At 46.2% G+C, this 72089-nt stretch overlaps 2 protein-coding genes and 1 long non-coding RNA gene across 3 annotated transcripts in view; all 3 read left to right on the top strand.

Annotated features, from left to right (window-relative positions):
• The first annotated feature begins 15752 nt into the window (after positions 1 to 15752).
• LOC137525593 (E3 ubiquitin/ISG15 ligase TRIM25-like) lies at positions 15753 to 17448 on the top strand. Its single transcript, XM_068246739.1, has one exon. It carries the CDS (start codon positions 15798 to 15800, stop codon positions 17328 to 17330), a length of 1533 nt encoding a protein of 510 aa, XP_068102840.1. The 5' UTR covers positions 15753 to 15797; the 3' UTR covers positions 17331 to 17448.
• A 27811-nt stretch (positions 17449 to 45259) lies between these two features.
• On the top strand, positions 45260 to 46755 carry LOC137525592 (uncharacterized). The gene is made up of 2 exons (XR_011022946.1): positions 45260 to 45329; positions 46538 to 46755. It is a non-coding gene; the product is annotated as an uncharacterized lncRNA (long non-coding RNA).
• Positions 46756 to 63993: 17238 nt separating this feature from the next.
• LOC137524466 (forkhead box protein J1.2-like) overlaps positions 63994 to 72089 on the top strand; it is an 18710-nt gene continuing 10614 nt past the window's right edge. Inside the window, exons 1-2 of the mRNA XM_068244352.1 lie at positions 63994 to 64152; positions 71946 to 72089. The exon at positions 71946 to 72089 is cut by the window's right edge and continues 350 nt beyond it. Coding sequence (XP_068100453.1) covers positions 64092 to 64152; positions 71946 to 72089 — 205 coding nt within the window. The 5' untranslated portion in view covers positions 63994 to 64091. The remainder of the gene's footprint in view (positions 64153 to 71945) is intronic.

Here is a 72089-nt window from a genome sequence, read left to right as displayed (position 1 = left end):
TATTACTATATGCTCTGTATTTATTGCTACAGTTTTAATTGTCTTTTTAAGATCCATGTCTGCTATGAGATTGTGTTGTGTAACTTCGATTTAAAGAAAACCTGTAACTAAAAAAAAAGTTCCCCTGGGGGGTACTCGGCCTCGGTGGGGGAAGCCTCCGGATCCTATCAAGGCTTCCCCCGTCCTCCTTTCTCCCACGGCGGTCTCGCTGTGCCCCTCCGAACAGCGGGGATGTAAATATTTACCTTCCCGGCTCCAGCGCAGGCGCAGTATCGGCTCTCCGCTTGGACATAGGCGGAAATAGCCGATCGCTGTCAGTCTGCTCTACTGCGCAGGTGCAAGGCTCCTGCTCCTGCATAGTAGAGTGGACCCGACAGAGATTTCCGCCCATCTCAGTGCTGAGAGCTGCAACAGCGCCACCCGCTGGAGCCAGGGAAAGTAAATAGATCAAGCCTTGCCAGGCTTGTCGAGCGAGGATTATGGGACACTTCGGGGGAGCCAGCGCTGGATTACCTGCAGCTACACGGATGGGGGAAGCCTCATTGGGACTTTTTTTTTATTACAGAGTCTCTTTAAATTAAGGTCAATTTGTATCTCTTTATTTTTTTGATTATTTTATTATTATTGATTTATAAAGCGCCAACATATTCCGTGCCGCTGTACAATATAGGAAAACAAACAAGGTGTACATATTGATACAGACAATAATGTACTTTAAATATGGACCCTGGTACAAAATACAGAACTGGTGATTACCATTACAAATGTGACATGATGAATAAAATGTATAACAGAGTGCAAGCTATGAAATGAATAACAAAATCCAAGACACAAAACAAGTGAGAGAGCCCTGACCTTGCCAGCTTACAATCTAAAGGAATGAGGTTGAAGGGGGGATGACCTAAGTTACAGCATATGCTTGTCGCAAAAAGTGAGTTTTAATGGAGCGTTGAAAGATTTCAAAGGTTGGAGAATGATGGATGGCTGTGGAAAGGCATTCCAGAGGAGGGGTGAGGTACGTGAGAAGTCTTGTATACGTTTTATTTGTTTTTCATAATTTTAAATTACAGAATAACTTGTGCAGCACATATATTTCAGGGCATTTTTTTTTTTTCAATGAAGGTGACATTTCCCTTTAGCCCTCTCCCTGGCATTCTTTTGGGGGTAGATTTTGCTTCCACTATTGATATTGATGCATTTTTAAAGTGGACCTGAACTCTTGTACAGGACAGAAGGAAAACATAAAGAAATGCTCCCTGTATGTATTTAGAGAGTTTAGCCTGTCAACTCCCCCCTGTGACTAATCACAAGCGTAATTTGATCTCTCAGCAGTGTCAGCTCAGGAATGTGCTGCTTTGGCAGAGCAGCTAATTTGTAAACACAGGATGTTAACCCTATGTCTGCTTCCATGAAAGCAGGACGTGGACACATTGCAGATTCAATGTAAAAGGATTTGTATCAGCTGTAACAGAGAAATGTTTTTCTTTATAACTTATTATGCTGTTGCTTTTCTTTTAGAGCAGTGAGGAAGTTCTGAGTTCAGGTCCACTTTAAGGAAAATACACATTTTTCTGAAAAAAACTCTCCTGGGGAAGACAGAATCTGAAGAGATCTTCCTTGCCTGAATCTACCCATTCCATGTTCTCAAATCACATACATAACTGACTTACACAGCACCCTGCCTCTCACTGCATGTATTGTACATAGAGGGGATGGTACACTGAACACTATGGCTAGCTGCTGTGTTCCTACAATGGCATCTGATGACAGGAGGAGAGGTGACCAGAACTGCTGCATGTGGGGGAACGTGTGTTCCAGCACAGTCATGCTGATTTGTGGACATCACTTGTGCACATGCTGTGTCAGGAGAGTGCTGGATTGTAAGCAGAAGACTGCAGTGTACAGCTGCCCTGTGTGCAGAGAAGAGTTTACAGATTCCCCTAAACTCATAAATATGTTGAGGCGGTGATGCTGAGGCTTGTATGACTCCTGATCAGAGGAATGAATCATGCTGTGATTTTCTGTATGTAATATGATATACCTGCTTTAAAGTGAACGTCAAGTGAATAAAAACAAAATAGATTCTTACCTAAGGAGGGGGAAGGCTCTGGGTCCTAAAGAGCCGCCTCATTCTAGCACTGTCACCCCTGTTAGCAGTATTCGACCAGTCGGTTGAATACTGCTCTGTGCCGCTGCGAGAGGCTTTGAGAAATCTTCGGGATGGAGCAGTTGTTTTCGGCGCAGCAGATTTGGGCGCAGCACTGAGTAACTTTGGCGCCGCCAGAAGACGGAGCTGAAGTTACATATAAAACACTATAATTTGGCCTCCAGCTGTTGCTGGAAGCCAAATCACATCATTCCCCACTATCCACGGCGACCTGGAAGGGAATAGTAATTAAAGACGCCGGGAACCTGTGCAGGAGCAGGATAAGCCCAAGTCTCCCAGCGCCGATTTGATACGTATACCTTCGGGAGCCTGAGTGCTCCTGAAGACAAACGGCTCCGTATTGCACCTGAAGGAGCGCCTTCTCTCTAGTGTTCACGCATGTGCAGTACGGAGTTGCCCGTATTCTCACCGTGGGCGATTCAAACGGGGGTTACACCGCTGGAGCGCGGGAATCGGGAGAGAAGCGGGAAGGCTCTATAGGACCCGGAGCCCTCCCTCTTCATAAGTAAGTATCTGTTGTTTTTTTTCCAGTTGACATTAGCTTTAAAAACAGGTCAGGCTTCTGTCAACATTTATGGGTGAGGGGCAAAATGACAGACTTGTCCCAATTAAATGCCATATCCTAGTATAAGGGAAAGGGCTTCAGCTAGGGAGGGGCCCGAGTCTGCCAAATAGAGCAAGAGGTCATCTGCATATAATAAGACCTTCTCTGTACGAGAACCGAGGCCCTAACTTGTTCACTTGCTCTAAGAAGCATTGCCGAGGGCTCAACCGCTAGCCCAATTAGGATTGGGGATAGTGGGCATCCTTGCCTTGTTCCGCTGGCTAGAAAGAAGAGGGGGAGACGTCTGCTCCAGTACGGACTCTGGCCATCAGAGTGGTGCAGAGGATACATCGTTAGCGATTTCTAGCAGGTTTGATCACAGTGATCGAATCTGCTGTATATCGATAGGTTGTGTATGGCCAATTTAAAGAGGAACTGTAGTGAAAATAGCATAATGAATACAATTGCTTTTTCTACAATATTCATTTATAGAATATTAAGTCAGTGGTTGCCCATTGTAAAATACTTTCTCCCCCTGATTTACATTCTGAAATTTATCACAGGTGATGACAGCTTTAGTTCTGTCAGTTGATCTATACGGAATGTTCGCTACTGAGATTTCTTTGCACAGAGGGAGAAATTGCTTGCTTGGCAGTTGGAAAAAGCTGTTACTTCCCACAAGGCAACAAGGTTCACAGACAGCAAACTGTAAGGACCATTGTAATGACATCACACTGTGGGAGGGGTTTCACCACAATATCAGCCATACAGACCCCCCTGATGATCTATTTGTGAAAAGGTAAAGATTTTTCCTGGGAAAGGGGGTATCAGCTACTGATTGGGATGAAGTTCAATTCTTGCTCACGGTTTCTCTTTAACCACTTGAGGACCCACCCTTTACCCCCCCCTTAAGGACCAGCGCTGTTTCAGCTGATCTGTGCTGGGTGGGCTCTGCAGCCCCCAGCACAGATCAGCGTGCAGGCAGAGCGACCAGATCGCCCCCCTTTTTTCCCCACTAGGGGAATGATGTGCTGGGGGGGGTCTGATCGCTCCTGCCTGCCGGGTGTTGCGGGGGGGGGGCACCTCAAAGCCCCCCTCCGCGGCGAAATCCTCCCCCTCCCTCTCCTACCTGGCCCCCCCTGGAGATCCGGGCTGCACAGGACGCTATCCGTCCTGTGCAGCCAGTGACAGGCTGTCTTCTGTCACATGGCGGCGATCCCCGGCCGCTGATTGGCCGGGGATCGCCGATCTGCCTTACGGCGCTGCTGCGCAGCAGCGCCGTACAATGTAAACAAAGCGGATTATTTCCGCTTGTGTTTACATTTAGCCTGCGAGCCGCCATCGGCGGCCCGCAGGCTATTCACGGAGCCCCCCGCCGTGAATTTACAGGAAGCAGCCGCTCGCGCGAGCGGCTGCTTCCTGATTAATCAGCCTGCAGCTGGCGACGCAATACTGCGTCGCTGGTCCTGCAGCTGCCACTTTGCCGACGCACGGTATAAGCGTGCGGTCGGCAAGTGGTTAAGTATGAAAGGAACAAGAACACACAAAAGATGGAAGAAGGCAAAATCAAAAAGAAGGCATATGCAAGTTGGAAAAGGGAGAGAGGCTGGAAAAAAAAGAAGTAAAAGTAAAATGTAGTAGATAAGAATTCCAGTGAACTGATCTCAGGATAAAAGTCCAATTTTTATTGAGGCAATTGTGGACAAAAAGCAATACAGCTCATGCGTATTGAAGCAAACTTATAGCTCTATAGCTATATAGTTTAGCTATAACTAAGGAGCCATACGTTTGCTCCGATACGCATGAGCTGTATTGCTGTTTGTCCACAATTGCCTCAATAAAATTGGACTTTTATCCTGAGATCGGTGCAGCGGAATTCTTATCTACTACATTTTCCTGGCTCTTTGGTGTTCTGCTCCCGATCACAATAGGTGCAGTGGTTGCAGCGACCTTTTTCTTGGATTACATCATAAGTAGCAGTTCATGGAAACGCTCCTCTGGCTGTTGGTGCTAAGAATGTGGCAGGGCTGCACACAGAGCATTGGACCTGCAGTGTGCCTGAATAACCTGGCTGCCGGTGCAGTTGAGCCGGTCCATGGTCCAAACAAACTGTTTTGATTTCTTGTTTATGTTTTCTAAGTTCATTTTTTTTTCTTTATTTTGTTTTTGATTTATTTTCTTTATTTATTTTACTTTGGTTCTGTCACTCATACCCCTTCCCCAATAAAGTTTTTGGCCCCAAAGCAATGGAGCGAGAGCAGCAGCAATTTCCTGCCACTCCTAAAAGAAAATGGAGTGATGGTGGTGTTGGTGGATCACGTCAAGTACGTGATCAGGTTGAGGGTGGCAGCAGCAGCAGGAAGCGTTCCCCCCTGGTCAGAGATGTCTTTCCTCTGTTAGCTCACAGGAAAATTTTGACAGAGCAGCAGGCGAACACAGTTGTTGATTATTTAGATCAGGAACCCTCTACCCAGTCTGAGGAACTTGAAGCTAGTGGCAGCAGCACCAGTAGTGGCCAAGTTCCTCGTGACCAGATCCCGACCGCAGCTGCTTCTCTTGAAGGAGGTTGCTTCCTCCCAGTACTTTCCTCCAGAATTAAAGCACACCTATGTCGATAGGAAGGATTTTCTGCACAACTGTGTCGATGAGAGAGATGTGCAGAAGGATTGGAAAGAGGCATTGGAGGAGACCAAGGGACCAAGGTCCCAAAAAGTGGTGGGTTCTGTGGTGACATAAATGGCCCCTGTGTATTCTTCATCCAGTAGTAATCCATCCCAACTGGGAGCTTGTGTCACCACCAATCTACATCACCACCAGTCAACTACAGAGGTGTTTCGTGGCCAGGTGGAGGGTCCAGAAGAGTCACTTATGGGTTCCAGTGATTTGGTTGAACTGGATGATGTTTTGGATGTTGAGGTGGCTGATCCACAGTGGTTGCCATCTGGTGGGTTAGGCACTAGAAGGCGTGAGCAGCATGGAGAAACGGAGCAGACGTTTGGCCAGCAGCCTGCAAGTGCTTTCCCATCTGTCAGTACCTACCAGTCCAATGCTGAGCATCGACGTGCTAGAACAGGTCGCACCACTCGCACTACTGCTCCACGTGCACGTATGTCCCCTGCATGGAATTATTTTACTGTTCTAGAAGAGGATGAATCCAGGGCAGTCTGTTCTGTGTTCCGTAAATCAGTGAGCAGAGGCAAATCGGGCACTGGGTTCGGCACTTCAGGGCTGATAAGCCATCTGCGCAACCACCACAGACGGGAGTTCGAATATGTAAAGAATTACAATAAGATGGGTGGAGAAAAAGCAGCAGCAACAGGCCCCTCCTCTTCTTTTTCTACTCCTCCTGTCCCTATCCAACCTGCTCAGTCCCATTCTAGTTCAAATCCCTCTGCATGCCAGGCTGGAAGAGGACTCCAGACCTCGGCAAGCACCTCAACATCACCCTTGTTGGTTTCCTCTGAATCTCCAGTGTCAGGCCTCTGTGCCAGAAATGTTGTAGAGGAAGCGGATGCTCCCTGCAACTGATCCGTTTGTTGTGAAAAATAATGCACTCCTGGCAAGGCTGTTGGGCCAACAGCTGCTGCCCTACCAGTTTGTGGACTGTGCCCCCTTCCACAGACTGATGAATAGTGTTGCTCCACAATGGCGGATCCCCAGCCACCATTATTTTGCCAGGAATGCTATCCCTGCCCTTCACCAGCACATTGTGGAGTGTGTCGGCCGGTCTATGGATCACGCTGTCGGTGGGCGGTGGCAAGGTGCACTTCACTATAGATGGCTGGAGCAGCAGGCATGGGCAGGGAAAGTATCTAATTTTTACCGCCTATTGGGTCACCCTCCATGGTGCTGCTGAGGAGGGTGCAAGATCTGGGGCATCTCAGCTGGTGGTGCCACCACGTGGGTTGAAGGGGAGGCCTGTTCTACTTCCCTCTGCTACCTGTTCTGTCCAAGGCCAGTTCGCCGTTGCTGAGCTTCCAGCAAGTGGTCCCGCTCCTACACTGGTCTGCAGCACCATCGATGTCAAGCAGTGCTGAAACTGGAATCCATTGGCGAGAACAGGCAAACCGGATCTGTAATCCTTGCAGCCTTACAGGATCAGATTCGGCAGTGGCTTTTCCCCCCGAAAACTGGACACAGGTGTAGTGGCGTCTGATAATGGTGCCAACATGCTGGCCGCCATTTCTGAAGGTGGCTACACTCACTTACCTTGCTTGGCCCAAGTCTTCAACCTTGTAGTCCAGAAATTTTTACGCACTTTTGATGGGTTGAAGGACGCTGTGGCCTCAGCATGAAAAGTGTCAGCCCACATCCGTTACTCCGCAACTGCCACCGCGGCCTTGAAACTGCTACAGCGCCGCCATAGCCTGCCGCAGCACAGGCTTATTTCTGATTGTCCGAAGTGGTGAAACTCCACCCTCCACATGCTGGAGAGGTTGTGGGAGCAGCAAATGGCGGTCAGGCTATACCTGTCTCAGACATCTTCCACCAGAACAGGGCCACTGGACTACATTACTGGGGACCAGTGGCAGCTGATTGGACAGGTCTGTAAAGTGTTGGAGCCGTTTGAGCAGGCAACAAAATTGGTCAGTGAGGAGCACTGTAGCATATCAGAAGTGCTCCCTATTATCTTCATGCTAGACAAGGCTCTTGACAAAGTGCTCGGACAGGGGGAGGAAGCCCTACTGAACAGTTGTCAGTCAAGTGGGGGAGTGAGTGAACATGCTCAAGTCCTGGATGAGGAGGCAGAGCTTGTGGAAGCGGAAGAGCCCATTATCCAAGGGTGGGAAGAAGATTCTGATGATGTGGAGCTGGAGCACGACGACAGTTCTGACAGCCAGGAAGTGGTGATTAATGGCAGACATCTCTTCCCTATTGCTGCGCATATGATCCAGTGCCTCCGTAAGGACCCCCGGATTAAAACTCTAAAATCAAGGCTCGACATGTGGGTGGCCACCATCTTAGATCCCCGGTGCAAGGGGAAAAAAAAAGACGCCAGGATGGCCAAATCCGGGATGCCCTTTCTTTGTTAGGTAGAAGATGCGTTTCCTGCACCTGTATCCCGAGCCCAAGCTACCAAGCCCCATCATACTCAGCAAAGGTCTGGTGGTCCCACTCCCAGCAGCAGCACCAACAGCCAATCTGTGAACCTGCTGAGTATGTTGAAGAATTTTAATAAGCCAATGCCAGATATTCCTTCTAGCAGCAGCACAACCAGCGGGCAAAGTAGTCACCGCCAGCGGCTGCCCCGTATGGTGAATGATTACTTGGGGTCGGCCAGTGCTCCAGACAATATGGAGAGTAATGATGACCCCATGGAGTATTGGACAAAACAACTGGGTACCTGGCCTGAACTCGCTCAGTATGCACTGGAGGTTCTTGCATGCCCCGCCACCAGTGTTCTTTCTGAGCGAGTATTTAGTGCTGCAGGTGGGGTGGTCACCGACCACCGGACCCGTCTGTCCATAGACAATGTGCCGTTCATATAAATGAACGAGTCATGGATCAGTGATAATTACAAGGCCCCTCTCACTGATTAAAGATGAAGATTGGACAGACTAAATTAAGCTGACTGACTGCCGTGGAACCACCTCTAGGTCCCATGGCCTACGACAACTCCTGCTGCTCCTAAAAAAAATATTATCATGACTGCTGTGAAACCGCCTCTAGGTCCCATGGCCTATGACAACTTCTGCTGCTCCAAAAAAAATTTGTGATGACCGCCGTGAAACCAACTCTATGTTCCATGGCCTACAACAACTCCTGCTGCTCCAAAAAAAAAAATTATAATGACTGCTGTGAAAACACCTCTAGGTCCCATGTCCTACAACAACTCCTGCTGCTCCCAAAAAAAAATTATAATGACTGCTGTGAAACCACCTCTAGGTCCTATGGCCTACGACAACGCCTGCTGCTCCCCCAAAAAATTGTGATGACCGCCGTGAAACCACCTCTAGGTCCCATGGCCTACAACAACTCCTGCTGCTCCCCCCAAAAAATTGTGATGACCGCCGTGAAACCACCTCTAGGTCCCATGGCCTACGACAACTCCTGCTGCTCCACCCAAAAAAATTGTAATCAGGATTGTCAGGGCCGGCCTTAGGTTTCACTGCACCCTGAGCGTAACCGGATTTTGGTGCCCCCCCATCCTCTTTGCGCGCGTACACACATACGCGCACACACACACACACACACACACACACACACACACACACACACACACACACACACACACACACACACACACACACACACACACACACACACACACACACACACACACACACACACACACACACACACACACACACACACACACACACACACACACACACACACAGGCCCATATATAGCGCCAACAATTTGCAACACTCGTTATAGCTGTGGTGCGTCCCTCTCCAAAAAATGCCCTCAGACTCAGTATAGGTTGGTAGGTAGCCAGGTATAGGTGCCCTCAGTGTAGGTAGCCAAGCATAGGTAGTATAGTTGCCACAGTAAAGGTAGCTAGTATAGTAGCCCTCAGTATAGGTAGTATAGTTGCCCCCAGTGTAAATAGCATAGTTGTCCCCATATAGGTAGCATAGTTGCCCCCAGTGTAGGTAGTATAGTTGCCCCATATAGGTAGCATAGCTGCCCCCAGTGTAGGAAGTATAGTTTCCCCCCAGTGTAGTAGCATAGTTGCCCCCAGTGTAGGTAGTATTCCCCCAGTGTAGGTAGTATCGTGACAGTTAATAATGGCGCACAGCGCCAGGGGAATACAAAGGGCGCCCCATAGACTTACATTATATAACGCTATTTAGCGTTATAAGTGTTAAAAAATGGCGCAGGTAGTTTTCCTTACACTTATAACGCTAAATAGCGTTATAAGTGTTCAAAAATGCAGCGGGGGTCGGGGGAGGAGAGAGTCAGCGGGACACTGGAGGGCATAGGCAGCGGGGAGGATGTGTGCAGAAGCATACGTTACCTTGTCCCGGGCCGCCGATCGCTCCTTCCCTCCGCTCCTTCACTTCTTCCATTCGTTTACTGTAGTCCTGCAGCCGGCCAATCACCATGTGGCTTCAGTCTCCGCATGCTGATTGGCCGGCTGCGGGACTACAGCAAACGAATGGAAGGAGCAGAGGGAAGGAGCGATCGCTGGCCCAGGATAAGGTAACGTATGCTTCTGCATACATCTGCTGCCTATACCCTCTAGTCTCCCGCTGCCTCTCTCCTCTAGTCTCCCGCTGCCTCTCTCCCCCAGCCCCCGCTGCCTATGCTAGCCCGCATGTTTATCATGGCGCACCGCTCTGCAATCATTAATGTAGCATAAAACGAAATTTACCGTTTTATTGTATTTACATTAAAACGGTAAATATCGTTTTATGATACATTTATCGGCAGAACGGTGCGCCATTTTTCTCCCTGCGCCATTTTCAGATGTACCCAGGTAGTATACCCCCAGTGTAGTAGCATAGTTGCCCCCAGTGTAGTTAGTATCCCCCAGTGTAGGTAGTATGCCCCCAGTGTAGGTAATATGCCACCATTGTAGTAGCATAGCTGCCCCCAGTGTAGGTAGTATGCCCCAGTGTAGGTAGTATGCCCCCAGTGTAGGTAGTATGCCCCCAGTGTAGGTAGTATGCCCCAGTGCAGGTAGTATGTCCCCAGTGTAGGTAATATGCCACCATGGTAGTAGCATAGCTTCCCCCAGTGTAGTAGCATAGCTGCCCCCAGTGTAGGTAGTATGCCCCCAGTGTAGGTAGTATGCCCCCAGCGTAGGTAGTATGCCCCCAGTGTAGGTAGTATGCTCTAGTGTAGGTAGTATGTCCAGTGTAGGTAGTATGTCCAGGGTAGGTAGTATGCCCAATATTTACCTTCCTGGCTCAAGCGCAGGTGCAGTATCGGCTCTCCGCTCAGAGATAGGCGGAAATAGCCGATCGCTGTCGGCCCGCTCTACTGTGCAGACACAAGTCTCCTGTGCCTGCTTAGTAGAGCGGACCCGAAAGAGATTGGCTATTTTTGCCTATCTCCGTGCTGAGAGCTGCAACAGCGCCCCCCGCTAGAGCCAGGGAAGTCTCCTGCAATCCACGCTCGACAAGCGGCTTGTCAGGCTTGTCGAGCGTGGATTGCATGAGACTTCGGGGGAGCCAGTGCTGGATTGACTGCAGCTACAGCGGAGGGGGAAGCCTCATTGGGACCCTGAGGCTTCCCCCTACCGAGGTGAGTACCCTCCAGGGGAACTTTTTTTTTTGTTACAGAGTCTCTTTAAAGGGAGTCTGAAGCCAATCTGTAAAAAAATAAAAACCCAGATACTAGAGGTATCTAGTTCCTCTCCTGGTCCCCGCGTTCCAGCACTGGATCCCCGTTAGCAGTCTCTGACCAATGGGTCGAAGACTGCTCACTACTGCTGCGGGAGGCTTTGGAAGTGTCCAGGAGCCTGAGTGCTCCACTAGACGGGCCGCTCTGTATGGCGCATGCGTGTGCACACTCTATCGCACATGCGCAGTACGCAGGAGGACTCAGGCTTCTGAAGACTTCGGAAGCCACTTGCAGCGGGAAATGTGAATGGGGGAGCCAGCTGTAGAGCAAGGGGACCAGGAGAGAAACAGGAAGGCTCAATAGGACCCAGATGTAACTGTAGAGAAAGACCCAATGAGAGTGGCACTCCCTAATCAATGTACAAGCAGTGGGTTAAAAAAGCAAATAATGATCTCACTATACCATCAGCGGTGACCCCTGTCTCTTGCTGGGACGTGTGCTCTGCGGTCAGTTGAAGAAAGCTTGAATACAGTTATTCATTGCCCGGAGTCCTCTCTTTTTTCCTCCATAATGAATATCAATAGGACCCAGAGCCTTCCCTCTCCTTAGGTAAGTATCTGTTTTTTCCCAGAGCCTCCATTCCAGCACACTACTGGGGGTGGGGCCAAACCCAGTAGTATAGCAAAGAAATGAACAGCGCTACTTAAAAACAGATGAGTGCTTACCTGCAAAAAAGTGCACACCCCACTCATGGGATTCAAATACACAATGAGCATACACATGACCTGTCTACCACTTGGAGGATGTTAGTTTCCGCTAACAATTTGCAATTTGTTAGGTACTTGTCCCTCCCACTGTCGAAGAAGTCTTTCCTCCATGGGAGGGGACCTAACACTAACTAAATTCTACCTATGCATATGCATAGCCTGGGCGCGCTACCAGTAAAATTGAGAATTGCGCAAAAAAAAAAGTGGGATCAGCGCATCACCAGGCCGCCTCTGAATGGCCTCAGCTCAGAGATGCGCTGAGCCCCCCCAGAAACTGCAAACGCACCTTGAACCCAAACAGAGGCTCTGCATATACACCAAAGGAAAACTATTAAGTGGGAGCAGCTGACCAGAAATAAATCAATCAAACATAGCAAAGAAATGAACAGCGCTACTTAAAAACAGATGAGTGCTTACCTGCAAAAAAGTGCACACCCCACTCATGGGATTCAAATACACAATGAGCATACACATGACCTGTCTACCACTTGGAGGATGTTAGTTTCCGCTAACAATTTGCAATTTGTTAGGTACTTGTCCCTCCCACTGTCAAAGAAGTCTTTCCTCCATGGGAGGGGACCTAACACTAACTAAATTCTACCTATGCATATGCTTAGCCTGGGCGCGCTACCAGTAAAATTGAGAATTGCGCAAAAAAAAAAAAAAGTGGGATCAGCGCATCACCTAACACTAACTAAATTCTACCTATGCATATGCATAGCCTGGGCGCGCTACCAGTAAAATTGAGAATTGCGCAAAAAAAAAAAAAAAGTGGGTCATGTGTATGCTCATTGTGTATTTGAATCCCATGAGTGGGGTGTGCACTTTTTTGCAGGTAAGCACTCATCTGTTTTTAAGTAGCGCTGTTCATTTCTTTGCTATGTTTGATTGAGTTTATTTCTGGTCAGCTGCTCCCACTTAATAGTTTTCCTTTGGTGTATATGCAGAGCCTCTGTTTGGGTTCAAGGTGCGTTTGCAGTTTCTGGGGGGGCTCAGCGCATCTCTGAGCTGAGGCCATTCAGAGGCGGCCTGGTGATGCGCTAAACCCAGTAGTATGCTGGAATGGATGCTCCAGGAAAAGAAAATTCCGTTAGCAAGCAAACACAGACAGCACAGACAATGTTTTAAGCAAGATCAAAAAGAACAGTGCTCAATATGCAGGGATTTGAATGCAATAATCATGCAACAGCTTTCACAGGAAACATACGGTAGGTCTCACTAGTTAATACAGATACAATACTGATAGTGTGCTCCTCTGTCCACATTTCTGTGTAGCCTGGATCATACCGTAGTATTGCAGCCATGCACAAGCAAGTCACAGATGAAAGGCAATCCCCTCAGTAATTGGGCAGCAGCTTACACAGGAAGCATAGGTCTCACTGGCCAGAGCTTTTCAGGTAATCCACGCAGGCCCAGAGTAGTGTGCAGATAGCCTGCAAGCTAAAAATGGCTGCCAGCCACCAACTACGGTTCATGGGTCTCCAACTGATATATGCTCCCGCTTCTTTCCCCTATAGCTGAATACGGAATACTGCAAGGGCCAAAAAACAGGTTTACTATAACAAAAGTTCTATTATATCAGGGTTTACTATACCAGGTGTTACTCCCATATACTTATAATGGTGCTTGGACAGGTCCTGGACATTGAGTTTACTATACCCGAATGTTTACAATATCAAAGTTTACTATAGTGAGATTAGACTGTAATTTTAAAGCAGACCTGCAACTTTGGGGAAATGTTAGATACTTACCTCGCTAAAGAGAAATCTCTGGACTCCATGTTCTGTGATTGGGAAAGAGGACCGAGTGGTCCTCTACCCAATCGCAATGCCTGGAATGAATGGACATGACCGCAATCAGTGGCCACATCCATCATCATTAGTAAAATGTTTTAAAAAAAGGGAACACTTCCTATAAAACAGGAGTGTTCACTAGCACCATCTAGTGGCCAAAAGTTAAATTACACATACAGACATACAGTACATACACATACACTTATAATTACATATTAATAAAATGGATAACTTATACTTCCAAAGCCCCCTACAACCCCCCCCCCCCCCCCCCCAAAAAAAAAAAACCACTTGTTAAAAAAAAATCAGTTTAAAAATAAATATAAATAGTTGCCTTAGGTACTCAGCTTTTTTAATCTATATTTTGTGAGGGTAAATTACTATTACTTTACTACATATGGGCTAGTAATTATAGACCGGACTAAAAAAACAAACCAGAAAAATAACACCTGTATTAGTAGTGGCTGGATAGAGTACTGGTTAAGGGCACTGCCTTTGACATGGGAGACCAGGGTTTGAATCCTGGCTAGGTCAAGTACCTATTCAGTAAGGAGTTCAAGGCTCTCTAACACTGCAGGGTGGCCTCTTGAGCGCGTCCCAGTGGCTGCAGCTCTTGAGCGCTTTGAGTCCGACAGGAGAAAAGCGCTATACAAATATTTGGATTATTATTATTATATTTCCAAGTAATATATTGTCGCCATACATTGTGATAGGGACATAATTTAAATGGTTTAACCATTTAAGGACCAGCAGTCTCTGGGCACTTAAAGACCAGAGACCGCTCGTCCAATCCCGACAAAATCCCGACGAATCGCCGCACATATCCGCCGCAACCGCCGTCATCGCAGCTCGCCGAGACCCCTAGGACATAGACTCTGCCGTCTCTATGACGGCAGAGTCATGTGAGCCGGTCAGGAGCCGCTTTCATTGGCTCCTGACCCTGTTTTTCAATGTAAGCCAATGGGAACGGCTTACATTGAAAGACAGGGCCAGGAGCCAATGAAATTGGCTCCTGACCTGCTCACATGACTCTGCCGTCATAGAGACAGGCAGAGCCTGTGAGATGCGGCGAGAATCGTCGGGTTTGAGCGGCGCGATCGGCGTGGAGCAGCGGAAACGGCGGATGCGCGCTGCGGACAGTGATTGAGATCTATGCCCTGCCAGCCAGGAGCCCACTAATACAGGGCGTAGATCTCAATCACTGCGGTCCTTAAATGGTTAATAATCGGGACAAATCGGCAAATTAAACGTGTGGGTTTTATCCACAGGAGAACGTTTTATTTTATAACTATAATGTCAGAAAACGGAGAAATAATGATTTTTTTTTTTATAATTTTCTATTACAATGCATTTAGAATAAAAAAATACTTAGCAAAATGTACTACCCACAGAAAGCCTAAAACAAGGTATAGATCATTTTATTAGTGCTTATTACAACTAAAATGATGAACTGTATGTCTGTATGTGTAATTTAACTTTTTGGCCACTAGATGGTGCCAGTGAACACTCATGTTTTATAGGAAGTGTTCCTTTTTTTTTTTTTTTTTACATTTTACTAATGATGACGGCTTCCTGTTTTATGAATGGATGTGGCTGCTTATTGCGGTCATGTCTATTCATTCCAGGCATTGCGTTCGGGTAGAGGACCACTCGGTCCTCTTCCCCAATCACAGAACATGGAGTCCCGACAGGTAACGGCCGTGGGGGGGGGGGGGGGGGTTAGGGCCCGCACACGTACAGAGCGGCAGCGGGAGCGAGCGACTTATTAAAACGTCCTGTTGCTGTTAACAGGCTCAAACAGGACGTTTTAATAAATTAGAATGTCATTAACTGGTTCAGATACAATATTATAGTATAATTTATGTGCCTGAGTAGTATGACAATTTCTGATATAGTAAACATCTGATATAATAATTTTCCCAGTCCTTTGGAGGTTACTATTAAGGGATTCTACTGTACATCTTTAAATCCTGAACAATAAGCCATCTTTAGGATAGCAGTCATTCTGAAAGAACATAATCCACTGAATTATTTTAATTATTATCTGAAGGTACTCTATAACTATTTTTAGATGATTCCCTTCCTAAGTTTTACAGAGCCATGTGTGAGTATACAGATGTAAGGTGTGTATACAAACCAGTGTACTGTATATACCGAAGTTCAAGGATTTCTTTTCTATTCCTACGGCAACCACTGCACATGCTCATAAGCACACCTCCAGCTTTGTAAAGGAAATATCAGTCGCATGTGACACAAGATAGGAGGTTTTTGCTTTCACTCTGCTTTGAGCCATGGCGTTCCTGAGAGATGAGCTGAGCTGTTCTATCTGCCTGAGCCTGTATACGGACCCAGTAATGCTGGTCTGTGGCCACAACTTCTGTCGGGAGTGCATAGAGCAAGCGGTGGATAACCACGGAACAGCCACCGTCTTCACCTGTCCTGAGTGCAGAACAGAGTTCCAGCAACGCCCTGCATTGTTAAGAAATCTGAAGCTGAGTAATATACTGGAGCACCTGTGTGCCCGACAACCTGAGCAGCAACAGGAGACCAACGTGCTCTGCACATACTGTGAGTTTGACACAGCAGCTGTGAAATCCTGTCTCCGCTGTGAAACATTCCTGTGTGACAACCACTTGCAGAAACACAACAAGTCCTTAGAGCATTTGTTATCTGAACCGTCCGCCTTTCTGAAGGACAGGAAATGTTTGGTTCACCAGGAACGTCTTAAATACTACTGTCCCCAGGATGCTATTTGCGTGTGTGCTTTGTGTTGTGAGGGTGGATTATACCAAGGCCATCCGGTGGAGTCTTTGCCTACAGCTTCTCAAAAGAAGCTTCAAGATGCCCTGCTGAAGCTGACCGGTGAAAGAGAGAAGCTAGAAGACAAGGTGAAGCAATTTAAAGAACAGAGAAGAAAGGTTCAAGAAAAAGCCGATACTTTAAGGAGGGGAATCAAGGCCTTCTTTACGAAGATGATGAAGGAGATTAAATTATTACAGAAGACGGTCCTGAGTGAGATCTCAAGGAAGAAAAGCCATGCGTTTGTCCAAGTTGCAGGTCTCATCCAAGAGACGGAAGTCAAGAAGAATGAGCTTTCCAAGAAGATTTATCAGACTGAAGAGTTGCTCCACTTGTCTGACCCCTTAACTGTGTTAAGGGAGGTGTCTGAGGCAGAGGAAGACCACCAGGTACAAGACATCACTGTTTTTGTAGACGAAATGCCCATCCAGTTGGTGTTACACCAGTGTTTGTCAAGCCTGATAGATATGTCTGTTCAACTCAAAGAAAACATTCCCACGTTGGAGTCATCCCATGTACTGCTGGATATTAAAACAGCCTGCAATTATATATTTGTGTCTGATGACTCGAAATCTGCCTCTTATGTCCAAGTAGACCAAGGCTATCTCGATGGGCCGGAACGGTTTCAAGCCTGTCAGGTGTTCAGCATGAATAGTTTTACCTCGGGGCAATCTTACTGGGAAGTGGACATCAGTAAAGCCAAAGAGTGGATAGTAGGAGTTGCATACAACAGTATGGAGAGGAAAACCGTGGGGAACGACTCTTACATAGGCTATAATGACAAATCATGGGGGATGGAATACCGCAATACTCTCACTGCACGTCACAATGACATAACTGTGGATGTGATGGTGGACTCTCCGATACAACTTCTAGGAGTCTACATTAACATGGATGCTGGTTTATTGTCTTTCTATCAACTCTCTGACCCCATCAGGCATTTATATACATTCACTGCCAGCTTCACTGAGGATCTTCATGCTGCTTTTTATCTGTTCCCAGGAAGCTGCATATCAGTGCAATAAATCTGTGTTTACCAAACACTTCCCAGCCATGAGACCATGTGAACTTAAATCTTGGTACACACCATGCAATTTTCCATCAGATAGATGTGTCGATAGATAATTTCCGACAGATCTGATCAGTTTTCCGATCGTTTCTGATCAATTTTTTGATCACTTCTATGCAAATAGATCAGAAAAACAATCAGAAATCAGATCGGATCTGTCGGAAATTATCTATTCGACCCATCTATCTGACAGGAAATTGCATGGTGTGTACCAGGCTTTATACTTCAGCAGTCCTTATGCTGGGTACACACAGTACGATTTTCCGCTCAATAGATGGACACGATAGATAGTATCCGGTATGTCCGATATTCCTTCCGATTGATTCTGCACTTGATTTCGCATAGAAGTGAATGGAAATAGATAAGAAAAATGAGCGAAGATAAGAGAATCGAGTGCAGAATCGAGCAGAAAAAACGATCGGGTGGAAAAATCGAGCGGAAAACCGTAACATGTGTACCCAGCATTATAGAGGGGAGACTCTTCTCTCTAGCATTGCACCATCAGGAGAACAGCATGGATCAGCTTAGCAGGGAGCTTAAAGCGGAACTGTAAAAACATTTTAAGCACAGTGTTTCACTTACCTGGGGCTTCCCCAAGCCCCCAGCAGCTGTCCTGTCCCGTGCTGGTCCTGCCCGAACCGCCGTTCTCTCGCTGCCGCTCCGTCCTGTACCTCGACTTGTAATTCGAGGCCAGCGCAGCCCTGCCAAGCGCATCCTTTCTTTGCGTTCCCCTCTGCAATAGCGGGAAAGGCGAAGAAAGGATACGCGTGGCCAGAGCCTCGCAGGCGCAGTGTCCCGGCAGCGAAACCGAAATTAGCTGGCGGCGGGCGAACAGCGGCTCGGGCAGGACCGATGCAGGACAGGGCGGCTACTGGGGGCTTGGGGAAGCCCCAGGTAAGTGAAACACTGTGCTTAAAATGTTTTTACAGTTCCGCTTTAATGCCTGACTGTTTCCAGCAAAAAGGAAACAAAGACTGGGTTTGAAAACTCAGGAATGAACATGGCGTTGGGATATGGAGACGCATGCAATTTTCTTAAAGGACCACTACCGCAAAAAATTATACAATTTTAAATACTGTATACACATACATATAAGAAGTACATTTCTTCCAGAGTAAAATGCACCATAAATTACTTTTTTCCTATGTTGCAGTTACTTACAGTAGGCAGTAAAAATCCTACAGGTTTTGGACTTGTCCATTTCCTCATTTGGGATTATCAGAGTTTCCTTTATTCTTTACAAGTGCATTTCCTGTAAATGATCTATACAAAGACGTTAGCATGCCTGCCTACCAATTTGCAGAGTATTTTGGCAGTTGGACTGAGCAACTGCTATTCAGTAAGTCATTTTGAAAATAAAGAAAAACCCTAAAAATCCCCTTTGAGGAGATGGTCTAGTCCAAAACTGTTAGTTCGGTCAGATTTTTACTGCTTACTGTAAGAGACAGCAACATAGGAGACATTTATATTTCATTTTAATCTGGGACAAATGTACTTCCTATAAAAAATATGTACCTTGGTATTTTACATTTTACAATTTTTCACGATAGTGGTCCTTTAAGGATAAATGCCAGCCAAAACTGCTATCTTGCAGAGCGTTGAGTGCTCTTCTAGTGGACATTTCCTTCACTTCCTGTTCTAATGGCAGAAATCCAAAAGATCAGGAAGTGAAGAACAAACTCTTAAATGGGCAAATGAGCAACACTACGATCTCTTATTTATCAGTAAGCAAGAAGTGTGCCAAGTTTCTTATTGTTGTCTGTGCCTTGTTTGAGAAGGTTTTTTTTCACTTGCTCTTCTGATAACAGAGTCAGGCCATGTTCACATTGCGTTCGGCTCGCGTGTCCGTCCGCGGTGGGCTTTTCTTTTTCCACATTTTTTAAAACGTTTTGCGGCGATTTTCTGCGCGTTTGCTCGTTTTTGTGGGCGTTTTTGTAAACGCTTTTGCAAAGCGCTTCCGACTTTTGATCCGGAAAAAAAAACGGAAAAAATAAATACAGCGTATTTTTTTAAAAAACGCTCACGCAATCACTTGCCAAAGTGAATTTGTGAGAGTTTTGCGTTTTTCCATTGAGGAAAATAGCCTCAAAAATGGCCCAAGCACCGCTTTTCTAACAGGATCGCAAACGAACCGCTCAGATATGAACTGTGTCATAGAAAATCATTGCACAAGCGCTTTCAGCTTAAAGACGCCTATAATGTGAACAAGGCCTCACTGTGATCAGGACCTGAGAAGAAGGCTTTCTAATCAGCACAAAGACAGCAATAACAAAACTACAGAGTGTTTCATATTTATCATTTCTATCTGTCGCTACAAAAAGGATTGGGCTGGAGATCTTGAATTATTGAAAGTGTCAGCTTCTTTTTGCTTTGTTGAGCTGCAGAATTCGATATGTTTGAATGTGACTCATTTTTGTCACATGAGCAGAGGGAGAATGACGCAGCTTTTTCTTAAGGTGGCCAGCCGACATTCCAATTTTTAAAAACCCATTTATTTTAAAACAATTGTATGGATCGATGAAATAAGCATTTTTCACTGTGCCTTATCAGGCATTTAAAAATATTCCTACAAACGTGATTGAGATCCATTGATTGTATAGAAAAAAAATCAAATGAAGCTTTTCTTTTGAACATTTTATTGTATAAACATAAAAAAAACAAATATCAGTTTGTTTGGTTGTATTTTGTGCAGCTATCTTAAAGGAAACAAGAGGTGAAAATAAATGATGAGATAAATAATTTTATCTATCTGTATTCCCCTAAAATCTTTTTTTTTTTTAGATATCTCAGTTTTATTTTAAAGTATAATCTTGTTATAGTAAACTCCAAGGGACCAGGAAAAATGTTTTACTATATCAGAAGTTTACTTTATCAGAAATTGTCCTACAAATGGCCCAGCATGCCATGCCTGGTACATTCTCAGCTGCAATGGAGCAACTCAGTCCTTCCATTGGAGGTACAGTACATGCACTTGCAGGTTAAGTATACCTTAGGGCTGCAGAGCCAGGCTGGACAAATTGCTGGTACAGTTAGTTGACAGGGCTCCTTAACCTCCTTAGCGGTATGGACGAGCTCAGCTCGTCCATTACCGCCGGAGGTTGCCGCTCAGGCCCTGCTGGGCCGATTTTCTCCAAATAAAAAGGTGCACACGCAGCCGGCACTTTGCCAGCCGCGTGTGCTACCTGATCGATCCGCTGCAAGCAGCGGCGAAAGAGGGTCCCCCCAGCCGCCCGAGCCCTGCGCAGCCGGACCAATCAGTTCCGTCCAGCGCTAAGGGCTGAATCGGAGGCGGCTGACATCCATGACGTCACTCCGTGCGTCGCCATGGCGACGAGGAAAGCAAAACAAGGAGGGCCGCTCATCGCATCAGGAGCGCCCTCTAGTGGGCTTTCATGCAGCCAACTTTCACTTGGCTGCATGTAATAGATTTTTTTTTTTTTTATAAAAAAAAAACCCTCCCGCAGCCGCCCTGGCGATCTTAATAGAACGCCAGGGTGGTTAAAGTGGACCTGAACTCTTGCACAGGACAGAAGGAAAACAGAGAAATGTACCCTGTATGTAATTAGAGAGTTTAGCCTGTTTAATTCCCCCTCATTTGTATCAAATCACAAGTGACATAAGTGACAGAGCCTAGAACTGCACTGTTGTATACTCCGCCTCTACTGCCTGATGAAGCAGGGTCACGCCTGCGAAACACGTTGTGTATTATATCTCGGAGTGTATAAATAAAAGTTATTTTGTTGATACATTTTCAACTCTAATTTGTGTCTACTGGGTGGAGGAAAATCCACCACTGCCTCCTTTAATTTTAAACATTTTAGCTATTTTTATCCTACTGGTACCTCAGTTCACTTCTACGTTGTACAAGTCCACCCTCGGTGGAGGGGTGATACCCCCTTTTTCCTGATCTCTGGAGAGCGACTTCTTAAGAGGAACTGTCACGAAAATCTTAAAATCTAAAACACATTCAAATAAGAAGTACATTTCTCCCAGAGTAAAATGAGCCATAAATTACTTTTCTCCTATCTTGCTGTCACTTACAGTAGGTAGTAGAAATCTGACATTACCGACAGATTTTGGACTAGCCCATCTTCTCATGGGGGGTTCTCTGGGTATTCTTTATTTTTAAAAGCACTTAGTAAATGGCAGTTGCTCCGTCCAACTTCCAAAATAGTGTGCAGCGAGAAAGGAGTTTGTATAAAGATTTTTTTCAGGGAATGGCTTTATAAAGAATAAAGGCCATGCTGAGAATACCCTATGGAGAGATGGACTAGCCCAAAACTTGTCGGTAATGTCAGATTACTACTACTTACTGTAAGTGACAGCAACATGGGAGAAAAGTCATTTAGGGCTCATTTTACTCTGGAAGAAATGTACTTCTTATTTGTATGTGTTTTAAATTTTAAGATTTTCGGGACAGTTCCTCTTTAATACTGAGTGGGAACAGGTTTAATCTCCTCACCTGTATCTACAGTGGTTGTCTGGGTGGTAACCCATGCTTGTGAGTATAACGATACTTACGTTGTCATTTTCCATTTATAACCACTAGTTTTATTATATCTGCGTTTACTATACCAGGTGTTTCTCCCATAGACTTATAGTGGAGATTGGCTGGGACCTGGAGAGGTAGTTTAGTACACCCAAATGATTACTATATCTGAGTTTATTATAACGAGATTATAATGTATTCTTAAATCTCCTTTTTTAAGATTTTACTAATTCATTGTCTCTGCTCAATGACACATGCATTGAAGGATGCCAGAGCTAAAATCTATGAACTACTGACCATTATTATCTCTTTCCTGCTCTGAGAGGCAAATTTTTGCAGGAAAGTGTTTTATGGCTGTAGTTCCTTATTAGTGAGCTTTGCCCTATAGTTCAACTCGGTCACGACCCGGAAAGAGACTGACACTTGCATATCTGATTTTTAACTCTTTCAGTCAGAGAAAGAAAAAAAGGAGCACAGCATAGTTATTTGTGTGCTTGGCACTGTACATACATGTCACCTCATGTATCCTTTTAGAGTTAACCAGGAAGCCAGCATAGGCCTGGCTTATGTCAGATAGCAGAGTTCAGGCAATACATGGTGTGATTTTCATTCGGTAAGAAATGCATGATCAGGTTTACAGCAGAGTAATTATCTCTGGAAGATGCAGCTGTCATAACTGACTTCTGCCATTGTGCAATGCTTCTCACACCTGCCTGTTCTTGGCGTGTACAGCTAAGTGGTCCCTGAGGAGTGGAAGACCGAAGCAAAGGGAGTATGGGATGTGCCACTGCTGGCTCCTGTTTGTAAATATGGCTTGTATGGCAATAGTGCTGGTCCTCTGCCTGCAGAACTATGGACCACTAACCCAGTACTATACAGGCAATAAGGAGTTGGCAGAAAGTTTTGAATAGTATTTGATGCCAGATAGTAGTTCAGGCCCATTCTTGATATCTGCAATTCATAGAACTGGATTTTTATTTTTATTTTTTTAAAGAGCACTTAAAACTGTATTGCAAAAATGCATTATTTTTGTAATAGATCAATTCAAAGTTCAGCCTGCAAGCTGTCAATGGTGGCAGCTCCTTCACTGCAACAACCTAAGGCCATGTTCACAGTGGTCTTTGCTTTACCTGTGACAGCAGGAACGCAATGCAACGGATCGGGACAACAGCGCCGCACATTATGCTCACGTTGTGTCGGTTACAGTGAAGCATACAGTCAGTGAAAAGTATGCTTCCCATGTACTGTTTACATGCGTACAACAGCTGCATGTGGTGCGCTATGATGCCGCGACCCGTTATACCACAACACACCCGCTGCACTGTGTACGTCGGATAGGTGGTGCATTGCAGTACAGTAAGCCACGTTACACTACGACCATTATACCGCCACAAAGTGAAAGTGGCCTTACAGTTTTTTCAAAGCTTTAAATACACGTGATTCGGGCGGCAAAATCTGGCAGCATTTGGAAATACAGATTGGGCCACCTGACGCCTGCCTTCTTTCTGCTCTCCCACCCGCCTTTCTGGCACACACACTACCATTCTCATCCACCAATCCCCATCCTCATTCAACCGGTGGCACCTGCCGCTCTTCCCTAAGACATCATAAGCAGGTGAGCAGGGTCAGACTGGGACACTACGCGTTTCCAGCCGCGTTTTGGAAACGCGTGCAGGTGGCCAAAACGCACGACATCAGACATTGCATAGAGTGCAATGTCTGATGTTCACACTGCATGCGTTCCGGACCTGTGCGGTCCGGGGACGCATGCTGCACGCAGATTTTGCAAAAACGCGTGGCTGTCCCATTCACTTTCAGTGATGGGGTCAGCCACGCAACGCACACAAACGCGGATGGCCATGCGTTCGTACGCGTTGCGGTCCGCACGCGTTCCGCACGCATGGCCATCCGCATTTCTGATCTGAACGGGCCCACCAGGAAAGCTTTAGCCCCTATATATATATATATATATATATACATAATTTGGTAGGACTAGATTGCGAGCACTTCTGAGGACAGTCCACAACAGGGAGATGTCCACCTGCGGCACGCGCAGAAATAAATGGGTGTCACCACGCACTGGAACATGGGCGTGGTCATGATGGGTCATGGGCAGACTTAAAAATACACACAATAACAAAAAAATGCACAAAATAAGTAGCGGTGTTATTCACAGAGAGTGGGTCCGACCAGATACATTTTAGATAAAATAATCAAGTAGTTACATTCCTCATAATAATTCATCAAGTAGTCAAATGCTTCAAAATAAAAAATATTAAGTAGTCAAGCACCTCGAGATAAAATAGTTAAGTAGCCAGGTGCCTTACAATGAACAAAATAAATAATCAGGTTCATCAAAATAAAATAATTTAGTAGCCAAATAGGCCCTGGATACATAAATAAAGTAGCCATGTTCCCCAAAAAATAGAAGTGGTCATATGCCCATATATATCAGTATTAAGCTGGCCACTAACGGTCCAATTTCTAGCGAAAAATCGTTCGAGCAATCAGAAATTCTGATCGGATTGCTTGTAAATAATCTCCATTGGTGGACACAATCGATTATGAACGAGTGAAAAAAATGTCGCCCGAATGAATTTTCGTCGAACAAAAATTTGGATTTTCTAGGTGGTCGTGATAGATAGGAAGCATAGATTGGTTAGTTGATGGTGTAGTGAACGATTTTTCGTCCGATCAGAATTTCTAATCGCTCGAACGATTTTTCGCTAGAAATTGGACCGTTAGTGGCCAGCTTTAGGTAGCCAGTGCTGGCTGGGGATATGGGTGCTTTGCTGGGTGGCCTTAGAGTATGCAGGGCCAGGGCCTAGGCCTGAGGCAAATGTCATATGAAGGGCCTAGAGCCTGAGTATAGTTGTCCCCAGTAAAGGTAGGCAGCTATAAGTGTCCTCGTTATAGGCAATTAGCTATATGCACCCCCAGTATAGGTAGCAAGTTATAGATGTCCCTAGTACAGGTAGTTAGCTATAGGTGTCCCCAGTATGGGAAGCAAGTTCTAAAGGTGCCCTTAGTATAGGTAGCCAGGTCTATAGGTGCCCCCGGTATAGGTAGCCAGGTCTTTAGGTGTCCCCAGTTTAGGTAGCCAGGTCTATAGGTGTCCCCAGCTTAGTTAGGCAGGTCTCTAAGTGTCCCCAGTATAAGTATCCAGGTCTATAGGTGTCCCCAGTTTAGGTAGGCAGACCGATAGGTGTCCCCAGTTTAGGTCTATAGGTGCCCCCTGTATAGGTAGCTAGGTCTATAGGTGTCCCTAGCTTAGGTAGGCAGGTCTATAAGTGTCCCCAGTATGGGAAGCCAGTTCTATAGGTGCCCTTAGTATAGGTAGTCAGGTCTATAGGTGCCCCCAGTATAGGTAGCCAGGTCTATAGGTGCCCCCCGTATAGGTAGCCAGGTCTATAGGTGTCCCCAGTTTAGTTAGCCAGGTCTATAGGTGTCCCTAGTATAGGTAGCTAGGTCTATAGGTGTTCCCAGTTTAGGTAGGCAGGTCTATAGGTGTCCCCAGTATGGGAAGCCAGTTCTATAGGTGCCCTTGGTATAGGTAGTCAGTTCTATAGGTGCCCCCGCATAGGTAGCCAGGTCTATAGGTGTCCCCAGTTTAGGTAGGCAGGTCTATAGGTGTCCCTAGTTTAGGTAGGCAAGTCTATAGGTGTCCCCAGTTTAGGTAGGCAGGTCTATAGGTGTCTCCAGTTTAGGTAGCTGGTTGTTTATGCCAAATTCTGACTCTATTGAAACTCATCAGACCAGGCAACATTTTTCCAGTCTTCAACTGTCCAATTTTGGGGAGCTCGTGCAAAATGTAGCCTCTTTTTCCTATTTGTAGTAGAGATGAGTTGTACCCGGTGGGGTCTTCTGCTGTTGTAGCCCATCCGCCTCAAGAATGTGCGTTTTGTGGCTTCACAAATGCTTTGCTGCATACCCCGGTTGTGACGAGTGGTTATTTCAGTCAACGTTGCTCTTCTATCAGCTTGAATCGGTCGGCCCATTTTCCTCTGTCCTCTAGCATCAGCACGGCATTTTCGCCCACAGGACTGCCACATACTGGATGTTTATCCCTTTTCAAACCATTCTTTGTAAACCCTAGAAATGGTTGTGCGTGAAAATCCCAGTAACTGAGCAGATTGTGAAATACTCAGACCGGCCCGTCTGGCACCAACAACCACGCCACGCTCAAAATTGCTTAAATCACCTTTCTTTCCCATTCTGACATTCAGTTTGGCGTTCAGGAGTTTGTCTTGACCAGGACCACACCCCTAAATGCATTGAAACAACTGCCATGTGATTGGTTGATTAGATAATTGCATTAATGAGGAATTGAACAGGTGTTCCTAATAATCCTTTAGAGAGGTGTGTGTGTGTGTATGTAGTGTGTGCGTGCGTGCGTGTGTTTGTGTGTGTGTGTGTGTGTGTGCGTGCGTGCGTGCGTGCGTTTGTGTGTGTGTGTGTGTTTTTCTCTAGTTGTGGCATTATGAGTGATTCATCAAGCCTGCACTTTGCTCCTTCAGGGCGTTTTCACATGGGCAGCAGAATGCTTGTTTTCCTGGAAGATATCCCATCAGCAGACCACATTACTGTTGGCGACTCGCGAGCTGAGCACCATAGTACTCTACATGACCACCAGCCAGACTACACACAGGCAGGAGGGATGATTGATGAGATGTAAATAATTCTGAGTTGATGCAGGATTATATGCCCATTTTCTATGTAAATGTATACACCTTGAAAATAAACTGATCGAACCCTAACAAGGTGAAATTGGATTGGTCTGTTTTCAAGCTGCATACATTTACAAACAAAATTTGCATAATCCTACATCAACTTGAAACGATTTGCATCTCATTGACCGTCCCTGAGGGTGTCTACACACATCCAGTCTTGATTAGCAAATTTTACCACTTCATGAAGTATAAGTGCCAACAAATTTTGATTACAGTACTCTGAAAAGACTGTGTATGTAAGCTCTCACAGTATATCCCAGTCAGTATAGTATAGGATTAGTTAAGTGGACCTGAACTCTTGCTCAGGACACAAGGAAAACAGAGAGAAATGCACCCTGTGTGTATTTAGAGAGAAGAGTTTGGCTAATTCACCCTCATCTTCAAGTAATCACAAGTGTAAATTGATCTCTCAGCTGTGTCAGCACAGAAATTAGGTAACCCTTGGCAGACACAGGTAATATGTAAACACAGTATGGAAACTCTTTGTCTGCTTCCATTAAAGCAGGAAGTAGACAAACTGCAGATTTATCGCAGGAGTAAGCTGCAGGGGCGCCTCTGGCCATTTTGTCACTCCAGGCGAGGAAATCTGTGGCGTCCCCCCCTACCGCCCCATTAAAATAATCACAATGCTGCAGCCTTTCACCAGAAAATAATCGTATTACAGTAGTGGTTCAGTGCAATACTACGAGCCGCCGATCTACCGCCTCTATACCACTGTGTCCAATTGAAAAATGTACCGTTTGATTGTAATTTTCATACATTTTTGCAACGGATTCATTGATCGAAATATAATCAATGTGGGTGGTTGGTAATCACCAGATTCAATCCTAGTGAAAGAATCTGTCAGTAAAAATGAATGCATGTATTGACAGCTATAGGCTAGGGTTACTAATAATAAGATCGGGGTGATTAAATTGTGAGGGTAAGAGGTGGTGGGGGCCCTGCGGGCAAAGTAGAGAATGACAAGTAACATTTATATTGCATTTTTCTCCTGGCGGACTCAGGAGCTGCAACCACTAGGACGCACTCTATAGGCAGTAGCAGTGTTAGGGAGTCTTGCCCAAGGTCTCTTACTGAATAGGTGCTGGCTTACTGAGCAGGAATAGCTGAGATTTGCTGAGGTTTGAACTCAGGTTGCCAGTGCCAGAGGTAGAGCCCTTAACCATTACACTATCCAGAGAGAGGGGAGAAAAAACTTTTATTTAGTTTCCCTGTATGACAAGAAGACAGCTAGCACTACGGGAAGGGGGAAACAAAGGTTAATAAGGGAGAGAAGAGAAGTGGAGAGATACTAAGAGGGAGCAGAGAGCTTAGATACTATTGCAGTCCCATATCTCACAGAGGCTACTTGCCTGTAATGTGACTCCTGTCCCTCACACAAGTCAGAAAGCAGCCCTCCTGGAGTCTAGAGACAGTCGAAAACTTTTCAACCTGTGTAATTCCTTATCAAGCTGCCCACATGCAGTCTTTACAATGGTGAGAGAGCAGACAGAGTTTTTTCTATGGACTCTGTATAAGGCAAGCCTCCTCAGCCAGCCTAGTGCTTCTCATTGCCTCATACAAGAAAAACCTCAATGCACCAGGCACTGTACCAGCAGCCTGGAGGAAAAGCTCCCCCCTTTGCACCCGGTCAGTCCATTCTGGAATGCCTTATACCTGCTTCACAGAAAGACAGCATCCTCCTCTTCTGATGTTTTCTTTTTGCAGTCATAAGGAGGGGAGGGGCAGGACAGGAGTGAACAGACACACTCCTAGATGCCGAGATAACAACTAATTAGGGAACGTCATACAAAGAGTTGTAGACAAAAGTTTTGTAGACTTCTTATTAGAGGCTGAGCAGCAGATGCTTTCATTAGAACTTTTTATCTCCGCACCCCCAGCTTTCAGTCTCTAAGGACAGGAAAAATATTTTTTTCCCCCCTGGAAGCGCCCCCAGATAAATCTGCCACTCCAGGTAGTTGGCTTATCAGCTGGTGCCTAGAGGCGCCTCTGGTAAGCTGTAACAAATAAATGTTTAAACAGGATAATAGGATAAACAGATGTGGACAAATTCAGTGGATTAAAGTATGAGTGAGGGAAACTGGAGGATCTGGTAGTTGGATTTGTAATTAGTTGGACAGCTCAGGGAAAGAAAGTGTTTTTGTGTCTGGAAGTTTAAGTAGGAATGGAACTTTAATATGGCGGCATTGGCGAGAGGGGTGACGGCCTGATGGGAGGAGGTTGAGATAGTGATTCCTGAGGTGGGAGGGGCTGCCTGATGGGAGGAGGTTAAGATAGCGATTCCTGAGGTGGAAGGGGCTGCCTGATGGGAGGAGGTTGAGATAGCGATTCCTGAGGTAGGAGGGGCGGCAGCCTGATGGGAGGAGGTTGAGATAGCGATTCCTGGGAGGGGTGGCGGCCTGATGGGAGGAGGTTGAGATAGCGATTCCTGGGGTGGGAGGGATGGCAGCCTGATGGGAGGAGGTTGAGATAGCAATTCCTGGGAGGGGTGGCGGCCTGATGGGAGGAGGTTGAGATAGCAATTCCTGGGGTGGGAGGGGCGGCTGCCTGATGAGAGGAGGTTGAGATAGCAATTCCTGGGGTGGGAAGGCAGAGGGCCTGATGGGAGGAGGTTGAGATACCGATTCCTGGGGTGGGAGGGGCGGCAGCCTGATGGGAAGAGTTTGAGATAGCAATTCCTGGGGTGGGAGGGCTGGCGGCCTGATGGGAGCAGGTTAAGATAGTGATTCCTGAGTTGGGAGGGGTGGCGGCATGATTGGAGGAGGTTGAGATAGCGATTTAATTGATTGGAGGGGTGGCGGCCTGATGGGAGGAGGGTGAGGTAGTGGTTCTATTGGTAGGAGGGGTAGCAGCCTGCTGGGAGGAGGTCGTGATAGCGATTCCGTTGGTGGGAGGGGTGGCAGCCTGATGGGAGGAGGTTGAGATAGCGATTCCATTGGTGAGAGGGGCGGCAGCCTGATGTGCTTTTATTACATTAAAGGATACCCGAAGTGACATGTGACATGATGAGATAGACATTGGTATGTACAGTGCCTAGCACACAAAAAACTATGCTGTGTTCCTTTTTTTCTTTCTCTGCCTGAAAGAGCTAAATATCAGGTATGTAAGTGGCTGACTCAGTCCTGATTTAGACAGGAAGTGACTACAGTGTGACCCTAACTGATAAGAAATTCCCTGTTTAACTCTTTCTTGCTCTCAAAAGCCATTTTCTGCTAGGAAAGTGTTTTATATTTGGAATTTCTTATCAGTGAGGGTCACACTGTAGTCACTTCCTGTCTGAGTCAGGACTGAGTCAGCCACTCACGTACCTGATATTTAACTCTTTCAGGCAGAGAAAGAAAAAAAGGACCACAGCATAGTTATTTGTGTGCTAGGCACTGTGCATACACATGTCTGTCTCATCATGTCACATGTCACTTCGGGTATCCTTTAAGTAAGGAGGAATCTCCCTAATGGAGTCAGAGGTTGTGATAACAGCTCATTGGAAGTTACAACCATTTTGTTCAGGCCCCCCTTAAGAAAATCGAAATACTATCGCCTGTAGGAATTGAGACCAATTCTAGCCCTGAGCTCATACAGATGCATCCTTTGCTTACAGCTGAGTGACATGTACTGCTGCTACTATAGCGTGGGAAGCAGGGATGACAGCAAGGAGCAAGGTGCTGACAAAGTGACTTCCAGTGGGCGGTGCAAGGAGGGGAACAATGTGCTTGGCCACTGCGATAGCTAAAGCCACATACACACGTTCAAAAACTGTTGCCTGTATCCCTAAGACTAGGTTCACACTGGGGTGTTGCATCACATACCCTGTAAAAACAGGATCACAATGCAGCAGAGGGGAAAAGTTGCATTATGCATTACATATGCTGTGCTTTGTGACCCATACACTAGGGCTTACAGTACATGATAAGTATGCTTCACTGCAACTGTAAACGCGCACATTGGTCGATACCGCAGAGCATGCCCCGCGTTATGTTAATAGATTCCACCACACTGCACAGCAAACATGTCTATGTGAATGTGCCATTACATTGTAATCTCATCACGTTTGCTATGTGATAAAATTTGCAGATGAAACACACTGCACTCAATGTGAACCTAAGGTGACAACAATCAGGGCCGGTCCTACCATGAAGTAGCCTGACTCATGTGATTAAGGGGGACTACATGTTGGGGGCAGCACCAAGCTGCCTACACAGTATCTGAAAGATTATAGTCACAGCCAACATCAGCCGGAAGCAGAGATGGATAAAGATGTAATGGAGCCCTAGGCAAGGAAGTAGATTTGGCGCCCAGTGTGGTTCTTTTGGTAAGCTGAAGTGGAGAGAAGTCAAAGAAGGTGGTAGGTGGGCCCCTTGACACCCACTAGGGCCCAAGCACCTGCCTAGGTTCCCTGGTAGATAATCCTGCTCTGACCGAAGGGCAACAGGGGGGCCGCATTGAGTAGCTTTGCTAGTGAGATTTTAACTCTGTAGTTTCTCTGTACGCCGTTTGTGTCCCCGAACTTCCCTGACAGACCTCAAGATCCATGCAGCCAACTGGCTAGCATCACCAGGGACTGATGCATGTGTGTTCCGGCATAAAGTGACACCCCCGTTCTCCATTCCTGTTCTGCAGAATGATCTCCGCGGTTACCGGCCACAGAGGCTCCAGAACAAGAAACTGACCTCCTGCCAGATGCAACTTCCTCCCCCAGTGATTTGAATGCTGCTGCAACAGAGTCATGCGGACGCGCTTTATGGCTCTTTACGACGGGGAATGCGGAAGAAGAGGACGCTTTGCCGGAGGACGACTGGCAGTCGTCCGAAAACTAAACTTAGACGCGGAGGGAGACCGGAGGGCACCGAAGGACCGGCGCGGGCACAGGACGGCTGCAGGAGGCTCGGGAAAGCCCCCAGGTAAGTGAATTTTTTTTCCCCACCAGTTAAGGTTCCCTTTAACTCTTTGCTGGCTCATTTTATAAGTAGCAGTACTGCAGTATTGTACCGTGTTAGCCATCAGTAAAAAAAATCATTAGCATTAAGTCTGAAGAATGCATAATGATAAAAGGGTTACACTTTTTCTTCTCGGGTAATTGTTGCCTTTTGATAGCTGAGCAACAGGTCTCTGATTACAGGAGAGCAGAGAGGGAGATAAACGCTGCTCTGCTACTTTACACTACTTATGCCAGGTACACAACATGCAATTTCCCACCAGATGGACAGGTTGAATCAATTATTTCCTACAGGTCTGATCTGATATCCAAATGTTTTTCTGATCGACTTTTTATAGAAGCTATCAGAAAATCGATTCCACCCATCTGTCTGACGGGAAATTGCATGGTGTTTTGCAGGCATTAGCTGAAAAATGATTATATTTTCTATCAGAGCAGTGAGTCCCTGAGAGAAAACATACATACATATACATAAATCACTAAAACAAGAGGAAAGGAGGGGGTCTGTTGATGGCAGCAGGCCTCGGGTGCTGAAAAGTACAAATCCGGCCCTGGTGCATAGCTTTAGTCACTTTAGTGCCCTGAGGACTGTCTGGTCTTTCGTGTATGTCTGGCGGCCCTCGGCTGTCTGTACAGAGCTCAGGAACCTGTCACCGCTCTATATTTACTCACTTTCTCCTGTCTGTAAACACGCAAACTCTAGGCTCACCCAGCATTCCAAGCATTCCTCTGATTAAATTCTCTGAATTCAAAAATGCACTTTCATATTGTTCACTTCATTGAACAGAACAGTCCACTTAGTATTGAGATTTTAGTGGTGAAGCCTTTTTTGGACTCCGGCGTAAAGAATTCCCCTACCCTGAGGTTTCAGGAGTCTGCTCTGGCTGCACATTCCATGAGGTGAATTGCAAAGCAGGATGTCAATATGCAAAGCTGACAGAGGACGCCTTTTAGTGCATTGCAATGACTTCTTACATCACCGCAGTTTTGCATATTGCTGGACTGAATAGTTAGTTTGCATGTATTATCTTCTGAAAATCATTATCAAAGTTTTTATATCTTGTCAGACTGGTGGCAGGTGTTAAAAATTGCAATTCCAGCTAACAATTCCACATCTACAGGTGGGAGAGAAACATCTTTACTCCCCTTCTGAGGCAGTCACAAAGCTGACAGCTGCCCCTACATCTGTATGTGAAACCCCTCAGGTTCACTTTAAGGCCCCTTTTACACTTATACCCTTTTTTTGCGATGCGTTATCCTTTCTGCATACAGGGTAATGCAGTACTGCAGTATTGCACCGTGTTAACCATCAGTAAAAAAAAAAAAAAATCATTAGCATTAAGTCTGCAGAAAAAGCTAGAGAGCAAAGTTCCCTATTTGCTGTATGGTCTCCTGAGCAGGAGACATTTTTGGTGCAGTTATCTGCCTGGACTAAATTCCTAACTGTCTTCAGGAACATGGATCTGATTAGCTTAGTGTTATGTACACTAAATTATGTAAATTATGAAACTTAGCTTCTTGTGAGAAGGAAGAACTTTCGTTGATTTCACTTCCTTCATGTGTGCATATAAGATTGCTTATTCTGCATGTGCAGTAAAGTGGTTGTCAAACCGCTAACCAGAGGCATAGCAATCCTGCAAGAGATGCAGGCGCAAGGGGGGCCGAGCCTGGAAGGAGGCCCACCCAGGGCCATTTTCAGTGGCAGGAAGGGGGCACAGCACAGGAGAGGGTGCAGAGTAGAGTTGGGCCGAACGGTTCGCCTGCGAACGGTTCCACGCGAACTTCGGTGGTTCGCGTTCGCGTCCCGCAGGCGAACCTTTGCGGAAGTTCGGTTCGCCCCATAATGCACATGGAGGGTCAACTTTGACCCTCTACATCACAGTCAGCAGGCCCAGTGTAGCCAATTAGGCTACACTAGCCCCTGGAGCCCCACCCCCCCTTATATAAGGCAGGCAGCGGCGGCCATTACGGTCACTCGTGTGCTGCCTGCGTTAGTGAGAGTAGGGCGAGCTGCTGCAGACTGTCTCTCAGGGAAAGATTAGTTAGGCTTAACTTGTTCCTGTCTGGCTGCATACCTGTTCTGTGAACCCACCACTGCATACCTGTGCTGTGAACCCACCACTGCATACCTGTGCTGTGAACCCACCACTGCATACCTGTGCTGTGAACCCACCACTGCATACCTGTTCAGTGAACCCACCACTGCATACCTGTGCTGTGAACCCACCACTGCATACCTGTTCAGTGAACCTGCCACTGCATACCTGTTCTGTTCAGTGGACCCGCCACTGTATACCTGTTCATTGAACCCACCACTGCATACCTGTGCTGTGAACCCACCACTGCATACCTGTTCTGTGAACCCACCACTGCATACCTGTGCTGTGAACCCACCACTGCATACCTGTTCAGTGAACCTGCCACTGCATACCTGTTCTGTTCAGTGGACCCGCCACTGTATACCTGTTCAGTGAACCCGCCACTGCATACCTGTTCTGTTCAGTGGACCCGCCACTGTATACCTGTTCAGTGAACCCGCCACTGCATACCTGTTCTGTTCAGTGGACCCGCCACTGTATACCTGTTCAGTGAACCCGCCACTGCATACCTGTTGTGTTCAGTGAACCTGCCACTGCATACCTGTTCTGTGAACCCGCCACTGTATACCTGTTCTGTTTAGTGAACCCGCCACTGCATACCTGTTCTGTTCAGTGGACCCGCCACTGTATACCTGTTCAGTGAACCCGCCACTGTATACCTGTTCTGTTTAGTGAACCCGCCACTGCATACCTGTTCTGTTCAGTGGACCCGCCACTGTATACCTGTTCAGTGAACCCGCCACTGCATACCTGTTCTGTTCAGTGGACCCGCCACTGTATACCTGTTCAGTGAACCCGCCACTGTATACCTGTTCTGTTTAGTGAACCCGCCACTGCATACCTGTTCTGTTCAGTGGACCCGCCACTGTATACCTGTTCAGTGAACCCGCCACTGCATACCTGTTGTGTTCAGTGAACCCGCCACTGCATACCTGTTGTGTTCAGTGAACCTGCCACTGCATACCTGTTCTGTGAACCCGCCACTGTATACCTGTTCTGTTTAGTGAACCCGCCACTGTATACCTGTTCTGTTTAGTGAACCCGCCACTGCATACCTGTTCTGTTCAGTGGACCCGCCACTGTATACCTGTTCAGTGAACCCGCCACTGCATACCTGTTCTGTTCAGTGGACCCGCCACTGTATACCTGTTCAGTGAACCCGCCACTGCATACCTGTTGTGTTCAGTGAACCTGCCACTGCATACCTGTTCTGTGAACCCGCCACTGTATACCTGTTCTGTTTAGTGAACCCGCCACTGCATACCTGTTCTGTTCAGTGGACCCGCCACTGTATACCTGTTCAGTGAACCCGCCACTGCATACCTGTTGTGTTCAGTGAACCTGCCACTGCATACCTGTTCTGTGAACCCGCCACTGTATACCTGTTCTGTTTAGTGAACCCGCCACTGCATACCTGTTCTGTTCAGTGGACCCGCCACTGTATACCTGTTCAGTGAACCCGCCACTGCATACCTGTTGTGTTCAGTGAACCTGCCACTGCATACCTGTTCTGTGAACCCGCCACTATATACCTGTTCTGTTTAGTGAACCCGCCACTGTATACCTGTTCTGTTTAGTGAACCCGCCACTGCATACCTGTTCTGTTCAGTGGACCCGCCACTGTATACCTGTTCTGTGAACCCGCCACTGTATACCTGTTCTGTTTAGTGAACCCGCCACTGTATACCTGTTCTGTTTAGTGAACCCGCCACTGCATACCTGTTCTGTTCAGTGGACCCGCCACTGTATACCTGTTCAGTGAACCCGCCACTGCATACCTGTTGTGTTCAGTGAACCTGCCACTGCATACCTGTTCTGTGAACCCGCCACTGTATACCTGTTCTGTTCAGTGGACCCGCCACTGTATACCTGTTCAGTGAACCCGCCACTGCATACCTGTTCTGTTCAGTGGACCCGCCACTGTATACCTGTTCAGTGAACCCGCCACTGCATACCTGTTCTGTTCAGTGGACCCGCCACTGTATACCTGTTCAGTGAACCCGCCACTGCATACCTGTTGTGTTCAGTGAACCTGCCACTGCATACCTGTTCTGTGAACCCGCCACTGTATACCTGTTCTGTTTAGTGAACCCGCCACTGCATACCTGTTCTGTTCAGTGGACCCGCCACTGTATACCTGTTCAGTGAACCCGCCACTGCATACCTGTTGTGTTCAGTGAACCTGCCACTGCATACCTGTTCTGTGAACCCGCCACTGTATACCTGTTCTGTTTAGTGAACCCGCCACTGTATACCTGTTCTGTTTAGTGAACCCGCCACTGCATACCTGTTCTGTTCAGTGGACCCGCCACTGTATACCTGTTCAGTGAACCCGCCACTGCATACCTGTTCTGTTCAGTGGACCCGCCACTGTATACCTGTTCAGTGAACCCGCCACTGTATACCTGTTCTGTTTAGTGAACCCGCCACTGCATACCTGTTCTGTTCAGTGGACCCGCCACTGTATACCTGTTCAGTGAACCCGCCACTGCATACCTGTTGTGTTCAGTGAACCCGTCACTGCATACCTGTTGTGTTCAGTGAACCTGCCACTGCATACCTGTTCTGTGAACCCGCCACTGTATACCTGTTCTGTTTAGTGAACCCGCCACTGTATACCTGTTCTGTTTAGTGAACCCGCCACTGCATACCTGTTCTGTTCAGTGGACCCGCCACTGTATACCTGTTCAGTGAACCCGCCACTGCATACCTGTTCTGTTCAGTGGACCCGCCACTGTATACCTGTTCAGTGAACCTGCCACTGCATACCTGTTGTGTTCAGTGAACCTGCCACTGCATACCTGTTCTGTGAACCCGCCACTGTATACCTGTTCTGTTTAGTGAACCCGCCACTGCATACCTGTTCTGTTCAGTGGACCCGCCACTGTATACCTGTTCAGTGAACCCGCCACTGCATACCTGTTGTGTTCAGTGAACCTGCCACTGCATACCTGTTCTGTGAACCCGCCACTGTATACCTGTTCTGTTTAGTGAACCCGCCACTGCATACCTGTTCTGTTCAGTGGACCCGCCACTGTATTCCTGTTCAGTGAACCTGCCACTGCATACCTGTTCTGTGAACCCGCCACTGTATACCTGTTCTGTTTAGTGAACCCGCCACTGTATACCTGTTCTGTTTAGTGAACCCGCCACTGCATACCTGTTCTGTTCAGTGGACCCGCCACTGTATACCTGTTCTGTGAACCCGCCACTGTATACCTGTTCTGTTTAGTGAACCCGCCACTGTATACCTGTTCTGTTTAGTGAACCCGCCACTGCATACCTGTTCTGTTCAGTGGACCCGCCACTGTATACCTGTTCAGTGAACCCGCCACTGCATACCTGTTGTGTTCAGTGAACCTGCCACTGCATACCTGTTCTGTGAACCCGCCACTGTATACCTGTTCTGTTTAGTGAACCCGCCACTGTATACCTGTTCTGTTTAGTGAACCCGCCACTGCATACCTGTTCTGTTCAGTGGACCCGCCACTGTATACCTGTTCTGTGAACCCGCCACTGTATACCTGTTCTGTTTAGTGAACCCGCCACTGTATACCTGTTCTGTTTAGTGAACCCGCCACTGCATACCTGTTCTGTTCAGTGGACCCGCCACTGTATACCTGTTCAGTGAACCCGCCACTGCATACCTGTTCTGTTCAGTGGACCCGCCACTGTATACCTGTTCAGTGAACCCGCCACTGCATACCTGTTGTGTTCAGTGAACCTGCCACTGCATACCTGTTCTGTGATCCCGCCACTGTATACCTGTTCTGTTTAGTGAACCCGCCACTGCATACCTGTTCTGTTCAGTGGACCAGCCACTGTATACCTGTTCAGTGAACCCGCCACTGCATACCTGTTGTGTTCAGTGAACCCGCCACTGCATACCTGTTGTGTTCAGTGAACCTGCCACTGCATACCTGTTCTGTGAACCCGCCACTGTATACCTGTTCTGTTTAGTGAACCCGCCACTGTATACCTGTTCTGTTTAGTGAACCCGCCACTGCATACCTGTTCTGTTCAGTGGACCCGCCACTGTATACCTGTTCTGTTTAGTGAACCCGCCACTGCATACCTGTTGTGTTCAGTGAACCTGCCACTGCATACCTGTTCTGTTCTGTGAACCCGCCACTGTATACCTGTTCTGTTCAGTGAACCCACCGCATCAGTGCGCATACCTGTGCAGTTAAGTGAACCCACCTACCTACGTGAGTGCACGCAGTGTGATATACCACTCCGTGCATACCCGATATGGACAAAACAGGTAGAGGAAGAGGTAGTGCCAGAGCCAGAGGAAGGCCACCCGGCAGGTCTGCGCGAGGTCGTGTAAATGTAATTTCGTGTGGACCTGGCCCACAGTACAGTGCTCGGAAGAAGGCACCTCCCATCACCTCCCAAGATTGTCAGGACGTGGTTGAGTATTTAGCGACACAGAACACCTCATCTTGCTCAGCCACCAGCGCTACTACTAGCACCACTTCCGCTGCATTTGACACTTCGCAAGAATTATTTAGTGGTGAAATCACTGATGCACAGCCATTGTTGTTACAGCCAGATGAATTTTCACCAGCTCATATGTCTGAGTTACGCGGCAACACTATGGATGTAACGTGTCAGGAGGATGAAGGACCTACTGATGGTGCAAGTTTGGATTAGTCTGAGGCAAGCGAAGCTGGGCAGGATGACTACGATGATGACGATGATAGGGATCCTCTGTATGTTCCCAATAGAGGAGATGAAGAGGGGGACAGTTCAGAGGGGGAGTCAGAGAGTAGTAGGAGGAGAGAAGTTGCTGAAAGAAGCTGGGGCAGCTCTTCGTCAGAAACAGCTGGTGGCAGTGTCCGGCACCATGTATCGCCACCTATGTACAGCCAGCCAACTTGCCCTTCAGCATCAGCTGCTGAGGTCCCCATAGTGCCCACATCCCAGGGTGGCTCAGCGGTGTGGAAATTTTTTAATGTGTGTGCCTCAGATCGGACCAAAGCCATCTGTTCGCTCTGCCAACAAAAATTGAGCCGTGGAAAGGCTAACACTCACGTAGGGACAAGTGCCTTACGAAGGCACCTGGAGAAAAGGCACAAACAGCAATGGGATGGCCACCTGAGCAAAAGCAGCAGCAGCACACAAAAGCAAAGCCACCCTCCTTCTCCTCTTCCTCCTCCATCAGGTGCATTATCTGCTTCTGCCGCTTTCTCCCTTCCACCTTCACAGGCACCCTCCTCCACTCCGCCATTGCCCTTGAGCGGTTCCTGCTCCTCTGCCCACAGCAGCAGTCAGGTGTCCGTGAAGGAAATGTTTGAGCGGAAGAAGCCAATTTCGGCCAGTCACCCCCTTGCCCGGCGTCTGACAGCTGGCGTGGCGGAACTGTTAGCTCGGCAGCTGTTACCATACCGGCTGGTGGACTCTGAGGCCTTCCGTAAATTTGTGGCCATCGGAACACCGCAGTGGAAGATGCCAGGCCGCACTTATTTTTCGAGAAAGGCCATACCCAAACTGCACCGTGAAGTTGAGAGGCAAGTGGTGTCATCTCTTGTGAAGAGCGTTGGGTCAAGGGTACACCTGACCACAGATGCCTGGTCTGCCAAGCACGGGCAGGGCCGCTACATTACCTACACAGCCCATTGGGTGAACCTGGTGGTGAACGATGGCAAGCAGGGCGCAGCGGACCAAATTGTGACACCTCCACGGCTTGCAGGCAGGCCTCCTGCCACCTCCTCTCCTCCTGCTACATGCTCTTCGCTGTCCTCCTCCTCCTTGGCTGAGTGGCAGTTCTCCTCTCCAGCTACACAGCCCCAGCTCCGCAGGGCCTATGCTGCATGCCAGGTAAGACGGTGTCACGCCATCTTAGACATGTCTTGTCTCAAAGCGGAGAGTCACACTGGAGCAGCTCTCCTGGCTGCTCTTAAGAAACAGGTGGATGAGTGGCTGACCCCGCACCACCTGGAGATAGGCAACGTGGTGTGCGACAACGGCAGTAATCTGCTTGCCGCTTTGCATATGGGGAAGCTGACACACATACCCTGCATGGCACATGTCATGAATCTAGTGGTTCAAAGATTTGTGGCAAAGTACCCTGGCTTAGCGAATGTCCTGAAGCAGGCCAGGAAGTTCTGTGGGCATTTGAGGCGGTCTTACACAGCCATGGCACGCTTTGCGGAAATTCAGCGCAAAAACAACATGCCGGTGAGACGCCTCATTTGCGATAGCCCGACTCGCTGGAACTCGACCCTGCTCATGTTCTCCCGCCTGCTAGAACAGAAGAAAGCTGTGACCCACTACCTCTACAACTACAGTAGAATGAAACAGTCTGGGAAGATGGGGATGTTCTGGCCCGACAACTGGACACTGATGGAAAATGCATGCAGGCTCATGCGGCCGTTTGAGGAGGTGACCAACCTGGTGAGCCGCAGTGAGGGCACCATCAGCGACTTAATTCCCTACGCTTACTTCTTGGAGCGTGCTGTGCGTAGAGTGGCGGATGAAGCTGTGAATGAGCGTGACCAGGAACCGTTACGGCAGGAACAGGCATGGGACCAATTTTCATCAGACCCAGCTGTTTCCTCAACACCTGCGGCAGCACAGAGGGGGGAGGAGGAGGAAGAAGAGAAGTCGTGTGCAGAAGACGAGTCAGACTCAGAGGATGATGAGCAAGGTGTTTCTTTGGGGGAGGAGGAGGAGGGGACAGCGGCAGGAGAACAACCTCAGCAGGCATCGCAAGGGGCTTGTGCTGCTCAACCTTCCCGTGGTATTGTTCGCGGCTGGGGGGAGGAGGTTGACTTACCTGACGTCACTGAGGAAGAGCAAGAGGAGATGGAGGGTACTGGATCCGACTTTGTGCAGATGTCGTCTTTTATGCTGTCCTGCCTGTTGAGGGACCCCCGTATAAAAAACCTCAAGGGGAATGAGCTGTACTGGGTGGCCACACTACTAGACCCTCGGTACAGGCACAAAGTGGCGGACCTGTTACCAACTCACCGGAAGGTGGAAAGGATGCAGCACATGCAGAACCAGCTGTCAACTATGCTTTACAATGCCTTTAAGGGTGATGTGACGGCACAACGCCAGCAAGGTACCACTGCCACTAATCCTCCTCCCGTGTCCACGCAGTCAAAGACAGGACGCTCCAGCGATCTCATGGTGATGTCGGACATGCGGACGTTCTTTAGTCCAACGCCTCGCCGTAGCCCTTCCGGATCCACCCTCCACCAACGCCTGGAACGGCAGGTAGCCGACTACCTGGCCTTAAGTGTGGATGTAGACACTGCTGTGAACAGCGATGAGGAACCCTTGAACTACTGGGTGCGCAGGCTTGACCTGTGGCCAGAGCTGTCCCAATTTGCCATCCAACTTCTCTCCTGCCCTGCCGCAAGCGTCCTGTCAGAAAGGACCTTCAGCGCAGCTGGAGGCATTGTCACAGAGAAGAGAAGTCGCCTAAGTCACAAAAGTGTTAAGTACCTCACCTTTATCAAAATGAATGAGGCATGGATCCCGGAGGGCTGCTGCCCGCCCCAAGACTAAGTCAGTCCCCGCACTCACAGCATCTCTGCCTGCACGCCGTGTGACTGGCTGCCTGGCCTGCCCCAAGAAGACTAAGTCGCTCCCAGTCCCTCCACACAGCATGTCTGCCTGCAGGCCGCTTGACTACCTTCTCCGCCACCACCAACAGGGTCCGGGACTCCAGGCGGATTGCTGAATTTTTTAGGCCGCTGCTAGCAGCGGCCGCTGTAATAATTTTTCTGGTGCGTGAACATGACTGCCTAATTTTTCTGGCTGCACTGCGGGCAGCTGCAACAACAAAAGAAAAGGCATGTACATGCGCCCATTCCCCTTCGTGATCATTACCTTGCCGTGGTGAAGGGGCTTGCGTATCACAATGAAGCAATGACCGGCGCCTAGATGAGTGTCTCGGGGGGCACACCCACGATAATAAGGTCGTTGCCTCATTGTGGTCAGACCAAATTTGATCAGCTGGACAGTCACTGTTCTGTCATTCAGCTACATCAGCCAGGCGACCATATGGGCTGTAAAGCCACCAAAACCTGCACTCTCGCCATGGTGCGCACCAGTCCAGCACGGCCGTCACTACACAAACAGCTGTTTGCGGTGCGTTACACGGTGAGTTTGGTGTGTCAGTGTGAAGCAGTACCTTAATTACACTACCTGATTAATGTATACACATGCAAGATGTTTGAAAGCACTTTAGGCCTGTCATTTAGCATTCAATGTGATTTCTGCCCTTAAAACGCTGCTTTGCGTCAAATCCAGATTTTTCCCCGGGACTTTTGGCATGTATCCCACTCCGCCATGCCCCCCTCCAGGTGTTAGACCCCTTGAAACATCTTTTCCATCACCTTTGTGGCCAGCATAATTATTTTTTTTTTTCAAAGTTCGCATCCCCATTGAAGTCTATTGCGGTTCGCGAACTTTAACGCGAACCGAACCTTCCGCGGAAGTTCGCGAACCCAGTTCGCGAACCTAAAATCGGAGGTTCGGCCCAACTCTAGTGCAGAGGCTACCTATACTGGGGGCACCTATTGCTGGTCACCTATACTGGGGGCACCTATAACTGGCTATGTATACTGGTGGCACCTGTAATTGGCTATCTATATTGGGGCACCTAGCTAGCTACCTATACTGTGGACACTTATACTTGGCTATACTGGGGCCACCTATACTGTAGGTTTACTGTAGCTACCTACTGTATAATGTAAGGTTTGTCTTTTTACTATCCTGCCTTCCCAGTTTCTGTTTCTTGGGTTCGTTTTTTTTTGTTTATTTTTGTTTTGGTTTTTTTTTTGGGGGGGGGGTATCCAAAGTTTCTCAGGGGGGGGCCAGTGATTTCTAGTTATGCTCCTGCCTCTGGCTCTATAATTCTAAGGTGTGCAGCAGGTGCCTTCGGTGTTGCCTCCTGCAAGGTCAGTCATAAGTGTCATGTAAACTTGGTACTTTACAGTTTTTACATATATTATGGGATGAATACCATAGCAAAGTGGAATTGTCAGCCACAAAATCATATTCCATTTACCATCTGCTATGTGTTTATTAACTAGTCTACATCGTGACCCTGCAATGCAAGCATTCCAGTATAATCATAAATGTCTCAGTCAGCCTGGCTCCTTTCTGGCACATTGCCAGGGAGAGGGAAGCTTGTTATCCCCCATCCCACATTTCTGCTCCTCACTGATTGGCTGGGGGCAGTTTAGTGTGAAACAAGGCTGATAAGGGAAATACATCTCCCCCTCTGCAGAAACTGCTGAAATATGATCTATGCTATGCTCACATGTGTTTACAAAGCAAGCTAAATATGACAGTGCAGTTTCTAGGAGAAAAAACAAGAGTAAGGGGGAAGTGACATCAGGATTGGCTTCAGTCAGAGCCAGTAAAGATGGAAAATGTCTGGAACAGTTTTCTCTCTATCTACCTTATAAACTTCACTGAAATCAAAACCTGGAAAGTACAATACATGCAGCTAATCTTTCCATGGGAGTACAGATCATGTCATCTGATCCAGCCCATATTATTCTGGTGAGAGAATAACTCCTTATGGCCAGCACTACAACTATGTATATTTGTACAGTTAATTATCTAGATTGGAAAAAAGATAAGTCCATTTATTTCAGGGCTCGTTTCCACTATTGCGGTGCAGAATCGCCTGGATTCCACCGCTGATGAAATCGCATGCGGATGCGATTCCGCATGCATTTTTTGCCGCGAATTCGCATGCGAATTCGCATAGGTGAGGGTATATGCGATTTTAACCATGTCACTGCCTGTGTGAATTTACATTGGTGCCTATGCGAATTCGCGGCAAAAAACGCATGGGGAAAACGCATGCGATTTCCCTATTAAATACATTATGTGCGATTCGCCTGCATTCCACACGCAGGCGAATTCTGCAGGGTGTTCCGTGCAGATTTTCTCTGCACAATAAAACGCTCCCGCAGACGCATAAGTGGAAACAGGAACATTCACTTATATTGTCTATGCGAATCCGCATACGCAAGACGCATGCGGATTCGCGATAGTGGAAACGGGGCCTCATTCATTTGATCATCACTGTATCTTAATGCAAACCCCTAAGGTTTCAAATATTTAAATATTTTGATACTTACCTCGGGATCCTTCAGAGGCTTCTACCATCTCCCTCCACCTCGCCGTTCCAGCGCTGTGTCGAGCTGCAGCCATGCTGCGCCTCCAATCTATTTCAAAACACAGACTGTCCAATCTCATGGATACAATCAGTGCGCTGAAACCGCTGGAATTGGTCAACAAACAGGCTAGAAAGAAGTGTGTGAGCGACAAAAATCTCTTTACTACACACTATTTCAGAAACAGGGCTGCCACCACCTCTGTAAAGGACAGAGGACCTACTCTGATTTACTCAACCTGTGAATGAAAATTGTTAAAACACTCTGCTCTGGCTAAACAATACAGTACTTCAGCGTAGCAAATCTTCAGGAAGGCTAGGATTCTTTCTGTTTGGCTGAAACCAGGTTTGCAGCTGTGAAACTGGCTTGAAGCCGTTTATTGTAAATGCAATATAAATAATTAATACTGTATATACAGAAAATTATTAAAAGTAACAATTAAAGAGACAATAATAACCAGTGTAAAATAAAAGGAAAAACAAACGAAAATGGATACCTAAAGTTTGGAAGAAATATGTCCTTTGTGGAAACTCCAAGCAAAAAAAGGAAGGTTATTTGTTCCAGAATAAGAGTTCAGACAAGATGGCAGCCAGCCACGGTTCTCGTGCTGGTTGCTTGCAATCCTTATGATGGTAAGAAATGGAGAACTTAGGTTAAATTTCAGCTGTACTTTATGTAGGATTCAGCTTTTAGGGCAGATTGCAGAGCCAGTCCCTGGGCTGGAGTTCAGGTGTGCTTTTATTTTTTTCGGCGGGAAGCTCAAGTCCAAAGATATGACATTTTCATATTTCAGAAGATGTTCATCACACACAAATAATAATATCAAATCCACAATCCTCAAAAAATATCAATCTCATTGACACTAGACACGAATATTGTATAATATTCGGTTACTGAGAAGCTTAATTACCCGGTTGTTGCTTATCCCAGCGGCATATTTTTAATAGGAGGATACTCAGCGGATCCTGACCAACAGAATGATATAAATTTCATACCTATCATGAGTATAGTATCTCTTAAAAGGGCAAAAATAATACAATTCATTCATTTTAAATATGATTAGAGCTGCTCCAGCAAGCCTGCTCCTTTGCTGGGTTAAAGCTGCTCAGATGTCCTTTGCCATGAAAGGGAGCCACTGGTACTGGTTGCTAGCAGAGTTTCATGCCTAACTGCTAAAGGAAAGATCCTTTTGTTCCCATTAATTAAAGCGGAACTGTTGTGAAAATATTAAAATTTAATACACATACAATTAAGAAGTACATTTCTTCCAGAGTAAAATGAGCCATACCTTACTTTTCTCCTATGTTGCTGTCACAGGTTTTTGGTTAGTCCATCTCTTCACGGGGTATTCTTAGCATGGCCTTTATTCTTTATAAAAACATTCCCTGAAAAAGATTTATTCAATGAAGCTGGCCAGCCTTCCTGCTCACCGTACACTTCTTTGGCAGTTGGACGGAGCAACTGCCATTCACTAAGTGCTTTTAAAAATAACGAAAACCCTGAGAAGACGAGCTAATCCAAAATCTGTCTGTAATGTCAGATTTCTACTACCTACTGTAAGTGACAGCAACATAGGAGAAAAGTAATTTATGGCTCATTTTACTCTGGAAGAAACGTATTTCTTATTTGTATGTGTTTACATGTATTTTTAATTTTTAGATTTTCTTATTTGTATGTGTTTACATGTATTTTTAATTTTTAGATTTTCGCGACAGAGGTCATTTAAAAACAAACACTGGCCTCCCAGGGTAACAGCTGTAAGAACATGAATAGAATCTGTTATCTGCTGGACCCCAGAGAATTGCCTGTGCAGTTCCTAGACAGGCAATTTGAATTGGAATCATGAAACACAATCAGAAAACTGATTGTGTTTCTTCACGAATCTACTGTGTTCCCTCAAGAATCGTTTGCGACACCTCGTGCCTACATAGTAACATGGATCCCCTCATGCTTCGATGGAAAAAAACAGAGGCCGATCAGGTCTGTGCTACTGCTACTGCGCAACTCATTAACAACAGCTTGTCAATAGTTTTTCAGGGGAGGGGCAGAGGGATTGTCCATAGGCTTCCCTCTGTTGAGGTGGGCAACCATTTGGGACACTTTTGTTTAACTACAGGTACACTTTAACTTCAGGGCGGAAGTTTGCCTGTGCCCCAAAAGCCTAATGGGCAGGAAGAGGTGTACCTCTAGGGGAAAGGAGGCGTAATTTTTAGCTTCTAGAGCACAGCTGGAGTTTCTCCCTACAGCCGAATCAGATGCCAATTAAACACAAAGAATTAGGGATCTGACTGCATGGTGATTCCAGGTGTGTGGCTCAGACACTACTGAAGTCAAAAGGTCCACATAATGTTACATATAATATAGTAATTTGATAAACTCTTTCTGTATGAAGATGCATTTTGGCAAATATAAGAATCGTTAAATGCTCAGTTCAAATGCTAACTGAACTTTAAGAAGAAAGCATGCAGTTTGTTTGAATATGTTATCTTTTATTTCTCTTTGCTACCCCCTACTTAGGTAAGTACCCATCTGGGGCACTTTTTCACTACAGGTACACTTTAAGGAGAAGAAAGCAATGACACCCTTCACATTTCTATCACTTAAACAGTTCAGTACATGCTTCCTGTGCAAAATGAAGTTGATTGCTGTAACCTGTTACTGGCAGGTTCTCCTAAATCTCCACCTCAATCTAACATTTCAGTTGTGGGTTGAAGGAATTTTAATTTCTTCTAAACAAATGTTGTGTTTTTTGCTTTCCATACAGGACAAAGAATTGCTATGGAAACAATCCACATGGATACTGCTGGACTGGTGACACACATGTCTGACTCTTTTTCTAGTGAAATGGAGTCTGATGAATGTATTCCCGATCGCAGGCATGAGGAAACTTCAGCAGAAGACCTGTCCAATAATGAGGAATATAAGACTCCAAGGAAATAAAGGAAACGTGATGGCCGCAAAGTAAAGGATTACAGCCATGGGGAGGAGTGCAATGTGATTTGTAGTAAGGTACAGAATAAAACTCTCTAATGATAGGACAAGTCATGGCGGACAGCAGTCAGAGCCAAGGGGAAAATGAACCATGCCTAATAATTAGAGATGGCCCGAACGGTTCGCACACAAACTTATTTGCGCGAACTTCGGTGGTTTGCGTTCACGGTGAACCGCAAACTATATGCGTGTTCGACCCGCCCCCTATACTACATTATTAGGGTCAACTTTGACCCTCTACATCAGTGTTTCCTAACCGGTGTTCCGCGGCACACTAGTGTGCCGCGGGATGTTGCCTGGTGTGCCGTGCGGGGATCCCCAACCTGTCCTCTTCCTCCCGCCCATCCCCGCTGCCGCCGCTTTTATTACCTTAGCAGCGGCCGCTCTCCCCTCTCCGGCGCGTGTATTTATTCAAGCAGCGTATCTCCCGGCTGCTCTGTGTGATGCGCAGGAAGCAGGGCTCGGTTACCATAGTAACGGCGATACATATCGCCGTTACAGGAAGCCGCTGCTCTGCTTCCTGCCGCATCACACAGAGCAGCCGGGAGATACGCTGCTTGAATAAATACACGCGCCGGAGAGGGAAGGGCGGCCGCTGTTAAGGTAATAATAGCGGCGGGGACGGGCGGGGGGCACCACCTACCCATACTGGCTATACCGGGGCACTATACTGGCTATCCTGGGGCACTATACTGGCTATACTGGGGCACTATTCTGGCTATACTGGGGCACTATACTAGCTATACTGGGGCACTAGTCCCCCCCCCCCCCCCCCATAGCCTGCTGCGCACGGCACTGTCCACTAGGTCGCGCAACGGTTCCCCGGGCCGGAAAAGGTTGGGAACCACTGCGCTACATCACAGTCAGCAGACACAGGGTAGCCAATCAGGCTACACTCCCTCCTGGAGCCCCTCCCTGCCCCCCTTATAAAGCGCAGGCAGCATCAGCCATTTCACTCACTCGTGTAACTGCCGTAATTAGAGAAGGGAGAAAACCTGCTGACATAGGGAAAGCTTAGTTAGGCTCTTGTGTTAGGCTTGTTAGCTTGCTCTTTGCTGATACTTATTGCTAAAAAGCACTCCTCAACAGCTCTTTTGAGAGCTAATGTTGTTCTTGTGATCTATTTTTTGTGTGTGTGTGTGTGTGTGTCCCACGGACACTTGTGTTGCTTATACAGCCCTGTCAGTCAGTCGCAGCTGCTGGACCTTGGCCCCTTGGTAATTCCTACTGTGCCACTGCCAGGCCCAGCACATTCAGTGACTACCTGTGTGTGTGACAGCTGCACATTTGTAATACCAATCCCTGCATAACTGTTCAGTAGTGCACCTACCTAAGTGACCGCAAGCAGTGTTATATAATATACCAGTCACTCGCTGCACCTGTTCACAGTACCTGTGTGTGTGACAGCTGCACATATGTTATACCAATCCCTGCGTACCTGTTCAGTAGTGCACCTACCTACGTGACCGCAAGCAGTGTTATATTATATACCAGTCACTCGCTGCACCTGTTCACAGTACCTGTGTGTGTGACAGCTGCACATTTGTAATACCAATCACTGCATACCTACCTGTTCAGTGCACCTACCCACCTATGTGAGCGCACGCAGTGTTATATACCACTCACTTGCTGCACCTGTTCACGGTACCTGTGTCTGCGACAGCTGCACATTTGTGATACCAATCCCTGCATACCTTTTCAGTAGTGCACCTACCTATGTGACCGCAAGCAGTGTTATATTTTATACCAGTCACTCGCTGCACCTGTTCACGGTACCTGTGTGTGTGACAGCTGCACATATGTAATACCAATCACTGCATACCTACCTATTCAGTGCACATACCTACGTGAGCATACGCAGTGTTATATACCAGTCAGTCGCTGCGCCTGTTCACGGTACCTGTGTGTGTGTGACAGCTGCACATTGTATTGATACCAGTCACTGCATATCTGTTCAGTGCACCTACGTGACCGCACTCAGTGTTATATTATATAACAGTCACTGCATACCTGTTCACGGTACCTGTGTGTGTGACAGCTGCACATTTGTAATATTAGCCATTGCATAATTGTTCACAGTACCTGTGTGATCGCATACTGTTTAATATACCAGTCCGTGCATACCTGTTAACTGCACCTGTGTGACAGCTGCACATTGTATTGTAATACCAGTCACTGCATACCTTTCACTGCACCTGTGCGACTGAACATTGTATTAATCAAGTCAGTACATACCTTTCACTTCTTCCCCCCCGATATGGACAAAACAACAGGCAGAGGCAGGCCACCCGGCAGGTCTGTTCGAGGTCGTGCTGATGTGATTTCGTGCGGCCCTAGAACAAAGTACAGTGCTCAGAAGAAGGCAAGTCCCATCAACATCCTCCTTGGCTGAGTGGTAGTTCAACTCTACTGGTGCTGCAATCTCCTCTCCAGCTACACAGCCCCAGCTCCCCAGGGCCTATGCTGCATGCCAGGTACGACGGTGTCACACCATCTTAGACATGTCTTGCCTCAAAGCGGAGAGTCACCCTGGAGCAGCTCTCCTGGCTGCTCTGAACAAACAGGTGGATCAGTGGCTGACCCCGCATCAACTGGAGATCAGCATTGTGGTGTGTGACAGCAGCAGCAATCTCATTTTGGCTTTGAATTTGGGAAAGTTGACACATGTACCCTGCATGGCACATGTGCTGAATCTAATAATTCAGAAATTTGTGTCTAAGTACTCAGGCTTACAGGACGTCCTGAAGCAGTCTAGGAAGGTGTGTGGGCATTTAAGGCGGTCTTACACGGCCATGACACACTTTGCCGATATTCAGCGGAGAAACAACTTGGCGGTGAGACGCTTGATTTGCGATAGCCCGACTCGCTGGAATTCAACGCTCCTGATGTTCAACCGTCTGCTACAACAGGAAAAAGCAGTCAAACAGTATCTCTACAACTACAGTCAAAGAAACTGCTCTGGGGAGATGGGGATGTTCTGGCCGAAGTACTGGACACTCATGCGAAATGCCTGCAGGCTCATGCAGCCGTTTGAGGAGTTGACAAACCTGGTGAGTTGCAGTGAAGGTGCCATCAGCGACTTGATCCCATATGCCTTCTTCCTGGAGCGTGCCGTGCGTAGAGTGGTGGATCAAGCTGTGGAGGAGTGTGAACAGGAACAGGAATGGGAGGAAGAGTTGTAAGATCAATTCTCAGCAGAACCAGATGTTTCCTCAACACCTGCAGCAGCACAGAGGGGGGAGGAGGAGGAGGAAGAGTTGTTTGGGGAAGAGGAGTCAGATGATGAGGAAGGTGTTGTTTTGGAGGAGGAGGATGAGGCGGAAGAACAACCGCAGCAGGTGTCGCAGGGCGCTTGGGCTGCTCAACTTTCCCGTGGTATTGTTCGTGGCTGGGGGGACGAGGAGAACTTAGCTGACATCACTGAGGAAGAGCAAAAGGAGATGGATAGTACGTCTGCATCCAACTTTGTGCAGATGGCGTCTTTCATGCTGTCCAGCTTGTTGAGGGACCCCCGTATAAAAAACTCAAGGGGAATGAGCTGTACTGGGTGGCCACGCTACTAGACACTCAGTATAGGCACAAAGTGGCAGAGATGATTCCAAATCACCAGAAGGCAGAAAGGATGCAGCACTTGCAGAACAAGCTGGCAACTATGCTTTACAATGCATTTAAGGGTGATGTCACAGCACAACGCAATAAAGGTGCCACTGCCAGTAATCCTCCTCCTCCCATGTTCACGCAGGCAAGAACAGGTTGCTCCAACGATCTCATGGTGATGTCGGACATGCGGACATTCTTTAGTCCAACGCCTTGCCTTAGCGCTTCCGGATCCACCTTCCACCAACGCCTGGACCGGCAGGTAGCTGACTACCTGGCCTTAAAGAGACTCTGAAGTCTTGCTAAAATGAGGTTTTTCTTTTAAAAACCTCATTAACATTATAGGCTCACCTAACCCCCCCCCCCCCCCCCGATCAACCCAAACTCACGGGGTACAGGGCAGGCAACAACCACGACTTTCTTGGTCGTGGATTTTGCTGCCGCCCCTATGCGTGTCAATCAGTGCGTATCTCCGCCTCTTCCCCGCCCCTCTCCGTGAAAGAAGACGGAGAGGGGCAGGGGAGAGGTGGCGATACGGCGCTGATTGGCGCGCATAGAGGCAGAGCCGCACTGCCTCTATGCGGAAGTTGCCTGCCCGTACTCCCGTGAGTTTGGGGTGATCTGGGGGTTTTCCAGCCGCGGGAATGCGGCGTTTTGGGTGAGCCAATAATGTTAATGAGGTTTTTAAAAGAAAAATCTAATTTTAGCGAGACTTCAGAGTCTCTGTAGACACTGTGAGCAGCGATGAACCCCTGGACTACTGGGTGCGCAGGCTTGACCTGTGGCCAGAGCTGTCCCAATTTGCCATCCAACTTCCGTCTTGCCCTGCCTCAAGCATCCTGTCAGAAAGGACCTTTAGCACAGCTGGAGGCATTGTCACTGAGAAGAGAAGTCGCCTAAGTCAAAAAAGTGTTCAGTACCTCACCTTTATCAAAATGAATGAGGCATGGATCCCGGAGGGCTACTGCCCACCCGAAGACTAAGTCAGTCCCCACACACACAGCATCTCTGCATGCACGCCGTGTGACTGCCTGGCCCATGACTGAGTCGCTCCCAACACAGCATCTCTGCCTGCAGGCCACTTGACTGCCTTCTCCGCCACCACCAACAGGGTCCAGGACTCCAGGCGGATTACTGAATTTTTAAGGCCGCTGCTAGCAGCCGCTATAATAATTTTTCTGATGCGTGTACATGCCTGCCTAATTTTTCTGGCTGCACTGTGGCTGCAACAACAAAACAAAAGGCATGTACATATGTTAATTCCCCTTTGTGATTGTTACCTTGCCGCGGGGAAGGGGCTTGCGTATCACCATGAAGCAATGACCGCCAGTTATATGAGTGTCTCGGGGGGTGGCACATCAAAGATAATAAGGTTGTTGCTTCATTGTGGACAGACCAAATTCAATCAGCTGGACAGTCACTGTTGTTCTGTCATTCAGCTACCTCAGCCTGGCGACCATATGGGCTTGAAAACCGCTATCGCCTGCACTCTCGCCATGGTGCGTACCAGTCCAGCACAGCCGTCACAACACAAACAGCTGTTTGCGGTGCGTTACACAGTGAGATTGGTGTGTCAGTGTGAAGCAGTACTCTAATTACACTCCCTGATTGATGTATACACATGCAAGATGTTTTAAAGCACTTTAGGCCTCCAATTTAGCATGCAATCTGATTTCTGCCCTTAAAACGCTGCTTTGCGTCAAATCCAGATTTTTCCCGGGACTTTTGGCGTCTATCCCATTCATCCATGCAAAAACTCAAATGTTAGACCCCTTGAAACATCTTTTCCATCACTTTTGTGGCCAGCATAAATGTTTCTAGTTTTCAAAGTTCGCCTCCCCATTGAAGTCTATTGCAGTTCGCGACAGTTCGCAAGTTCCCAAACGTTTGCGGAGGTTCGCGAACCCGGTTTGCGGAGGTTCGCGAACCCGGTTTGCGAACCTAAAATCGGAGGTTCGGGCCATTTCTAGTGGTTACACATATCACTTTAGAGTATGCCTTAACAAGGCACGCAATGGCAATTTGCCTGAATGTTCTTCAGACTTCAGAATCAATTAGAAAATTGTAGAAGACCTTGTGCATCCTCTGTATAACTAAGGCTACCACTTGAATTTGACTCACATGTATAGCAGTACTGCTTTGTTCAGGTATCTCTACATCAAAGGAACTCTGGCGTGTGGGACATTCCATCCTTCTAAAAAGGGGTTCCCGCAAGAACTCAAGATTAAAAAGCATAAGAAAGGTGAGAGCAGTTTGCGGCACTCTGGAGAACTGCTTGCCGTCAGGTACAAAGGAAGCCAAGATCTACTTCTTCTCACAACAATACATGCGCAAAGGTGGATCAGCGCATCACCAGGCCGCCTCCGAATGGCCACCAATCAGAGGTGCGCTGAGCCCCCCCAAGAAACTACAAACGCACCTTGAAACCAAACAGAAGCTCTGCATAAGCATCAATAAGCAATGCTATTAAATGGGAGCAGCTGACCAAAGTTACTTACATTTGTACATGGCGAGGAAAGGAACAGCGCTACTTAAAAACAGATTGCAACCTTATGACTACCTGCTTGAGAGTGCAAGCCCCACTAGTGGGATAAAATACACACCCAGCATTCAAATAAAATGCACCTGTCTACCATTGGAGGATGTTAGTTCCGTAATAGCTTGCATGCAACTTATTAAGTACTTGTCCCTCCCACTGCGAATAAGTCATCCCCCATGGGAGGGACCCTAACACTAACTAATCCTAAATTATGCATATGCATAGCCTGGGTGCACTACCAAGTAAAAATTCAAAATTGCGCAAAGGTGGATCAGCGCATCACCACCAGGCCGCCTCTGAATGGCCACCAATCAGAGGTGCGCTGAGCCCCCCCAAGAAACTACAAACGCACCTTGAAACCAAACAGAAGCTCTGCATAAACATCAATAAGCAATGCTATTAAATGGTAGCAGCTGACCAAAGTTACTTACATTTGTACATGACGAGGAAAGGAACAGCGCTACTTAAAAACAGATTGCATCCTTATGACTACCTGCTTGAGAGTGCAAGCCCCACTAGTGGGATAAAATACACACCCAGCATTCAAATAAATTGCACTTGTGTACCATTGGAGGATGTTAGTTTCAGTAATAGCTTGCATGCAACTTATTAAGTGCTTGTCCCTCCCACTGCGAAGAAGTCATCTCCCAAGGGAGGGACCCTAACACTAACTATTCCTAAATTATGCATATGCATAGCCTGGGTGCACTACCAAGTAAAAATTCAATATTGCGCAAAGGTGGATCAGCGCATCACCAGGCCGCCTCCGAATGGCCGCAACAATACATGATTTAAGCCCACAGGCCTTTGCCATGCAGGAGGACCAAAATGTTACAAAACTGAAATGTCTTTCAGACTATAACTATTACATGACAGGGGTTGAAAGGGCTGGGCTAATGGTGGACCCATTCATAGCTCATCACAAGACCATGGTGTGGTATAAGAAGTTGGCAGTTTACCTGGTGCAGCTTGCAATGTTCAATGCCTACATGGTGTATTTCCACACGAGCTCTGGGAAATGCTTATCATTTCTGAGGTTTCAGGAACTGGTCATAGAAAGTCTCCTTGAGAATTAACAGGTCAACCGGCTTGTATTAGAAGCTGGGAAAGAGGAGAGGCTGGTTGGAAGGAACTTTCCTGCCTTGTTACCTCCAAAGGAGAAATGAAAACCTGTGAAGAGATGCAAAGTATGTTTTCTGCATTGCCATCGTATGGAATCTCGCTATCACTATCACTGCCCAGATTTCCCCTCAAAACCTGGACTTTGTTTAAAAACCTGCTTCAGGACCTATCATACCGTTGAAACTTATTAGGGTCCAAGTACTGAAATGAAATGTGTTTTGTACATTTTTCTGATTTTTTTCCATTTTATAAAATATATATTTTTACTGCAGTGTCAAAAACATGCAAGGCCACCCCCCCTCTTCTTGGTGTTTTGTCCATACACTCCCTGAGTGAGATATGTGCTCCAGAAAGTAGGCTGAAGACTTCTGGAGCATAAGTTAAGCCCACATCGTCGGAATTGCACTAATAAATGTCTATGTTTAACCATGTGCTTCACCCCTCCTCTGAAATGCCATTCCTCAACACATCTGTCACTGCCAACCTTTGATATCTTTACACACTCTCTCAAAACTTATATTTGACATAGGCATCAATTCATCAAAGGCTGTTCTATAAAAAAAAAAAAAAAAAAAAACAAGTTAGGGAAATACTGCATTCGGCATTTTAGACTTTTGTGTGCTAGTTCATCAATATTTTCACAAGCGCTTTAGAAGTTCTGTAATTTACCGAAGCCCGCCTGTCACTAACAGCAGTACTAGAGTGTGTATTTGTCTGTGTTGTTACATGCTGTTCTCTGTGCAGAGACAGCATTACAATAGTAAGAGGCATCCCAAAATCCCTTTAGATGTACATGTTTGTTATACTGCCTCTGCTTGCTCTAAATCTATTAATCTCCATTAGTCTTTCTTAAAGAGAACCTGTACTGAGTAAAATTATTTAAAATAAACACATGAGGTAACTTCAAATTAACATTACATAGTTACCTTGCCATCAGTTCCTCTCAGAAGCTCACAATTTTCTTCTTACAGTGATCCCTTCCAGTTCGGACAACATTTTGTCAGAACTGAAATATATCAGTTGCTGTCAGTTACAGCTGAGAGGAGAACTGATGTGTCCATGTTTCCCTATGGCTCAAGTGGGCGATATTACAGTTTAACAGTGTGCTGACCAGGAAGCTGTTATGGGGTAATAGCCATTTTCAAAATGGAGGACGGATAATTCCATTGATCACAGTGGACAAACAGGATGCAGGAGAGGAAAAATAGATTGATGAGTACACTATACAGGAGGCATGTATGACTTGTGTATGTTTATTTTGACTTTTAATGTTCAGTTCAGGTTTTCTTTAACATTTTATTAAATTGCCACAGCTTAGAAGAACTTCCAGGAGACAGTACACATGCTTAGGTGATTTCCCCACTAGTTCCTCGTCATCTTTAAACAGGAACCTAAGAGGTTAAACTGCCAAAGGGTGGCAGGTGAAACCTGTTTTGTTACATCTCTCTCTGCTTGCTGCTTGGGGGGTAGAAATGCTAGACCTGTCTGAGAAGCCTGTGGTTCCTATCAAAATACGATCATCTGGACTTTCAGGAGACAGGGAGTGTTTCTATTGGCTCTGCTCCTGTCAGTCATAGGGAATCGTCTCTGCTTCTGTGAGTTCTGTGAGTCCCGCACTGATTCCGACAGAGGAGAATGGCCAGTAATGGAACTCTGTTTTACAGCACGCTGTTACCTGGATGAATTGCCATTTACTGACATTTGTTGAGGTGTTTACTGCACAAGTCGGTAATTTACCTCACTGCTCTGTAATTTCAGCTTGTCATGTGATAACAGCCTTGATGAATAGACATTTTCCTAAGTGCTCGGTAAAATCAGCTGTTTTCAGCATTACTGAATGCAGCCATTCTCGATGAATTGATGCCATAGTAGCCACCCCTGAGCTGTAACATGAGGCAGGTCATCACTCAGAATACCCTTGACAACGTGACACGGACACATTTGCCTGTACTCCACAATAAAAACAGAAACCAGAACTGTGTGTCACTGAATAAACTTGAAATTGACAAAAAATAATTGGTACCCACAATTGTTTATTCCACATTAAACAAAATTCAGACTTTCCTTTAGCTTTTAGATTCAACCAAATGCTTCAAATAATAACAGAGATGAAAATGGCATGGCTAGAATTGATGGAAATTACATGCTGCAGTGGCGGAAGAGGGGTCAACAGTGACCGAAGTGTCGAACTGTCCAAAGGTTTGATCTAAAGGAGCTGACCCTGTGTCCCGCCCCTTAGTGTCAGCTATTTTTCCTGTGCTGGACTATGATCAACATTGGTGCTATGCTGGAAAAGACCAATGTCTGGCATAGTCCGAAAAAAGCAGTGGAAAGGGCTAACTCAGCCATTAATGTACATAATAATAACAACAACACATAAGTTACCTGCATAATACTGTAAAGTGGCCACACACAATACAATAAAAAGATTCAATTGTATGCCAATATGATGAAAAAAAAAATTATTGGTTAAATAGGAAATTTAAAGTTTCTTTTATTTGAGTGAGAAATCTGATCAAATTTTCAGTTTTTATTGATAAAAGTTGATTGGGAGTGGCTGATTTTTCTGATTGCATTTTCTGATAATTGAATGGTGTAGGATAGATTGTCAATTTCTTTTTTCAATCTTTTTTTTTTTTTATAATAGGGGGAAAATTGAACATGTGTGTGATACAGTGGTGAGATTTCTCAAATGTTACAATCAAAGGAAAACTGATTGTAATTCTCTAATTGAAAAGATATTGTATTGTGTGTGGCCACCTTAAGCTATTTGCATAACAGGCATTACGCAATTTGCTTAAATGACATAAACTTTTATTGCGCTATCAGTGAAACGTAGCGAATTAAGCCCTATGTGCGTTAATTCATAATCAACATATAATGAGCAAATTAATTCTTATTTGTATGAAGCAGCCTTAAAGTGTTTGTGTTGGCATTCAAGACTTTATTCAATACTCAAACATTGCAGAATATATCAGTGCTGTCTAAAATACTAAATAAAAAAATAAATAAATACCTTTTTCCCCCAGAAAACAAAACAAAACACTGCAATGCCTGTAATGCACACTAGATGGCGTACTCTCCCTGTAAATACACTAAATACTCAACTGCTTCTACAGTAAATACTCTGACTTCATAGTGATCAATTTTTAGAGATGGGAAGTTCGGATCTTTTCAATGATCCGGATGATTCGAATCGGATCATTGAAGAGATCCGGATCTTTGATCCGAATCTCGGATCATTTTACTACCGGAAGCATTCGGGGGTGAAATGACTAGCAGGACAGGTCTGTGGACAAGAGAAGAAGGGGGGGGGGGGGGCACACAGAGAAGGGGAGAAGATGGACAGAGGGCAGGGAGTGGACAGAGAAGGGAGGAGGGAAGCAGAGAGCAGAAATGTTTGCTTGCACACAATACCCACATGCTGAAGTCATATGCTTTACATATATTTCACCTATATGTTCATCTGTATACTTTGAAAGAAAAGGTCGCACAGTGAAAGAAAGCATTCCCAGAAGTGAAGTGCAGCTGTTTAGTGCCGAGAGCAGGAGGATCATATTGCCTTTCAATCACACTGTCTGCAAAGTTACTGAGCTGTGCTGTGCTGAGCCAAAAGCTTCCAATGTGATCACTGTGCACAACTACGGAACAGACAGCCTGTAATGAGCAGCAGATTATAGCCAGTATGTGTGCTCTACACATATCTGGCAGTGGCACCCATGTCTCCTCTACCTGTCCCTGCAAGGCTGGCTCCCCCGAGTCCCCTCCAACAGAGCGATCCATCTCAGCTCTGCTTCCAGGACCCCGCTGCCCGCTGAGAGGGGGCGTGTCGCTCCTGGCCCCGCCCCTTTTGCGATCCGAATCACTCATTTTGATGATTCGGATGATCGACTCATAAAATAGATTCGGATCAAAGATCCGAATCGTTCATGATCCGGACAACACTATCAATTTTGAGAAAAGATACAACAAAGCTGAAGCAGCAGCAAGTTGTACTAAAAACGAGGTATAGTTCTGTTTAAGGGCTAGTGCACACCAAGAGCGCTTCTGAGCACTTTTAAAATTGCTATCGCTTCAAAAAGCACTTGGCTAATGTATTTGCATGGGCTTGTTCGCACCAGAGCCATGTGATTTTTTCCCCAACCACCTATGCGAGTCCTGCAGCATTTTGGAGGCGATTACACCTCAATGTAAAGTATAGGAAAAGTGGAAAATCGCACTAAAAAGTGCTGAACAGGGTGATTTTTCAACACTTTTTTGCCCAAAGCTGTTCACTTCCATAGCAAAGTTTATAAGAACTACAAAATCACTACAACCAAACGCTCCAAAATCGCTAGGCATGAATAGGAAATTGCTAGGCACATGCCCAGAATCACTACTGCAAATTGCTGCAAAATTTGCTAAGCGATTTTTGGTGTGCACTAGGCCTGACTCTGTATTTGAGCCAACAGTAGATAATATAGTACAATACAACACAATAACATTTATGTAGTGCTTTTCTCCCATAGGACTCAAAGCGCTTAGGCTCTCACAACAAAAATTATGTTTCTGCAAATGCCAAACTGAACAGGTGGGTTTTCAGTTTGGATTTAAACACATACAGAGATGGAGCTGTCCTGATCAGCTGAGGTAAGGAGTTCCAGAAGGTAGGAGCAGCATGACAGAAGGCTCTGGGACCAAAAGTTTCCAGGTGGACTCTGGGTAAGACTAGATTATTAGAAACTGTAGATCATTGAAGGGTCAGCAGACAGGTGTTTTTTTTTTTATCAAATCCTGGTTTCCTCATTGCTCCAACATATTAGACACTCTATTAAAAAAGTGTCTGGAAGATCAAACTTTGCTGTGGGCTCAAGGCTTATCATCAACTTTGCCAAAGACACAGACTGAAAGCAGGGTTGGAGGTGCCCAATGGACAGAAAATATTATTATTATTATAATTTATTGTATTTATAAAGCGCCAACATATTACGCAGCACTGGACAATAAATAGGGATATATACAATGTAAACAAGGGGTGACAGACAGAGAGGTAGCACACAGTTTTACAACATAGCACAAGGTCATACATGCAAATAGTATAAGATGCATACTCATGTGATTTAACAGAGACACAGCAATTCAAGTCCGAGTTAAGGTGGCCACACACCATGCAATTTTTAAATATGTGTTCAATTCAAGAATTGCAATCAATTTTTTTTGACTGATTAAAACATTTCAAAAATATGACCAATGTACCACACACACACGTTCAATTTTTTCCCAATTATGATAAAAATGATTGGAAACTCTGAGAAAATTACTAGGGTGTGTGTATATTAATACATTGACAATCTAACACACACCATACAATCTTTAGAAAAACTTAAGAACAATTTCCAGCATTCTGGATCGATAAAAATCGAGAAAAAAACGGGAAATCCAATCAGATATTTCAGTTGAATGAAAAAAAAGCTTTCGATTTTTTTCAGGAGATCCGATCATATGTATCGAATTTCCGTAAAATCAGATAATTTTATTGTATCGTGTGTCCCCTTAAAGGGACACTGTAGGGGGGTCAGGGAAAAATGAGTTGAAGTTACCCGGGGCTTCTAATGGTCACCGACAGACATCCTGTGCCCGCGCAGCCACTCCCCAATGCTCCGGCCCCGCCTCTGGTTCACTTCTGGAATTTCAGACTTTAAAGTCTGAAAACCACTGCGCCTGCGTTGCCGTGTCCTCACTCCCGCTGATGGCACCAGGAGCATACTGTGCCCAGTATGGTCTGTGCCTGCGCCGTGCGCTCCTGATGACATCAGGGAAAGCGAGGATACGGCAACGCAGGCGCAGTGGTTTTCAGACTTTAAAGTCTGAAATTCCAGAAGTGAACCGGAGGCGGGGCCGGAGCATCGGTGAGTGGCTGCGCGGGCACAGGATGTCTGCAGGGGGCCATTAGAAGCCCCGGGTAACTTCAACTCATTTTCCCCCGACCCCCCTACAGTATCCCTTTAAGTCCATGGGAAGGGTGTCATAGCTGGGGTTGCAAGATTAAGAAGGACACACTAAGGGGAAGGAACACCCTGCCAAAGGCTTACAATCTAAAGGGTGGGAGAGGGATACATAAGGTAGGGCTGTGGAAAAGGTAGAGAGTTAAAATGTGGTAGATGGAGGGTAGGCCAATTTAAATAAATGTGTTTTGAAATCTTGCTTGAAAGTGTTAAAGGAAGGAGCGAGTCTGAGGGGGTGAGAGGGAGATCCCTTGGGTGGGGCGCTCTCGAAAAGTCCTGTAGTCGCTCATGGGAGTGAGAAATGCTTGGGGCGGTCAGGCAGAGATCATTGAAAGACTGGAGGAGACAAGCAGGTATATATTTGTGGACGACCTTAGAGATGTAAGTTGGGCAGCTCTTGGGCACAGATTTGTAGGCCAGGCACAGAATCTTCAAATTGATCCTGAAGCAGATAGGGAGCCAGTGTAGGGCTTCGCAGAGAGAAGTGGAAGCAGAGTGGTGGGAAGAATGGATGAGTCTAGCTGTTGCATTCATGACTGATTGAAGGGGTGCAATGCGTTTCAAAATAGTTAAAAACAATTTAAAGGGTGTTGGCTTACCTCTAAAAAATTGGAATTCACAAAAAGACAATGCATATCGCAGCATGAATCCACTTCATCGGGTCAGTGGATGTGCCTACAAGACGAGGGAGGCACTCAAAGCTCTCACAGATATGTATTGTATGTGAATACCTACGCACATGATTATAAATGAGGCAATTCATTTAGCTCTATATTAACCCAAATAAAATTTGGATAATATTTCTCATTGAAAGTTATTATTTAGTGAGACATATATAAAAAAACTTTATACATAAAAAACATTACTTAAAAGGGGGTAAAACATATATTAATTATGTTACAATAAATATTTCACGTTTTAATAAAGTAGGTGGCGCTATACCAATCAAATTCATATTCTATATCAATTTACACCTACAAATATCACCCAACTCTTATCATTTGAAACTGTTTTCAAATGTTTAATCATACTTGGGGCGCCTCATCCCTCTTCTTTATTGTCTTTCACCCATTTGGGGGGTTTTGTTAAAGGGACACTATGGAGAAAATGATTTAGTGACGCAGATCAGCTGTGTAGAAGAAAAGAGTTGGTGTTAGGAGCTATTTTTTTAACACAAGCACTATGGTAAAATGTATGCTATCCATTTTATGATTCAACTGATTTGATGATAATGGAACAGCGTAATTTTTGCCATAGTGCCCCTTTAAGATGTTTTTCAAAAGATAATAGTGGTTTAGGTAGTACCTTTAATGTGTACTCAAGCCAAATCTCTAGTACAAAAACAGATACTTATCTAAAGAGAGGGAAGCCTCTACACCCCAATGAAGCTTCCCTTGCTGTCCTGTGGTCCCCCATCGCCGAGCGACACCCCCTAGAAGATTGTTGACAAGAGCTTGTCGGCCGCGGTCATCGTCTGTAATGAGCCAGCCGTACCACACCTGCGCCAGCGCGGCCGCACCTGCGCAGTAACCTAGAGCCACTGACAGCCGTTGGGACAGGACGCAGGACGGGCGCGCGCATGTGTGCTGTAATGCTGCGACGGTGACAGACCTAGACCTCGCTTTTAAGCAGCCTTAGGACAGCTAGTATATATATAATTTTTTTGTAGCTCCAACATCTTCTGTAGCGCTGTACATAGTACAAAACATATAATAGAGGAGAGCATAGATACATGAGTAGTTCAGCACACTGTACAATCAGGACATCCATTAATACAAGTACAACTACAGGCGGTTTATGGAAAACACTGGATTCGGACATATAGCATAAACAAGGTTTTTAGTTTGTTTTCAATTTGCTTTTTATGTGTTTTAAACTACTTACAATAGTACAATATGTAATAACAAAAACAGTAGTGTATACTTTTGTACAGGGAAACAGCTTTGTTTGTATATATGAAACATTGTAACTCGAGTTGTTTGTACATACATAGTTGTACATACATAGTTGTACATACATAATTGTACATACATAGTTGTACATACATAGTTGTACATACATAGTTGATGTGAGGTTTGAAACATCACCAATAGGGGTACATAATCATTTAATAAAGTACAGCAGAAACAAGGGGGAGGTCCCTGTCCTTGCAAGCTTACAATCCAGACGGATGATACACAATCTATATAAACACACAATAATAAATAATATCTGATCAGATTTACGTTGAAATCATGATGTCAAAGCTTGACCATTGATCCTGGCATTTCTTCACTGCGGGGTTCACACTTATTAAAATATGCATGCGTTTTGTGAATGTGCAAAAACACATTTGCCACGCATGAAAGTCAGTGGACAATTGCACTACTGCTAAAAAAAAGTGAAATGCATGAAAAAAAAACTTACTTCCTGCAGCATAAATTTGCACATTGCATGCGATTTCCCCTCGACTTCCATTATCTGAGGTAAAAAAAAAAATGCATACGAATTTAAAGTGATCCCGAGTTGAAGCTCAGGATCAAAATCGCATACATACCCTAAAGCCGCATCTACACGCGTAGATGCGGCCGCGATGCTCCTTATCAATCGAGCCGCGATTGATAAGATCCGACAGGACGGATCTTGCTTCCGCCGATTCCCTGCTCGCTCCCCGCTAGAGGACAATGGCAGGGAATCGAGCGGAAGATAAGCGGCGCGGCGCGGGGACGAGCGGGAATCGAGCGGGTATTGATGCCGGCGCACGCGCGGCGAGCGGGGACGCGGCGGGCACGCGGAAGAGGCGATCCGGCGGCTAATCGAGCCGCCGGATCGCTGCAATGTCCCATCGTGTTAGAGAGGAAAGCCTCAGGGTCCTACTTACTGCGCTTACTCCGGCTTACATGTGCAAGTGGGCTGGGTCGGCTATTGCGTGGTCACGCTGGTGCAGGAAGAGCTGCGCGGCCCGTTAGGATTAGAGACAATGCATTGTTGCTAATCTTCTGGGGGGCCACGCTCAGCGACGGGGGACAACACAGCAGGCAGGGAAGCTTCAATAGGATCCCGAGGCTTTCCTCTCTTTAGGTACGTTTTTGATGTTGTGTACCTGAGCTTTGGTCAGATAAGCGAGTATGGTATAACCACAATGAAAATTATAGTGCTCCGTGTAAACCCTGCCTAAGGTCACCTTTAGCTTGGGCATACAATTTAAAGATAACTGTAGTGAAAATAACATAATGAATAAAATTGATTATTGTTTACAGTATTCATTTATAGTTTATTTAGTCAGTGTTTGCTCCTATTGTAAAATCTTTCCTCACCCTGATTTACATTCTGAAATGTATCACTAGTGGTGACATTATTATTTCTGCCAGGTGGACTGTACTGAATGTTCCTTACTTAGAATTCTATGCACAGATGGAGATACTGCTTGCTTGGCAGTTGGAAAAGGACATTATACCCCACAATGCAGTGAGATTCACAAACAGCAACCTGTCAGAACCATGGTCATGACATCACATTATGGGAGGGATTTTATCACAATATCAGACATACAGATATAGCGCTGTAAAACCTTGTTTATGATGATCTATTGGAGAAAAGGTAACGCTTTCTCAGAATAGGTAAAGCTCTCTCAAGGGAAAGGGGGTATCAGCTACAGATTGGGGTGAAGTTCAATCCTTGGTTGCAGTTCCTCACAAAATAGAAGTACCATAATACATAAGAGCAAGTGTGGGGTATAGTAAGAGCCTGTAGTGACATCCTGTGTAACAATATCAGAGAGGCACAGCAAGTTGTGCAGGCATTAGGAAGATTACATATGACACGTGCAGAGCTGACGCTGAGGATTGCACATGTATGGCGCTATCCCTGCAGGGTCCGTCCATAAACAGCCACATTCCTCCTGCCCAGCCTGCTGCACACAGCGCCGCTCTCTATCCTACAGGGGAGGAGTTTACCGACCATCTCCTCAACTGTAGAGATTCTTCGGGAGCTCATTGGCCAGCGAGGAGAAAGGAAACCTGGCAACCAGCAGCCAATCCGAGGGCAGAGATATGTTTAAAGGTCTGTTCTCCCCTGGGAGGTAAGGTGGCAGAAGCAGCAGGTCAATGCAGAGAGGGACACCGAATATCAGCCCCAGCCTGCTCATCCCGGCTCCATCTACCTCTGGTGAGCGCTTTGTGTCTTTTCCTCTATGTGCATCACTTTTCTCCACGCTTGGATGACCTATAGATTGATTAATTAATTGGTGTGATCAGTTTCCCATCATCAAGGGAATAGAAGTGATTGTAGATTGCATTGCTGTACCATACTCACCTATTGATCATTACAGTGTCTCTGATGTGAATGCAGGACTACAAGTCCCAGCATACTCTATTTTTAGGATATGCATGTAAACAGTACCATGACTATATAACCTTACTTCATAGGAGCAAATGCTTTTACTGAGAAGAGTGATGCAATTATAACTTACAGCATACCTTGATTGTCTGTATTATTATGTACCCCATGTTTGTTTCTTACTTTGTACAACGCCACTAAATATGTCGGCATTTTATATATCAATAATAATATGTACAATTTATGTATGCAGCAATTGCATTTGGTGTACAGCAACTAATCAGTATTTGTTGTTCAGTTTACAATTAGGAATATGATTTCAATCACACACTTGTAGATAGCCTATGCACCTTGTTGCTTTAACATGCATTGAGTTCCCTCTGCTTTTATTGTAGAGATATGATAGTGCATTTTAATAGGAATGTGCTTCTCACCAAGATTAAAAAAAAGTTATTTTGGTTTCAGATGGGCACATTGCCTTACACACACACACACACACACACACACACACACACACACACACACACACACACACACACACACACACACACACACACACACACACACACACACACACACACACACACACACACACACACACACACACACACACACACACACACACACACACACACACACACACACACACACACACACGCGTAACACGTGGATTGTGGCAGTCCCTTCGATATCACCTTGTTTGCTCTACTCTCATTAGAACGCCATCCTTATACCAGTGGATGAGCATATGCACCCTGTGGAAGTAAATAATGATCCACTGCCTTTGGACTGATCCACCACAGAGGTCCATGTCGTTACACCTTTAATCCTGTTGGCAGGGCCAGTTTTAGTAACAATGGGGTACCCGGGCATAGTTAACTTGTTAACCTAGGGACCCCAACACCCGCCCCCCTCCCAACCAAAGAGCAGCTTTGTTGCAGCCAAATTTACCTCCAGAGCCCCTGAGCCAGGTATCACTCCTCCCCTCCAAATCACCCCCCCCCCCCTTAATTGTGCTATCTTGGACCTCTGCAATGTCTTTCAGCAGTGTAGCATCTCATCTGTCCTGGTGAGGGGTGACCCTCTGTCAGTCCTTTGGCTCCATTGCAGAGTCCCAGGGGAGCACAGTTAAGTTGGGGAGAAACCTCGGGGGCCCCTACAGGCTCTGGGGCCCCGTCCCTGCTGCCTGGGAAAATGAGCTCTGAATATTGAAACTTTTTGGGACTGTAAGTGAAGGCTTTGTTGTCATACATCAATATCCTTCTTTAGGAAGAATATGTAGAATTCTATCATGTATACTGCGTAATATGTTGGCGCTTTATAAATACAATAAATAAATAAATAATAAATATACTATTACCTATATGCCTTGACATAATATGTCTACATGATGTATGGTTGCTGTTACTTGTAGTTGGGTTTATACATTTGATAGGCTGTTCCTAAGGCTTGTCCTTGCATTACCACAATTCTCATATGATGTTTCAGTATGTTATGTGGTTTCTACATTTTACTAATAAAATATTGTGGTTTATATGATGCGTTATCTATAGGAGTTACCACTCTATTACTAGCTATACAGACTTTACATTTAGCCTCTATCTGTTTCTCTCAGGCTTGTTTATTTAGTTTTGGATAGTTTGGAAAGGGGTTACGACCTCTTTTGAGATTTTATTGCTGTCCCCTGTTCCCATCTATGAACCATCCTTCACTTCCTGTGCAGACAGGAAGTGGAGCTATCTCTCAAAGAGTGAGTGATAGACAACACACTTTTTTTATACAGTGAGGAAGAGAGGAGTTAAGGTGATCATACGCTTATAGGTGGTCACCAGATTCAATCATTAGATCTAACATTACTTAAACACACTAGGCATAGACATTTAATAGATTTTAGCATATTGACTGGAAAAATGTATAAGTGTATGGCCATCTTTAGACTACCTTACAAGTTTTTGCTGCAGTCCATAAATCCTGTCCCTGTGATTACCCGTTCTCATCTTAAAGCCACAAAGCCCTAAGGGGGTCCCAGTCTCCTAAGACTGCAAGGAACAGAAAGTGATGGGAAATCTCCGCAATGAGGACCCAGGTGGCAGACTGACCCCAGATGTTCCAAACTCCTTTCCATGCTACCTAATACTAAACTATGACAAACTGGGATAATAAGCAGACCTTCAGCTAATGAAGGTTGCTCAACTCAGTAGTAACAATCTTCTCAGACTTCTACCTTGTAAAATGTCATTGTTATATATTACTTGCCTGCTGCAGTGACTGCCTGCTACTGGTGGACCTCTCTCTGGTGGGCTAGCTCAACAGGCTTTTACTGAAATTGTTCCATCGGATCTTTGCTGGGATCTGATTTAATGGGGCGCAGTGGCAAGGAGGCAAATAATCATTTACCCCATCTAGTGTATGTATGCCCAGCTTAGTAGGATGTAGATATAAGGGAAAGCTTTCAGATAGCAGCATTGTTTTTTTAGGGTTCCTTAGTTCACCTGCAGCTGACTCAAGGCGACCTGTGATGCTTTAATACAAATATACTGACAGTAATGTGATTAAAATGACAAAATTAAATAAAAGAATATTTCAAGTGTTGCCCTGATAAAGGGCTTTGCGTGGCCTCGAAACGTTGTCTTTTGATTGTCTTTTGAAGCAATAAAGCTGGAATATTGAAGAGGGAGTAACACCTCTTACCGCTAGCTTGTATGGGTGGCATCATTCACCAAAAGGGAGCCTCAGGTACCCCGTTGGTCATAAATACTGGCTATTAGCCATTGTGATTAGGGCAGGATTTCTGTGTACAAAAAACAACCAAGAAATGTTTGAAATAGTATTAAATTGCATGTTCCTCATGAAAGGTCACTTTACTGTAATTATGGTATGAGTTTGTGGTGGTGACCCCATGTTCTTTTTTCCCATTTGACGTAAAGACAAAGAAGATTTTTATTGTGCTTTTCTCCTGGACTCAAAGTGCTGGAGTTGCAGCCACTAGGGCGTGCTCTAGAGGCAGTAGCAGTGTTAGGGAGTCTTGCCCAACGTCTCCTTACTGAATAGGCTCTGGCTTACTGAACAGGAAGAGCTGAGATCCACATACGTTCTTCCCACACTAGTTATCAGGCCTGAAGAGTTCTGTGAGGATTCCCGGGGATTCCAGGGAGATTGCAGAACACGTATCAAGGCCTGAAGGACAGAAAGGGTTGGCGCTGGGTGTCTGTGTATTGGGAAAACAAAATAACTGAACACTGAACACAATCCACACATCTGGGATTAGTGCATTCCTCTACTCAGCAGTGGGCGGTGGCCTATTGCAATACATAGCATATGACGCTCATATTACTATACACTGGTTAGCAGTCTCGCCTTGCAGCTCTAGTCTCTGGTTAGAACATGAACTGCATGGAGTGTGTAGAGGATGCTCTTTCTGTGTTTGTGCGGGTTTCCTCCAGATGCTTTCATTTCCTCCAACTGCCCAAAAACATGCTAGCGGGTTAATTACTATTACCCATATTGGCCCCAGCCCCCATACAGTGGTACAGACATATTGCGAAACCGCTTGGAAAGCAGCTACTGATATGCACTGTTCATAATGTAAAGCACTATGGGTTGTGGTGGGAAATGTATAATAACTGCATCCTTATGACCATCGCCATCCTTTGGAAAGTTACATTTTGAACAGTTTGCTGCAGAGTTCTGTAATTAAATTATGGATCTGTAGTAGATATTTTGGAGTCAATTGGGGAGAGTGATAACGAAGTCCATGGGGCAGATCCATCCATTGGAGTTTAGTGGTAAATCCATTGAGAAGAGTGATATTGAAGTCCATGGGGCAGATCCTCCATTGGAGTTTAGTAGTAAGTCCATTGAGAAGAGTGATATTGAAGTCCATGGGGCAGATCCTCCATTGTTTAGCAGCAGTGTACAGGAGCACACACTGCAGTCAGGCAGGAAGGACTGAGAGACCTGCAGCCATTATCTCCTGCAGCCTGATGACATTGCCAGGTGATCCTGTCACACACATCTCTGGGGAGTGTCACCTCCTGCAGATCAGCCATAACCTGCAGGCCAAATAACAGCAAGCGCATACATTGTGCTGTATCTGCCAGTGCTGCATGCTGTATAATAGTCTGTAGGATCAGCTGACCATTTACTGTATCATCAAGGCTGGATTTATACTTTTTGTGTTCCTAGGCCAAGTATGTTGTGGCTCGCCTTTCATGTGCAGCAGCGCCCCTCTGTTCTATGTACAGCCCCCTTTTCTGTGTGCATCATCCATTTACAGCAGTTCCTTTCCCATTCCTTGTGCAGCCCCCTCTTCCATATGTAACATCCATGTACTGTAGCTCCTCTCTTTTATGGACAGCTCTCGCGAGAGTCAGTTTCCATTTTTCATGTGTTGCTTCCAATTTTTACCCTCCTCCTTTATATGGAGCAACCCCTCTTTCATGTTCAGGTGCTCCCTTGGACTGCTACCGCCCAAGGCCCGGGCCTTTGTGGCTCTCCAGAAATCCAACCCTGTGTATCATATCAAAACAGGAGCAGGAAACAAAAATCAGTGATACAGTATATATATATATATATATATATATATATATATATATATATATATATATATATATATATATATATATATATATATATATACGGTATATATATCTTCTGATCAGTTAAATGTAAATGTTTGGGCACTGGCTATTGCAAGCAGCTGAATTACCTCTACCAATACTGAATTACCAATAATTTTAGCTCTGGCAATCACCGGGGCCCAAATTTGTCACTGATCGCTGCTATCAGGCCCGGATTTACATCACAGGAGCCTATAGGCACAGATGTCCTGGCGTCCTAGACTCTGCCCTCTACAAACCCACAAACCCCCTGCACACCACTGCAAATATGCTGTCTGGCCCAGTTGTCACCTCTCCCTGACTTTCCATGCTTGGCATAGGTAACCACAGCTGTCCCTTAATACTGAGGATACCTCTGGCTACCTAATACTAAGTAGCTAGAGGTGCCCCCAAGTATTAGGTAGCTAGAGGAACCTCAGTATTAAGTAGCTAGTGGTCCCCCCATCTGAAGGGAGATCTCATCAGTGGAATGAGTAACCTCTCATTTACACTCCCCTCAGGACTCTGCATAGGGAAGGAGGGAGGCGCTGGGGGAGGGGAGTGAGCCGCCTTTCCATCACCAGACGCCTGTAGGCATGTGCCTTATGGTAAATCCAGTACTGGCTGCTCTATTTGTTATTCTCATTGCGGCCTATGGCGGCGGCCAAAACAACAATCGGTGCAGCTCTGCGCCAAAAAGAGCTGATCCCTTCCAGTGTTCTCCCCAGAATATTTTTCCAGCCGGGTGGCATGAAATAGTAGCCGGGTGGCATGAAAAAGTAGCCGGGTGGGGCGCGTTGAAAATGCAGGGCAACTGTGCTTACAGCATGTGAGGAGGTGAGCCGATGACAGCCGGGTGGTCACCAAATCTAGCCGGGTGGAGCACCCAGCTAAAAGATCCTGGGGAGAACACTGCCTTCGTGCGTGCTTGATAGATTTCTGCTGAAATCTAACAGAAGTTTGCAGTGTGGTTAGGGTATGGATCACTATCAGTTGGGTAACAGTAGGGGATGCAGTGGTAGCAACCGCACTAGGGGCCTTCCTCCAACCTCTTCATTAGCTCTTTATTGGTGCTCTGCTGGTTATGATCACCTCTATATGTGCTTTGATTATCTATAGCCATTAATAGACTGTTTCCCTCGTCCTGCTCACACCTTGGCATGTTTTGGTGCTCCATATCAATTGTTATGTAAGGAGTGCTTATGGGGGCCTAATGTAAAGCTCACACTGGGGCCCAGAGCTCCTAAGCTACGCCACTAATCACTATCTGTAGTTGTGGGCAGTGCTGGACTCTGTATAACATGGTGAGATCTCCTCTCTGTGTTTGTATAACATCGTTTGATCACCTCTCTGGGTTTGTATGATCGTGTGATTAGCATCGTGTGATCTCCTCTCTGGGTTTCATAGCTGAAGACAGGCAATTCCTGATGACAGGCCATGAAAGGGTGCTTCCGTGCTCAGGTAACGGCACTCCCTGGTGGCCCGACAAGCGCAGGCAGCAGGCACAAGCACTATTTGTTCTGAACAAACAGTCTCCGGGGTGAGGCCTTGGGGGAGGTGGTACTGCAGCGGCTTTGCCCTCGGAGGGAAATTATCCAGCTATATTTACTGTCATTAGGGAAGAGGCAGCTAAATGGAGAGTCAGATGGCAAACAAGAGGCAACACAGGCACACAGATCGCCCCACAAACAGTCAGCTGACATTTATATAGCAGAGTTTATGTAAAAACATTTCAATGCTTCCCTTCTTTATCCATCAATTTGCGGCAGAATAAACATGTAATGCTGGAAAACTTACAAGGATTTTGCCTGGGACTTTCCATTGTATCCTTTAACAACCGTCATCTTGTTTATTGAATGTAAACTACATATACACAACCTAATAATGCTTGATTGTACAATCAGATTGTAAAGGTGCCCATACATCTAGCAATGATCTGATCGAATCTGATTAGAGAGAGATCTGTCGGCTGCCCATACACCAATCGGTTTTGCCTCCCCACCACTGCCCCTTAGTGTATAAATGTGCCCCCCGCGTGCTCATTCCCTCTACTGTTAACGCCTCACACGCCACCGGCGTTTAGCGCATGCTGCATGCTATGTCGCGGGGGCAGGAAACGAAGGGATATCTCTGCACTTAGGGCATTGACAGGAGTAGAAATCAGAGATAAGCAATTCTTCTAGCAGACTTTCTTCTGCAAGGAGAATTTGCAATGAAACACAGATTCATTTATCAGGTGATTGAATTGTACATATCTGATTGGCTGGTCTCAGTCACATGACCACATCTCACTTTTGTTTCCTGTTTAGGATGATTATGGCTAGCAAATCAGAGAGGTGAAAAATCAATCATCTGATATATTGATCATTGATCAGTTGCTTCTCTATGACTACTCCTTGTAGCAAGATGCTGCCATTGTTATTTCCTTTTTAACAATGCATGGCTGTCCTGCTGAGCCTCTGCCTCTAAGGGCCGGATCACATTGAGCTTACGTTCCGCTCCGATGAGCGGAACGCAGCAGCGGAAACAATGCTTTCCCGATGGGAAAGTTCACATTGCTGCGTTGCGCTCCCTTCCACTCCCTGCGTTCCGCTCACTGGAGCGGACGTTCCCAACATGCACGATCCTTCTGCTTGACGGAGCGGATGCGCTGGGTTCATAAGCTCAATGTGAACCGGCCCTTATACTTTTTTAGTCATAGATATTGAACAAGCATGCAGGTCAGAAGGTTGACAGCATTTGCTGCATGCTTGTTTCTGGAGTGTACTTCAGACACTACTGATGCATAAAGATCAGCAGGATGCCAGGCAACTGGTTTTGTTTACAAGGTTATATGGAAATAAATATGGCAGCCTCCATATCCCCCTCACTTTATGTGCTTCAAAGGGAACCTCAAATGGATCAATATGGAGACTGCAATCTTTATTCCTATTTACAACACCAAATGTGGACAATACATCAGTACAAATTAATCCTTTCTCCCCACCCCAAGTACAGCTCTAATCCAATGTGTTGTCTTTACAGATCTGGTCATTACCCTCTCTTGGAGGACCATGCCAGTCCTATCAACGCATCACCAGTCCCTGTCTCTTATGGAGAAGGACAATAGCCGAGAGGATGACAGTCTAACCAACCTCCAGTGGCTTCAGGACTTTTCCATTCGGAGTT

This window comes from Hyperolius riggenbachi, chromosome 7 (assembly GCF_040937935.1).
Source record: "Hyperolius riggenbachi isolate aHypRig1 chromosome 7, aHypRig1.pri, whole genome shotgun sequence".
In the NCBI taxonomy this organism is placed as follows: Eukaryota; Metazoa; Chordata; class Amphibia; order Anura; family Hyperoliidae; genus Hyperolius; species Hyperolius riggenbachi.
Note: the sequence above shows the minus strand (reverse complement) of the source record. Positions and strands in the feature narration are given on the sequence as shown.

Bases quoted from the DNA above. Each gene is read 5' to 3' on its own strand.
- LOC137525593 (XM_068246739.1), top strand. From the start codon at position 15,798: ATGGCGTTCCTGAGAGATGAGCTGAGCTGTTCTATCTGCCTGAGCCTG.